At 47.9% G+C, this 57500-nt stretch overlaps 3 protein-coding genes across 7 annotated transcripts in view; 1 reads left to right on the top strand and 2 right to left on the bottom strand.

Annotated features, from left to right (window-relative positions):
- The first annotated feature begins 2490 nt into the window (after nucleotides 1–2490).
- Nucleotides 2491–5812, top strand: LOC135818530 (uncharacterized). Its single transcript, XM_065331924.1, has 2 exons — nucleotides 2491–2935; nucleotides 3993–5812. Exons 1-2 carry the CDS (start codon nucleotides 2921–2923, stop codon nucleotides 5088–5090), a joined length of 1113 nt encoding a protein of 370 aa, XP_065187996.1. The 5' UTR covers nucleotides 2491–2920; the 3' UTR covers nucleotides 5091–5812.
- Nucleotides 5813–6274: 462 nt separating this feature from the next.
- LOC135818529 (uncharacterized) lies at nucleotides 6275–43884 on the bottom strand. The gene is made up of 31 exons (XM_065331923.1): nucleotides 43707–43884; nucleotides 40563–40671; nucleotides 37095–37817; nucleotides 33429–33517; nucleotides 32749–32860; nucleotides 32153–32245; nucleotides 29877–29950; nucleotides 29342–29401; nucleotides 28705–28764; nucleotides 28282–28431; nucleotides 27890–27951; nucleotides 27633–27762; nucleotides 26279–26355; nucleotides 25572–25685; nucleotides 24656–24704; nucleotides 24114–24227; nucleotides 23297–23443; nucleotides 21531–22076; nucleotides 20911–20985; nucleotides 19951–20066; nucleotides 19356–19466; nucleotides 17157–17216; nucleotides 16090–16336; nucleotides 15519–15581; nucleotides 14529–14627; nucleotides 13987–14101; nucleotides 13251–13342; nucleotides 11929–11993; nucleotides 9183–9298; nucleotides 7890–7977; nucleotides 6275–7184 (listed from the first exon to the last, which is right to left on the bottom strand). Exons 1-31 carry the CDS (start codon nucleotides 43731–43733, stop codon nucleotides 7148–7150), a joined length of 4020 nt encoding a protein of 1339 aa, XP_065187995.1. The 5' UTR covers nucleotides 43734–43884; the 3' UTR covers nucleotides 6275–7147.
- Nucleotides 43885–56459: 12575 nt separating this feature from the next.
- LOC135818527 (uncharacterized) overlaps nucleotides 56460–57500 on the bottom strand; it is an 84541-nt gene continuing 83500 nt past the window's right edge. For all 5 annotated transcript variants that reach the window (XM_065331921.1, XM_065331917.1, XM_065331918.1 and 2 more), the window contains one exon: nucleotides 56460–57500. This exon is cut by the window's right edge and continues 224 nt beyond it. The gene's annotated coding sequence lies outside the window, so the exon portion shown is untranslated.

Below are 57500 nucleotides of genomic sequence, written 5' to 3'. Positions count from 1 at the left end.
GGAGCACGTGACCGCTTGTTCAACCATGTTCGATTGGGAATAAAGGAGGAACGCTGCATCGCAGCCTTTTCGGACCAAAACCAGTCGACTCAGCGTCCAAAAGACTACAACATATGGGCCAATCGCGGTCATCCGTGCTTTTATAAGAACGAAATGGCGCTTTTAGTGACATTTTGCATACAAATCCCCATCTAGTAGGGCGCAGTCACCCAGTTTCGGTGGAAGTGCGCGAGTTCGATTGGGATTCAAGTAGGAAGGGAGCGTCGCAGCTTCCTCGGACCAAGACCATTCGACTCAGCACCCAGAAGACTACAACTGGTGAAAATTTGATTTTAGGGTATACTTCCCCTTTAAAAGATCGACAGTATCATGACTGGTATTGTACTGTATCGTGAAAGGGGATGATTGTCAAGAAGTATACTAACCCTTCTTGAAGTAGACTTTCTCTGCCCCCCCCCCCCCCCCCCATCTCTCTCTCTCTCTCTCTCTCTCTCTCTCTCTCTCTCTCTCTCCCGGGCGCGGTAAGGTCACACAGGCGTTCAATGATCTCACGAGTCACGTCCACTAACTCCGTATCAACATGTCTACTGTACATGATTAGCTTGTTGGCTCCACACGGCACACGGCCACACGGCACACGGCACACGGCCACACGGCCGGATCCTTCTCGTTGTTGTGCTGTTTCATTGGCCAGTTACGTATATAGGGCTTGAAAGTGCTACGTCACTCCATAGCAATGGCATAGCAACAATTTGAAAAATTCGAAAACTGGATCCACCTGGATCCAGTTTTTGTATGGATCCAAGCACATTTCAAGCGGTCTCACTCACAGCAAGGTGATGTTGCCAGTGAAACTGACTGATTTGGCTAGTGGGGGCGGGGTGACAACTGGTGGCGAAGTAAAAGTTGCACCTGCATACGACATGAGTGGGTTGCTATGCACCCACATACTGAGGCAATAGCAAAGTCACACCTTAGTGGATCCAAAATAGAAATCTGATGTCAATTTACTACTCCCAGGCCGTTTTTGACGTCATCACTTTCAAGCCCTAACTGGTATTTTGTTCTTACTGCACTTGGACATTCATAACGTACCTTAGAAGTCTTCTTACTCTCTCCACCTTTCCGTGACGAAGAGGCGGAGTTTTGGCTACAAAAAAAAAGAAGAAGAAAAAGGTTCGCTCCCGAATGCGTTCGGTGTTCCTTCTAGAGGCCCATACGCGATATTATTGATTAAACCTTCCTAATCTGGTTGTGTCCCTCAACACGATTGAATAGCCGGCGACAATGCAGATGTCCGCCCTTTGCTCCAAACTTTAACTCCCATTGATAACGGTCACTGTCCCTAGTCAAACTGTCAGCATGCAATATCATGCATACTGACTGATCGACTCATTCTCAGGGGTAAACTGTTGTCGTGATGGTCCAGCATGACTGAAAAGTGAAAACTCTATAATAAAATGATTAAAAAAATCATGCTGAGCACTCCTGGTAAAAGCTTTGTTCGGCTCTACACGGACACAAAGATCACATGTCCAATGGATGCAGCGCGCGACAGGCATCATGCAGTGCCTGCCCAGCACTGCGCCAGACCATATCCCGGAAATCAGGGGGCATGCCGGTAGTCGCGGTAGACTACTCGCACGGTCTGTGAGACGTAGGGAGAGCCTGAACAAGCAGTGCTGCAGACAATAATTATGTCCAGGACCAGAAACACGGCGTCAGCCACTAGCCGCACAACCACACGCCGAGTCGTCCACACGTCCATACATTGCGACTTGACGTGAGAACGGGCTTACTCACAAAGCCTTACTTGCACTTGACTTGGTACTTCACACTGTCGTGTCTCGTGGTCTTGTGTACTGTCACTTGTCGACTCGACTCCGACTCCGAGGCTGTCACTACTACCTTTGATGGTACCACAGGCATTTGGCACATACATGTATGTGTAGGTGCCTGTGGGCCCTGTACTCCCTCTCTTCTGCTGCAGCTTGCGGCCAGGAACATGGTGGTCATTTTCCACGGAGCATTGAAAAGTGATCGTAATGTTACTGGAAAAAGTTGTCCTGTTGTTGACGGATTCACTGTTCGAGCTACAGATCAGAGTGGAGAGTAGAGAGTAGTGAAGTGATGGTAAGGCCAAAACTGACTGGGTACGAGTCTGTCACAGTGTCAGCATGGTCAGTGTCACGATAAAGAGCGGTCAGTGACCATGGTGACTCGCAAAGGTGTGTGTGTGGCTGCTGCAGCAATCTCAGACTCAGAGTCAGACAGAGCTAGTACTGTAGAGGTCACCGAGCCTCATCTGTGTGTCGTTTTCCTACGAACTAGCCTAGCCGAAAACACTCATGCGGTAGTCATGTTGGCTGGCCTTTCTGACGAATCGTTACCGGATCGAGCACATCTATTGATCAAAGACAAAGGCGGAGCGAGGAGACATCAGGTGAGCGCGTCGAAACGGATTCAATGGGAAGATCCTTGTGCGGAACCGGAGATGGGAGCAAAACCTGTTGGACGCCATTGTCGCTTGCTTGTCAGCGGTTTGCTCCGGTTCTTGCACCGATTTCCTGGCTCTGTTCGTCCTCTTTACAAACTGAGCTGCCGTAAGGCTGGCAGACCCGGTACGGCCGTTGCGCCGGTCGAGTTGTTCAGTAGGTTGCCTAATCAATGATCATGCATGAGTTGAGAGGCGAGCTAGTCAGTGTGTCGTATAAAAGCTGTGTTGCATGCAGTGGAGAGCACCAGTCGCGAACTGTAGGTCATCCCTCCGGAGCTAGCTGGAAATCGGTGTGAGTTTTCGAGTGAAGATCGACTAGCACCAGCAGCAGCCATTGCTTCCAGTCTCCGCTGACGACCCGATCTTCGCTTAGAATCGCTCCAGGCAGAAGCTGTTGGACTGATCCAATCTGCACCACGCGTCATGCCACCAAATCAGGTACATTGCACATTATTGCTATCCTGTCCTGTGCTGTTGCATTGTCATTGCTTCCTGTAGTGTGTAGTGTGTTGTGCTGTGAGAATGTGAGACTGAGGCAGTTCACTGACTGTGTAGCTATTGTTGCTTTACTTGTACATCCGCCTCACCGTCCTTGTCCTTGTGAACGTTTCTACACACTCACGCACGCGCGTGCACCCCCCCCCCCCCCACACACACACATACACACTCAGACATGCCCATCGCTGAAGCGATGATAGCGAACAGCTATGTAGGGCCGCGGTCACACTAGAGTCCAGTCACTACTTGCCTCCATGCTCCCACCGCTTCAGGAGCTTCTGCATCTGCGCCTTGCTTCTTGAGGGTGGAGGCGTTCCATACGATCCCAGAAATCTCAGTCTGACAGGGTCTTGCGGAAACCATGAAAAATCCAGTCGCTTCATGAATGCGATCAACAGTACAAACCATGGAGTAGTGAAAAACCGGTATTTTACTACTTCCTGGTACAAACAGAGAAGCAAGAGTGTGCAACTCGATAATAGGGTATTCACACGACGTGAAAATGAACGAAAACACGTTTGTATAAAAGTGGACAAGCTGCCAATCGGATTCACACGGACAACAGACCCGTGCAAATCTCGCATGCGTCTGTGTACTCATGTACTTGAGTACCATACTCAAGTACGTTCGCTGTTTTTACACGCACGCAAAGCACAAACGTGGGCCAAGGACCCCCGATCAAGTTTATCAAGATTTTGCATGCGCTAGGGTCACACGAGTCAAAAGAGTACCACACACGTGAGTTTGCGCGTCGTGTGAATCCCCTATAACCATGATAACCCCTCAGCCCACGGCGGTGTGTTTTTAACACCATCTGACTTTCGCGACCATTTGCCTCACTGGTGCCATTGCATGCACGTTAAAAATAATGAATATTGTATTGTTAACAGCTGGGTGTGCGCGCTAATTTGTTGGGCGTTAACGAGCAATATGGTCCTCAATGCCATGCACTGACTAGTCACAAATTATCGTGCTGTTGTGTGTTTAATGACTGCAGGATAAGCAGCGGCATAACCAGCTTACCATGGACTCAGGCAAACACGGAGGAAGAGGTGCGGGTGGACGAAGCGGCGGTCGGCGTCTCCTGTTTTGCCTTCTCGTCATCTGGACCGTGTGCCACAGCGCAATGGTGACTGCTCAGACTACCAGCAAAGGCTCCAAAGGAGACAAGGGAGATTGCATGTACGCACTACTCAAGCAAGCGGGAGTGCGCTCGGCGTATCTCGACAAGTACGTGGCGGCGTTCCGGAAAAACGGCATCAAGGGCAGTGCTCTGTTCGGACTGAACTTCCTGGACCTGGTCAAGCTGCTCCAGGGCAAGTCGTTCGGTATCACGCACGCCGGCGACATCTTCAGCATTCACTCGTGTGTGAGCGGCCTTGGTAAGTGCGTGGTCAAGCCCTTCTGCCAGAACTCCGGCACCTGCGTCTACAGTGACATCAAGCGCATGCACGTGTGCAAGTGCACCACCGACTATCAGGGAAGCACGTGCGGAACACGGGTGCTGGACCGCGTCACCAAGATCGAGCGCACTCTGCTGAAGCTGAGCCACGTGGTGTCGCGAGTTTCCGTCACCTACACGCGCTGGGGCAAGAACAAGTGTGATAGGAGCACCGGGGCCGAGCTACTCTACAACGGCGCAATGGCTGGGTCTTACCACTCGCACAATGGCGGAGGTGCCAATCACTTGTGCATGCCATACGATCCCGCACAGGTGGACTCCAACGCGCCCCGTACGTACGGCAACAGCCCCATATATGGCATTGAGATCGATGATTCATGGCAGAACAATCAAAACCCAACGTGCTCCGTTTGTCACGTGAAGGGCCGATCCTCTCAGGTGATGATGCCTGCGCGTACCTCGTGCCCATCTGCCTGGACACTTGAGTACTCTGGGTATGTGATGTCCTCGCACTACAGCCACAGAAAGACAGATTTCGTTTGCATGGACAAACAACTGGACGGCGTGCGAGGTGCATCCGGCAACAAGCCAGAAGGAGTTCTGTACTTGGCGTCCATAACGTGTGGAACAAGCATGGACTGTCCACCGTACAGCACCACCAAGGCAGTGCCCTGTGTTGTGTGTACTCGCTAACCGCCCAGCTCACCGCCATACTGTGGACATGATGCCACTGAAAGGTGTGTGCGTGCGCGCGCGTGCGTGTGTATACATGTATGTGCGCACATTGTGTGCATGCGATGTGTGCATGCGATGTGTGTGTGTGTGTGTGTGTGTGTGTGTGTGTGTGTGTGTGTGTGTGTGTGTACATGTATGTTGACACATTGCACACATTGCATGCATGCGATGTGTGCATGGCTACTCTGATTGCCATGTCCAAAGTAAGCTGCTACCATCACGTCTTCTCCATGCCAGCTGATTGATAACCATACACATCATTTTCTTGTTGTTGTTGTTGTTTTCACCTCTCTTTGTGATCACCTTTCCCTTTACTCTTGTTGTGCAACCTGTAAACATTATAATTATACCAAGTCCATTGCAAGTCCATTGCTAAATTTCCTTCATTTAGTGGACGATATTCCTGGTTTTCATCAAGTTAGGCTATCTTTCCAGGTGGTGATATAATATTATGTCTTCTCAGCTCTGATTTTATGGACATGTACCACTGAGAGAGTCAGAGTGGTATTACTGATAATGACTTGTGCATTTTCTCCTCTACAAGCAGGAAGAATGTGTGCTAGAAAATTGTAGAAATTCTGATATTCTATTCTCCATTCTATTTTTCATTAGTTCATCTCATAGTCATGCAGAAATATGTGGCCACTCCACGCTATTTTGAGGCCGAATTGAACAACTAACGATGTATGTGTGTGTGTGCGTGTGTGTATGTGTGTGCGCGCGTGTGTGTGCATGTGTGTGTGTGTGTGTGTGAGTGCAGTGCGTACTATAGTGTTGGTGGCCAAAGGCCTCTCAGCCTCGGATACATTGTCATTGATACCAGAGTCAAGTGTAGTGTTACGTCATCATGCCAGCCCCCCCCCCCCCCCCTCTTCCAGTCAAGTCATTCAATGTTTTATGACTTTATACAGGGCAGAAATACGACAGTCTAATAGTTAGTGAATACTGAATATGGTGAAAAATGATCAAGCTATGTTTTTTTTCAGACGCACACGCTTTAGTGTATCAGGGCCCCCGATTTGGCGAATGGACTGTAGTTCAATCTCCCTCCAATCTACACATTACTAGCACTACAGTAGTCTACACTAGCTGGAGATATGACATGCACGTAACTAGTTACACACACACGCGCACAGTTACACTTTTCGTGCAGGATACGATCAACAATCCCTCTTTTCACTGAAGTACAGTCAAATTATTTAAAAAAATTAAAATCATGAGTAAATTTACACCAGACTTTCCGGCCAAGCAGCACCATAGAGAAGAGACAATGCTTCAGCGTTTCAAGTTCAAAATTGCGTTATCAGACAGAGAAAGGAGGTGGGTTTGATGGCTTACGTGACAATGTATGATTGTTACTGATTGCGTGAAAAAAAAAGATTGGAGTAATAACCAACCCAACAAGACAATACCTGGACACAGCAGGGCAGATGATAATGATGATGGTGATGATGATGTAATTCTTCAGATATTGAAAACAGCAGTTGGATGGGAATGTGTGTGACTTGAGTGCTGCTGGATTGAAGTGGTGCTCTTTGATGGAAAGCGACAGAGAGAGAGAGAGAGAGAGAGAGAGAGAGAGAGAGAGAGAGAGAGAGAGAGAGAAAGAGCAACGTGCGTGCTTAGCTGCACCCACTCACAACAGGCCAATGCGAATCGTAAAGAATAGAACAGAGTAGAAAGAATCGATAGCCCACACTGCCCAAACATCAGTCATGATAACGTCAAAAATAAACAGCCAGCTGAATGGAAGCAGCTGATAAGGAAACTCAACACATACTTTATAGAAGAGGTGGTGGTGGTGGTTTTGGTGAGTGGTGGTGGTGGTTTTGGTGAGTTGTCGTGGACACATGTTGAGGTGTCGGTGTTTGTGTGTAGGCATGCATGCTGATATGCACATGTGTTGATATGTTTATAATTATGTTCTTTCTTGATGAGTGCAGTATGTAAGGCTGGCATCAAGGAGGGGGGGGCATGATCTGATGTGTTTTGTGATTGCCATGTGCAAGAGGTCTTCAAGAGAGCAGGTGTTGCATAAGCTGCTGTTCAAACCTGCAAAGGCAAAGAGAGAAAGAGAGCAAGCATACATCACACACATACGCACATACGCACACATGCAGACACACACACACACACACACACACACACACACACACACACACACACACACACACACACACACACACACACACACACACAAACACACACACAAACACGTACATAATATATAAACTGTGACGACACTAGGCGCCAGGTAGCAACTTTTCAATCACCGAGACACATGGTTTCGAATCCCAAGTGATGTCAGAATCAAAATACAATAACCTTCTAGGGTAAAGCCTGTCAGGGCTACCACTCGGATAAGGTGACCCACCTGTCCCTCAGACCTCAGACCTGCCCATCGCGGAAGCGATGATAGCGAACAGCTATGTTAGACATAGCAACTTGTACTTGGATTACACCATTCAACAGCTTGCAAGGCTGATGACTTGACCGCCACTAATTTTAGCCTGGTATCCACCACACAGCTGATTGAAGTGGCTTTTTCTGGCCAGTGAATCCCTATTTTTCATTTTTTCATTATATATTTTTATTTACACCTGTCCCGCAAGACACACACACACACCTGTCCCGGAGGACACACACACACACCTGTCCCGGAGGATACACACACACACCTGTCCCGGAGGACACACACACCTGTCCCGGAGGACACACACACACACCCACAGCCATGCACATGTCGCGAAGACTTACAGTGCAGCTCCCACGGCCTCGGCGTGTAGTTTTCTCCGTAATAACTGCGCGTCGTGCGCGGCAGTCGCTGCAACCGGGTGACGTACACCTACACGCATAGGCATATGCACACACACGCACACACACCATGCACACACACACACGTGCGCGCGCACCGGCAATAGATAGACACAAACACAAGGTTTAGTATTTAGGCCACATCCAATCAGTCTGCATTCGTCATCAACTATCCGCATTGAACCCCCCCCCCCCCCCCCCTAGTTCAAAAATACTTCAAAATATAAGTTATATAACTACTAGAAATAGTACTGTTTGGCGGGGTTTGCAGCTCTTTATAAAAATGCTTTGCTTCACGGAAACGTATTTCATTGCGAAGAGCTGCGCTTCGGTCCTCTGAGCTGTGCCAAGGAGCTCTAACAGAGCGAAACAGTTGCTGTCCACAGATTTGAGTAACTAGTAGAAATGCGTACAAGTGCAGCAGCAGCAGCAGAGTTACACAGACTCCACACGGACACACTAGTAAGCTCCTGTGTTTGCAAATCATGTGACTTTGAGAGCCATGGTCGTGCCTATGCAATGTATAGTACAGCCAGTGCGCTGAGAGAGAGAGAGCATGGAGCCCAAGAGCATGGAGCCTGGAATATTAAGAGAGGTTCCGTGCTACGGAAAGTTGAGCAACTTAAACTTCACGAGTTTGCACTCCACTTACGGAAAGTTGTCTACTTAGAGAGCGTAAGTGGGGCTCTACTTGCGGAGGTGTTCCGTAAGTGGATTGGGGCAGAAATTTATGACTCTCTCTCTCTCTCTCTCTCTCTCTCTCTCTCTCTCTCTCTCTCTCTCTCTCTCTCTCTCTCTCTCTCTCTCTCTCTCTCGGTCGTACACTGTCGTGTTCAGAGTTACCAAGGGCAATTACGTGATTTGAAAACGGCGTGTGGCGGAACACAGATCAGCATGTAGTGTAGAGTTTATCCACCCGTCCATTCATCCATGCAAGTATACTGTAGGTACATAGTAGGCAACTTCCACTGCTCAAACAGTGCTCAAACAGTGCTCAATACCCGTGGGAGGTACATAGTAGGCAACTTCCACTGCTCAAACACTGCTCAATACCTGTGGGGGTTGTAGAGCTCTCTAATAGCTCTCTCATGTTGCTTGATGGTTTCTCAGCATGAAATCCAGAGTTGCAACAAACCAGCCTGACTTCTGTGCTACACACACATACACGCACGTACACACACACACAGACACACGCACGCATGCACACACACACACAGAACGCCAGAGCGGACTAACGTTTGGGCGATGGACACGGCGTTGTATGCGGGTGCTTTCGTTGCCGCTGGCGACGGCCTGGAGTGGTTGTAGCTCCTACTCCTGTTGCTGCTGCTGCCGGAGACAGACCCATAGGACTACAAGAAAAGGAAACACAAACACACAAACAGACACACAAACAATAGCTATGAAAGGTATGAACACCACAGACATCACAGACACCACAGACATCACCATACAACATGACAATATGTTGGAGGCTTGAAAACGGGTGCTTCCAAAATCGATTTTTTAAAAATCCCCACAAAGATGGAGCAATCCCACCTCCACCAAACGCGCTCTCTGGCCGACCTCACAAACCAGCAACATCGACTCAAGTTGCAGGTACTGACAAATAATGTTTTCCTCCACACAGCGCTGTTTCGACCACTAAAGGTCTCCTTTGAGAACGAGCATCACCACGTAAATTATTTGATTAAACACACAAGCAAGTTACTATAGTCGTGGCAAGTGAAATCCGACACTTGCCATAGGGGATGGCACCCCATTTCAATGCTGGTGATGTAAGATGTATAATATCATTGTACGGCAAAGGCGTACACGTTCTCCTGAAAAGTCCGAAAGGCCTTGCTACGCACAACACACATGCTTGCTAAGTGGGAACACACTCCTCAGCCTTAGCTGCTCCCCAACTGTTGCGCTTTCGCAGGGCCTGGGCTTGGGATTACAAATGTGTGACTGGAAATTGCCATCGCTGCAGCCCCGATGCTGCGTTTCTGCTGTTGCAAGGCCACGCACGCGGTGGGAATCAACAAGCCACAGTCCGGTCAACCCGCAGGTATCACACTCTGCTTTGCAGGCATACACAGCACACTATCTAGAGTAAAAGATGGATAAAATTTTCGTACTCGTCCACGTATATATCGTTGTTTATTGCTAGATTTCAGTATTGAGACGTATTTTCCCTGATGAATGTCTCTAGAGAACTATCCAGAGTGTGAGAGCACAGGTATCACACTCTGCCTTGCGGGTATACACAGTAGAGGGGACGGTTTCAAACAGGACACAGGTTGCAAACCGGAACGGACTCAATATTCACTTTCTCTCTTGGTATTTTGATTAGAAAACATATGTCACAGTCAGGCTACGATGTGTTATACTCCGAGTCAAAATTTCATGGCTCTGCGATGACCAGAAGCGCCATATCAAGCACGTGAGTTTTTGACGTGTTGCTTCGCACTGTGACTTGAGTTTTACGACTTTCGAAAAATCAACTTCTTGTCGCAGGTAAACAGCGGCTCGCCTCTCGCCAATAAAGCACCGCATACCGATCAAAACTAATGGAAGCACACACAAGGCTTATTGTTACTCTGTACTGGCCGTCGTGGAGCGATAGCAATTACCTAATTTCAGGCCCAGAGTGAATTTGACGTGCACTCTAAAACGTGTCCGGTTTGGAGCCACCTCTGATTTGAACTTTTTTGAAGCGAAAAATTGGGCAACTTGGAGGCAATGGGTCAACACAAAGGAGTGGCTCAGTTCGATTGACTCTGGCCCCAGAGCAAACTTCAACATGCCAGTTTCCTTCCACAAACATATTTCGAGTGAAAAATCAACGCTGATGATCGGTTTGGGTCTATACAAATTTGGCTGTCAAAGCGTCCCGGTATCGAGCCGTCCCCTCTACACTATGTAGAGTGTGAGAGCACAGGTATCACACTCTGCTTTGCGGGAATACACAGTACACTATGTAGAGTGTGAGAGCTGAGAGCACACAACATGGTAAGAACACGCACAGTGAAACCTGTCCAAGGCGACCGCTCAAAGGACCGTCAACATGTGGTCTCTGTGCACAGGTGGTGTCCTTGTCCAGGGTCATTGGACCGGAAATTACATCCCTTGGTTCTAGTTGTAGTGGTCCTCTAGGACAGGTGGTCGCCTTTTCAGAGTGGTCCCCATGACAGGTGGTCGCCTTTTCAGAGTGGTCCCCATGACAGGTGGTCGCCTTGTCAGAGTGGTCCCCATGACAGGTGGTCGCCTTTTCAGAGTGGCCCCCATGACAGGTGGTCGCCTTATCATAGTGGTCGCCTTGATAGGCTTATAGTGTATATGGTATGCAGGGTCAGCTCGTCATGCACCAAGCGGAGCAGTACTTGAAACACGATGTGTACGTCTTAGCAGAGAACATGCAGTCGCAAGGGATTTGTACTGCTAATACGGAGGGAAATGGCGCCTCGAAAAATGTCCGCATTGACACGAATGTCTTGTCCTGGCATACAGTACAGTACGGCTCAATGAAATCCGATCAAGCGGGTGAATGCCACGCCGGGTGCTGTACAGCACTAGACCTGTGAACACTGAGATGATGAACCGGTGCAGGGGGCGCAAACTTGATTTCACGCGATTGGATTTCATTATTGTTATTATTATTTGAAACTCGGGTATTGAGCCAATAATAAAGTAGAAAGGAAAAGGACATATGGAAACGTTACAGTGGTGGAGAGATACTCTTAACTCGTTTCCATATGTCCTTTTCCTTTCTACTATGTTATTATTATTATTATTATTATTATCTTTATTTGAGGGATGAGCCAGAGGCAAGTAGCCTATCAAGGGGTTCTCCACTTGTGCGATATTGAATATATTGAACATTGAGCAGTGCTGTACTTGGAGAGTTCTACTTTTTCACATTCAAAACCTATGACCTATGCTAGCAGTTTGTTGCTCAGTACAGAAACCAGTAGTTGCGTATCTTCTGTTCACTTACCTGAGCAAGTTAGCCGGTCTACATTCACCTTGTTGTTTGTGTAACCAAAGCAAGTTCTTCATAAGCTGCACCACAAATACAAGGCAGAGAGGAGCGAAGAAAATGAAATTTCTAACACTGTGAACCCAAACTAAGTAGGGCATTCAGAGTGTGTGTGTGTGTGTGCGTGTGTGTGTGTGCGTGTGTGTGTGTGCGTGTATGTGTGTGCATGTGTGTGTGTGTGTGTGTGTGTGTATGTGTGTGTATATGTGTGTGTGTGCGTATGCATGTGTGTGTGTGTATATGTGTGTGTGTATGTATGTATGTATGTATGTATGTGTGTGTGTATGTGTGCGGGTGCATATGTGTGTGTGTGTGTGTGTGTGTGTGTGTGTGTGTGTGTGTGTGTGTGTGTGTGTGTGTATGTGTGTGTGTGTGTGTGTGTCCCATATGGTGCAGTGGTATGTGCAGCGATTTCCAATCGATAGGTTGCGGGTTCGATTCCCGACGATTATGGTCACACACGTCTTTCTTCTCTTTCTCAGACTCTTCCTGACTTTTCTTTCATTCTCCTGGGTGGTTACCAACAGCCAGTGCATGCCAGAGTATGTGGTGTGATGTGTGTGGGAAAAAAAGAAAAAAAAAGAAAAAAGAAAAAGACCAAAAATAGGGATTCACTGGCCAGAAAAAGTCACTTCAAATAGCTGTATGGTGTAGACCAGGCTGAATAGTGACGGTCAATTCTTCAGCCTTGCAAGCTGTTGAATGGTGCAATCCCAGCACAAGTTGCTATGGCTTCTGCCGTAGCATTGCTATCATCGCCTCCGGCGATGGGCGTCAAAGGTCAAAGGTGTGTGTGTGTGTGTGTGTGTGTGTGTGTGTGTGTGTGTGTGAGTGTGAATGTGTGCATATGTGTGTATGTGTGTGTGGGCGTGCAGGTTCGCTTGGAGTTTGAGTCCTACTTTAAGTCGTGCACCACCCCTTGAGAACTAATGTTTGACCCAGCTAGTGAAAGTGACTGGTAAGTAAGCCAGTGTGTTAGTGATGCACACTAAACAAATACAACACGTTGGCATTATTTTCATTTCGGCACGTTTCCATACGCATGACGCCCCAAAAGCCGGCAACACTTCGCACAAACATGTGGCTTCACGTGCCGGTTGTGAACACATCTTGCCTACAGGTAATACTGGTCTACCAAAGCCAGTGGGAGTATTTCCTGTGAATGGACAGTACGCAGCATCATGTGTACACGCAGCAAGGACAAGGCACAGTGGTGTACATAGCAGAGCTGTACTCAACTGTGAGCACTGTCACGACTACACGTATGTCCAGGACCTTACCTGCATATGATGTGGCAGAGGGTGGAAGGTGACAGACTGGCGACAAAACGAGCTGATTCTCCCACTGCGCTTCAAGCCTGCCAAGTCTAAGCCTAGAAAGAGAGAGAAGACCAGGAGCGAGAGAGAGAGAGAGAGAGAGAGAAGAGAGAGACAGAGAGAGGGGGGCGGGGAGGACGAGGGGAGAGAGAGAGAGAGAGAGAGAGAGAGAGAGAGAGAGAGAGAGAGAGAGAGAGAGAGAGAGAGAGAGAGAGAAGGAGAGAGAGAGAGGGAGAGAGAGATAGTGAGGAGATGGAGAAAAGGCAATGGCATACAAACACGAGCATGAACATACAAACCATTGCTGGGCATTGGCATTTAGCACATATCTTTGATGATGATCTATCAGGTGCCTGGAACACAACAAGCACACGACGGCTTTGTCATCTCACCACTTAGGTGCAGATACACGTAAGCAGGGTCAAATACAACTGAATATACGAGCTTGTATGCAGTGCATATAGCCTGGCATGCATGTGTCATGTGTACACAGGTGTGTGTGTGTGTGTGTGTGTGTGTGTGTGTGTGTGTGTGTGTGTGTGTGTGTGTGTGTGTGTGTGCGTGTGCGTGCGCACGCGCGTGAGAAAGAGTGTGAGTGAGTGTGTTCATGCGTGCAGTAACTTTCTGTAAATGCATGCAGGTGTGTAAAGTAAGTCTTAAGTTGCTGATGACAAGCAGTGCGTCTCCACTCTCCCCTAACCTTGACACATGGAGTGTTGTATACCGGAGCATGCGCATAACATAAGAAGAGCAGGTGCAGCTGCACTGACTGGACACGTCGCCAAGATGGAGTGTAAGCGACCGGCATCATACATCTGCAACCAACACACGTGCAGCACCATACGCGATACACCACGATCTCATCCCTGCTGCTAAACTCAATCTGCTCATGCACGAGCCGCGCTAGTTTGCCCACTGCTAAACATGAACTGTCTTTTATCAAGCATTCCAAACCCTCCATGTGATGAAAATCTCACTACCAGAATAAAATCTCTTATTGGCCACAGGTCATCGTGAGAATACAGACTGGAAACATGGCGGAGAGTACAACAAAAGAGGTTTTAAAAGCAATGAACTAGTTCCACCTCCACATCGATGAACAGGCAGAAACCTGCTGCTTATCCCCATATTACTGAGGATAAACAGCACCAACAAGTAAGTTAGTTACAGCAGGAGTCCTAGCGTAGCGCTGGACCCAATGAATGCTAAAAAAACATGACAGCTGGCTTTACGTGTACGTACATCTTCCACATGGTCGTGATCCGCTGACTGCACGAAGATGATAGCATTGGACGAGCACACGTAGGAGTAGTGCTCTGCCAAGACGGGACCAGTTATCGCCTGAGCGCACAACAAGCAAACACCGGACAACGACAACAACTTCAGGAGAAATTCACCCGAGTCGTAAACATGCATAGCTAGTTATGCTCGGTGAAATCCGACCCAAACTGTTTATTTAGCGCCCTCAACTGTTACTTGCACGGCCCTTGATGCCCTGGAAGTGGTACGAACGCTGCCGGACGTACACATGTACAATGCACTCTAAGTTGGATTTCAGTGCGTTCAACTGTTCAGGCAAGCAGGAAAGGGGCTTCTTCTCTCCCTCACCACAAGCTGTATAGTATAGTCTCTACAACACAAACGCTGCACAGCGACTAAAAAAAGCCACACTGCATGGTAAGGGATGAACCGTCAAAATGGCACACTACACATCTGTGTTCACCAGAAAAAAACTGGTAAATCCAAGCAGTGGCCTCAAAGAAGGAACAAAGGAGAGCGGTGGTTCAGTGTAACAGTGGTCGTCTGTCCATGTGCTAGTGCAATGATGTGCATGTCTGCTTCTCCTGGCCAGGAAACTGGAAACTAATGGTTAGACACAACAACACCCCCCCCCCCCACACACACACACACATCACCCCTCATCCCTCTCATGGACAGTAAAAGAAATAGGACAATATTACCCAGATGTTCGTTAGTTGAGGGAATGGAAAAGGGAAAAATTGTGAAGAAAAAACTTGGCCGCCATCAGTCTCACTACCAGGACTCGAACCAGGGACCTTTGCTTGAAGCCAGCCATGCTCTAACCACTGGGCTATGGTGTAGCTGTCATCCCAGCAGAGACCGTTCAACATTTTCTTCAGACTTCGAAACTCACGCTACCTGTGACACTACACAGGCAGGTGGGACGCGGCCCTCAGAAAACACAGAGTTGATAATACTTTAATAGCTCACCTCACACGTAAATGAATGACGCTGAGAACCACTCTGAGTCTTCGATACTTGCCATCTGTCCATCTGAAAATGGACACGACAATGAGAGAATGAGCGGAGAGAGAGAGAGATCAAGATACATGGTCAGAAGGGAGAGAGAGAGGGAGGGAGAGAGAGAGAGAGAGAGAGAGAGAGAGAGAGAGAGAGAGAGAGACAGAGGTAGAGAGAGAGAAAGAGAGAGAGACAGAGAGAGACAGAGAGAGACAGAGACAGAAAGACACAGAGAGAGGTGAGCGCAAGAGGTAGATGAAGAGCTTGCTGAAGAGCACTCCACTCAAAGTAGCCTGAAGCTAAACACAATGCTCGTGTTGACAATTACCTGTTACAGACAAGTATCAGGGATCCGTGCTGCGTGAAGAAAATTACGGTGTGCAGATCAACTGCTAGTCATTTCTTCAATTCAACCTCACATTCAATTTTCTTTATACAAAATAACAATCAAGAGAAGCACAAATATGTACCTCTCTTCCCTTGCAATTTACAATTGCCTCAACCAAAAACGCTCATGTTTGTCCCACAGACGGCTACTCACGTTTGTCACTAGGTTGCGATACGATTCCTGACAGGAGAGCTTTTCATGCAGCCAGCTGGACACGGGCACGTCTCTCCACATCACAATGCTCTGGAAGGGCAGGGCGACGGTGAGTTTCCAGTCGACAAGCGACGCTGCAGCCGGTGTCACTTGCTGCTGCGGGTGGCTACGCACAACGGCTGCGTAACTAAGAGTGGCAGACGGTGTCAGAGTCGAGGACAGGTCTATTGGTGACCAGAACTGTTGACTGAAAAGGCAGAGAAGGCAGGGAGCACAAGTGTAGCGGTCAAAACATAGAAAGGGGTACTATTAGGCAAGCAAATACTAAAAAAAGTAAAAATGAAAATATTCTAAAGGCAGACACTCAGGGAAGTGAACTACCAGAAAAGCGAAAAGAAAAAAAGTCAACCCCAACCAGGTCTCAAATCCGGGACCTTGCTTGTCATCAGCAATGCTCTAACCATCTGAGCTATGGGACCAGGCCGAACCTAGAAGGCGCTGAAAAGTTTGGCACTCCAAAGGCAGCTCACAACAAGTGCCACACTGGCAGTTCACTTCCCCTGATTGTTTACCTTGACATTTTTAAATTTATCCCATTCCTATTTCCATATTTTAGAGGCCCCCTTGATGCACAAAACACCTGCGGGTGTGCATGGAAGTACGGTGATCACAAGAGAGTTGTATCCAAAACAGACTTGTGTACAACCCTGTATGCATTATGTACTGGGTGGAGGCAGTATGCACGGCTCCTGTCACGTCACGTGATGTGAAGGTCTGCCGTCGCAGACCCTGTACACCGGGGTTGCACACTCTTGGGGGTTATGACATCTTGATAGTACGTGTACAGTCAGACCTCGCTTAACCGCACACACCCGTTTTCAACAAAATATCCGGATAGGCGAGGGAACCGAATAATCGAACACACATACTGCATATATGCATGACATTAGCTGTAAACCGGTGACCAACGATTTTCTTCCGGATGGCGAGGGATCGGATAAAAGAGGTCTGACTGTACAAGTTTTCTCTACCCACCTGGATGACAGCAACCTGTTACCATAGCTTACCTGCGCTCCATGGCCAGACGACATCTGTGTGCCTCCAAGGCCGCGAACGATTCAGGCGATCTGCAGTGAACAGCAAGCCACCGCACATGTAGCAAACAAGACAAGCCATTATGCTATCATGTTCAAACACTGTGTAAAGTGGATATGAAGAGACCTGCACAGTGTCTGCTCTAGGATTTCAAACCAACCGGGTACATGTGTACCTGGCACAACTCTTCCAACCAGGTCAAAGGCAGGTCCGTTCAAGTACGGCTACTGCATGTACATGTACATCAGAGAGCTGTACATAATAGTACTCCCTGCTGTACATAATAGTACTCCCTGCTGTACATAATAGTACTCCCTGCTGTACATAATAGTACTCCCTGCTGTACATAATAGTACTCCCTGCTGTACATAATAGTACTCCCTGCTGTACATAATAGTACTCCCTGCTGTACATAATAGTACTCCCTGCTGTACATAATAGGACTCCCTGGTGGGTATTTTTCTTTTTTTTTTACTGAATACCACAGAACCATCAGATGCTGCACAGCGGGGGCGGTGGCATATTGGATGGAAGTGGGGGCGGGGCAAAAGTAACTCCTCCGACCAAAGGTTTCGGAATCATCGTTACTCCTGTGCGCCGATACATAGGAGAAAAGAAACAAGTGCATCCAAGAGGGAAGCACCGGATTTGCAAACGATAATGGGGAGAATTTGAGATTGAGATAGGACAAAACAATAGTAAAAGCAGTGCACCGGGTGTGCACACCTCTGCGAGAAGGGGAAGACTGCAGAAGGGTAGGTGGGAGCTGATTCCACGTTGCGATGAGGGAGTGGGGAAATGAGCGGAGCGTGTTGTTTCGTGACTGAGGAGGAAGGATACTGGTGAGTTGTGATGGATGTGCTGCAGATCTGGTTGTCTCACGAGTAGACGTGCGGCATTGCGGTGCGGCTGCTGATGGTGGCAGAATGGCTTTCACCATTTCCGGACCCTCCACAAAGTGCAGCTTGTACAGAAAGCAGAGCCCTGCTACGGTACGGCGAATGTCGAGGCTCGGGAGGTATGATCCATCTCCAATTATGTGCAGGGCACGGCGCTGGATGGCAGTGAGGCAGGCCAAGGTGGTGGGGGCTGCGCTTATCCACACCAGCATGCCATGCTCTAACACAGGGCGGACAAAGCCACGGTACACGATTGCCCGGTGCTTTGGGTCTAGCACAGCCGATGCCTTACGGAGGAAGCCGAGCCGCTGGGCTCCGCGTACTGCAAGCTGTCGGATATGGCTGCGGAATGCCAGCTGCCTGTCGAAGGTGACGCCAAGAAGCTTGAGCTCCTCTACTTCTGGCACGACTGCTCCTTGGAAGCGTATTGTGTTCGGGGGGGTTGGCGAGCGGTGGTGGCTGATGGTCAATGCCTGCGACTTTGTGGGCTCGAACTTGATCCTCCACCTGCTTCCCCATGCTGCCAGTGAGTCTACTGCCTGCTGAAGGATTGCAGTCTCTTCTGGCAGTCTGAGTCGGGTGGTGATGCACTTGTAGAGAGTTGTGTCGTCGGCGTATACAGCCAGCTTCGCCCCATCAGGCAGGTGGTCTTCTGCGTCGTTGACGTACAGAAGGAAGAGGGTGGGGCCGAGGATGCTGCCTTGCGGCACACCAGATTGGATTCGGTGGGTCGGTGAAGACTGGCCGCCTATGACGACATAGATGTGGCGGTCTGTCAGGTAACTCCGGAGCCAGGCAAGGAGGGGGCCACTTATGCCGCACCGCTCAGCCTTGTGGAGGACGCCGTTGTGCGAGACCTTGTCGAAGGCCCCGGCAATATCTACTGCGAGGACCCTGACGAGGCCTCCAGGACCCTGACGAGGCCTCCAGGACCCTGACGAGGCCTCCAAATCCCAACACGGTCACAGATGACCCGGTGTTCTTTTTCCAAACGGGTCCAAGTACCCTCCAACCGGGTCGCTGACCCGGCTCTGGAGCAGACACTGCTGCAGAACATGTACACCTATCATTCATGATTGCTGCCTGCTGGCAATGGCATGCTCTACATACTCTTACATACTGTAATCTAGTAATGGAGAAAGAGATCCCGCGCACACCCCCCCCCCCCCCCCCCCCGCACACACACACACACACGCACACACACACGCACACACACACGCACACACACACACCGGTGGAACATCAAGGTCGGGAGAAAGAACAACGACTTACTCAAGCACGGCATGGCTGACAGCATGGCTGCAGCGGGCCACAGCCTCTGCGACGATTACCTCCATTATCTCCTCAACACAGCGCTCTTGTTGACGTTGCAGTGCCAATTGCCTGGAGACATCCACACGGCAAAAGAGAGATGAAAGGAGACAGTTTAGTTAAATGCATGTAAAATACAAGGCGGGGGCAGATCCATAGATCACTACAGGGTTCCAGTTTAGCCCAAACTGAATAGCTAATACAATCATGTACATGCACATGCATAAGGTTTCCAGAAGTACATTCGCAAAATTTAGGGAGTTCCAGCTTTCGGAAGTTTGCCTTGTGTCAGGCCACCACCATGCCTGGTATACCAAGGTGGCATGGTGGCAGATGCAGCGCCTAGCGGTGAGGGTGAGGAGGTAAGTCTCACAAACCTTGTTAGCTGCATCCATGTTAGTTACCCTCACTCCAAAGTCTGGACTGAAAATATGCAAATAGTGCCAAACACCCCCCCCCCCCCCCCCACACACACACATGCGCGCGCACGCGGACACACACATACACACACACACACACACACACACTCACACACACAGAAACAAACGCACAGTACCTTTCTCTCTCAGCCTCGGCCAGACACTCAGCAATGGTCTCGGATAATAGTTGTGTTACAGATCGTTCCAATACATCCTGCGTGAGTTGGCGGGATCTCTGCTCACAGAGTACGGCCTAACACACGTGTACACAGCGTAGAAAAACGAACAAAATACGCACGTCAGGAAAATATTGGCTATCGTATTTCTTAGGACAGTACAATAGCCATGCATCGAGAAGCTGTCCACGCCAGTCACCAGTGTACCGTATTTCTTTGGCGCAATTAGCACCATCATCAAACCTGTCCGCGTTTCATCACCATTTCACTGCCAATATGCTGTATAAATTGACATTGATGTGCTGCGTCACATCATCACCATGTACTGATTTGAGAAGTAATGGTACGAAAGGCCTCATCAGTTTCACAACTGGCTTTGTCTCTTCGTGTGCTAATACAGTATTTTCCCGAATATAAGCCGCACACCTTTTTACAATAAGCTTCAAGGGCAAAGAAGGGAATGCGACTTACAATCGAGTGTGATGTCCAACTCATGCAAATACTTCAGGTCTATGGAAACAATAATACTGCTCCAACCCGAAAATGGGGATGAGACTTGTAACTGAGTGTGACTTATAACCGGGGATGTACGGTGCACTGATTTGGGATGTTACCAAACTCAGCCCGTTCGTCTTTCACGATTAACAAGAACACAGTAAATACACAAATCGTTTAGCCGCGATTCTAGCTAAGCAGCTTCAACATGAATGGCAGATATTCGCCGATGCTTGGAGAAGGGCACAAACGGACAGCGGACATAGGGAAGAAAGAAACTACCTCAGGCCAAGAATGGCACAGTCTAACATCACGTAGATCATAGTATTCACCAGGCGCTAGCACACACACACACACACACACACACACACACACACACACACACACACACACACACACACACGGGCTAACTTGGGATTGCCCTACCTGCTGCATGACTTCCTTGGCCAACGTCTTTACTTGTGAAGACACTGCGTCGGATAGCAGCTTGTCAGCTGCAGACTGTGCAAGCACACAATGCCAAATAGACACGCACACACACACAAACACACACACACACACACATCAGCAGAGACACAGAGAGATGGAGACACAGACAGACACAGAGAGATGGAGACACACACAGACAGAAGCACTAAAAAAAGGCACCGGTATTGCAACAGCCTGACAGGAGTACTTGTAGAAATCCATGTCCCATATTCAGTCCAAGCGACAGCTAAGCTTAGCAGCACATACAAGCCGTACAATCAGATCCCAACATGAACACAGTGCTATTGCTCAATGGCATCTGATCATGCCGGTCAAGTCTGCACCCTGAACCACCCGATGCACAGCCCAGTATTCGCAGGTCTAGGACTGCACAGCGCCTGGTGCGGGCTTGACTCATGCGGTCGGATTGCATTGAAAAGCATCGTGGAAGCGCAACAGCACTGTCGGTGCACTGGCACCTGCCACCCTAGTCAGCACATCGCTACAATAAAAAGTGACACGTGTTGCAAGATGCAGAAGCCAGGTGATACAATCAACACAAGTGACGTCTTCCTTACGTTCGCAACAGCATTGAGGGCATCCTGCTTTTGTCTCGCCAGACGTTGTTCTTCGGCAACACGCCTCCGCTGCTCCTCTTCTTGTTTCCGCCTCTGCTCTTCTAGCTGCTGACGCCGGATGCGTTCCTCTTCTTCTTGTTTCTTCTTCCTCTGCTGTTCTTCTTGACGTCTCTGTTGCTCCAGTAGTTGCTGTGCACGCTCTTGTTCTTGCCGCTGCTGGTCTTCACGCCGTCGCCTATCTTCTTCATGGATGCGTTTCTGCTTCTCCTCCTCAAGCACCCGAAGCCGTTCCAACATGCGCCGTTTCTCCTCCTGCTGCTGCTGCTGCCTCAAGAACAGTTTCTCGTCCTGTTCGGCGGTGGCGCTGCTGTTGGTGACAGAGGCTGTGCTCTGTTGCTGGACAGGGTTGGATGTTGATTCGGTTTGCTGCACTGTGGCTGGGCGTGACTGCGACGCTGCGGCCTCCAGTCTCCGCCGTCCGTCCGCTGAAAACGAGTCCATGGGATGATGATCTGGCCGTGCCGGTATCGCTCTGCCGTGTACCACCTACATGCATGATGCACAGCAAGAACACACGGCAAGGACACACGGCGAGGACACATGGCGAGGACACACAGCAAGGACACACGGCAAAGAAAAAACAGCACGGACACACAGCAAGGACACACGCCAAAGACACACGGCAAGGACACACGGCAAGGACACACGGCAAGGACACACGGCAAGGACACACGGCAAGGACACACGGCAAGGACACACGGCAAGGACACAGGGCAAGGACACAGGGCAAGGACACAGGGCAAGGACACACAGCAAGGACACATAGCAAGGATGCACAGCAAGGACACAAGAAGGACACACAGCAAGGACACACAGGAAAGATGCACAGCAAGGACACACGGCAAGGACACACAGAGAATGATAATCTGGCAAGAAAAGATGGCTTGGAGTTCCGTAGTCCCGGGGACCCTGGGGACCACAGAAAGCTGCAGCACCACTATGGACACACACACACATACAGACTTCTATTGGTGCAACATACACACGGCGAGCTGCAACGCGGAGAAATCAATCTGTGGACCATTGATACACGGCAAAGCCATTGATACACAGCAAAGCCATCGATACACAGCAAAGCCATCGATACACGGCAAAGCCATTGATACACGGCAAAACCGGTTGCTCCTACGTGGAGCTCATGCCAGTCCGCAACACCCAACCTGGCACTTTGCAGTGCAGTTTGAACAGCAGGGAATAATATAATCTGTCATGGTACACATTACGCCATTGCGCAATGGGCTAATGCACACTATGCTAGTGGGTGATTGTACGACGGTAGCAACCCTGGTTTTCACAGCATGTGTGTCCAGCTGGTTGAGCTGATAGTGCATGCAGTAAAGCAGTTCACCACGAGTACATGAAAGCCAGCGTGAGTAGCTTCCGACTTTTTCTGCATGGGTGTCTGTCGTGGCGAGATCCCTGCATTACATCATAGTTGGTGCTGATCTGAGGCAGGAAGTGGCGTAGTGCGTACAACTGAGCTGCAGTTTTGCAGAAAAAAAGATCTGCTTGAATCCTGCTTGTTCGCACCACATCCCTGAAATGATGTAATCCCAGGATGTCGCCGTGACGGCAAAATTCTCACTATCAACAGCGAGCACGATCACACGGTTAGAAGCAAAAAGTAGACTATCACACTGCAGTGTGCACAGTCAGCTACAGAGAAGACAGCCAGTGAGCAGCGCATTGCAGTGCATGGCGATTACCTCTCCAATGCTACCAATCCGCTTGGAACTGATCATGAGACAGCAAACAGGAACCGCTCGCTCCTCGGGCTGTCGATACTGCTTCTTGTTGAGCAGGACGCGGTCCTCGGTGGTTCTAAAGCCGTGTAGCTCACAGCATGTGGCAGCCTGCAAGTAAGTGGGTGAAGCAGGTGAGAGAGAGAGAGAGAGAGAGAGAGAGAGAGAGAGAGAGAGAGAGAGAGAGAGAGAGAGAGAGAGAGAGAGAGAGAGAGAGGGGGGGAGAGAGACGAGAGAGAGCGACGAGAGAGAGAGAGGGGGGGAGAGAGAGAGAGAGAGAGAGAGAGAGAGAGAGGGGGGGAGAGAGACGAGAGAGAGAGAGAGAGACGAGAGAGAAGGAGGGAGAGAGAGAGAGAGAGAGAGAGAGAGAGAGAGGGGGGGGGGGGGGAGAGAGAGAGAGAGAGAGAGAGAGACTCAGACGACTGAAGGGTACAGTATTTGAGGTTGGTGAACCAGTTGTGACGAGGGCAACCACATGGTCGAGATCGACAGACCATTCAAATAGAATACAGATTGAGCAAAACATCCAGCCAGAGCAGTTTCTAATGTGGTGAGTCATCCCTGACCGATAGCTTGACTTGAACTAATTACTTATAAGTTGAAGAAAGTGACTGTGAAAGAGTGCAAGGTTGTAATGCGTCTGTGCAGCCTATACATACCTCCTGCTATCACCATACTTGTACAACTTCAGTAAAGCATGTTCTGTTGAGAAAATGCTCCAAGGCCGGATGCAAAACCTGTGTTATGCAGTGACCTCTTGCAGTCGAGCAAAGAAACTCACCTGAGCGGGTGACTCAAAGCAGAGAAGGCGCTGCAAATCCGCCAGAGGCATGTTGATGCCCATGGCGGAGGATGAATAGACCTTTGCCATGCAGCGTAGGGCTGAGCTACGCACCTGCATGTGAAGAAGAAAGAAAGAAAGAAAGAAAGAGAAAGAGAGAGAGAGAGTGAGAGAGAGAGAGAGAGAGACACACACACACACACACACACACAAATTTACAGTAAAGCAGTGTTGGACAAAACATTAGAGGCATACTTCAGCAGCAGTCAAGCCAGTAGGATTTGACAAAAAAACTATGTATGTGTACATTAACAAATTTGCCAGGAAGTCCACGATAAAATGTGCTGATTGTGGACGGTGCCATCATCCAACTGCACTCAGCACATGTGGACGGGGCCATCAGCCAACTGTACTCAGCACATGTGGACAGTGCCATCAGCCAACTGCACTCAGGACATGTGGACAGTGCCATCAGCCAACTGCACTCGGCACATGGCCAAGACACGGGCGGAGTGATTCGAGATCATTATGGTCCGGCTTACCATCGGGAAGTAGCGGTGTAATAGAGACACATTCAACAAGGTCGTGGATCTAAACACAAGCAAGGCAGAGGGCACACGGGATGAAAGTTGAACACCAATCACTAACCTGAACGTATAAGGGAAAGAATATTAAAGAGGGGACTACTATAAATGAGAGATTCGATGTTGGCCCAAAACTAAAGGAGACTGGATTCAATCAGCCTACATTCCCAAAGCTACTTCTACTGTCAAGTTTGCGCGTTCCCATCGAGCTTGTGTGTGCATGTACGCCAACACAGCGAGTGCGTATGGGGTCCATGCGTGGCCTAGGGTACCGCATGGCACAAGAGTAGCATGGACCTTACATCAGGACTACCAGATTCTCCAGAGTACATGTATTAGCCACACTTTCAATACCAGTAATTGAGCCGAAAAAAGAGAGGGTGCGGCTTACATTCCGATGATCAAACTAACGGTGATAAACAGGGTAGATGTGTGTATTTCGTGGCAAAAATCTGGTGTGGCTTATACTCCAGTGCAGCTTGAACTCTGGATAATACGGTACCGGTGCGTGCACTACTGTACAGGCAGAATATTTCGTCGGTCAATCATTTCGTCCAAATCGAAAGAAAGGGAGTTCGTTCGGTTGTAAATTTCGTCCATGGATCATACGAGTGTATTGAAAAGATGGACAAATCGACATTCGTCCGGCATTTAATTTAGTCCAAATGCTCCCTGGACGAAAAAGACGAAATTAAATTCCAGACGAATATTTCTGCTTATACAGTACCTGAATGAGAATATCGAGGGGACCAAGGGGCACAGAGCTCTCCACAGCACCAGCACACGGTGACCGGACGTAACCATCCGCACACGCACACAGCAGAACGGCCGAATAACAAGCCCTCACAGCAACAACAACAGCACACTAGCCTACCTGGCCAGACGGAAGAATCGCACGTAGTTGTTGTCGTTTACGGCGTTGAACATGTCAACGGCAAACTGTACATCGGACGAGTCTCGGATGTGGCGCGGGAATCGCAGCACTTGCCTGAATGAAGCCGCAACACAACGCAAAAACAAGGGGAGAAGAAAAAAAGAGTACACTCATATCCGGACCCTGAACTTACGGGCACTTGTAGGTCCACCGGGCAATCTTTGGGCGAGTTTCAGTGGAAATATTACTACTCCTTTGTCACTCTTTGTGGAAATAGTGACGTCATATGCCATATCTATGGCAGTTCCCCATCAAAATGTATGGGATTCGGAGCTACGGACATTTCAAAGTTGCGGACAGTGCCCGGTCCCAGACCTCCCGGATAAACGAGGTATGACAGTACATTTATTTATTAATTTCACCTTCCCGTGGCCAGGGAATATAGGGCAATATGGAGGGAGGGGAGGGGGGGGGGGGGGGGATAGCCAGCCATGGCAACACATGGCTTAGTACCGGGTCTAGTACACACAACGCATGGCTAATAACACGTAGAGAAAGCATTCTAAGACCGATGGTGTGCACATGATCAGGTAGGACTTACACACTGGCAACACTTGCACGTCAAACTGTACGCACAGAAAAGCACACACAACCACAACTACATGTAGTGTACACCGCAGCAAAAGAGTGACACAACGCTGGCTTACCGAAGAACATCGCCATCTGTCAGTCCAAGTAAGATGTCGTAGGCCATGAATTCTGCTTCATTGGGACAATGGATGTTCTGTCAGGGTGGGTGAGTGAGTGAGTGAGTGAGTGAGTGAGAGAGAGAGAGAGAGAGAGAGAGAGAGAGAGAGAGAGAGAGAGAGAGAGAGAGAGAGAGAGAGAGAGAGAGAGAAATCAGAGGGTGAGCAAGAACAAGATAATTGCAAACGATAAATTACATCAGGCCTGCACAATGCATACACTTCAGGTTTCTAGCCAACGGAGGGCACAACACCGTCCTGCTACTCTGGAGGCACACAAGCATGATGCACTCAGTCATGTGTTCTGATGTCCACATCACATCACCAGGGTGTTGTCACGGATACAGCCCGTCACCAGGGTGCTGTCACGGATACAGCCCGTCACCAGGGTGTTGTCATGGATAGAGCCCGTCACCAGGGTGCTGTCACTAGGGATATCAGCGAACGCACTGCGCAGCCCATCTGCGCAGGTTAGCCTGGCCCATCTACGCGCGGCCGACAAGAAAACTCATGAACACTTTCATTTTTTTGCAAAATAAATCGTGTGAAGAAGATGCACGGAATGGCTGAAAACTAGGCTGAGGAATAGTAGCATCCAGAGACTCTCAAACAAATTCATGGTCCATCGCTTCTGACAATGGCAGGGAAGACATCAGGGAGCTGATTGCAGCAACTCTCTACCAAGCGCGATGCTGGTTACTCACAAGGGCAGGGCGCTTCCATCGCGCAAGAAATGGCCGCGAGCGAGAAATGCAAGTCCGATTTTGGAACGATCCAACCAGGAAAATCTCTTGAAATTCGGCCTGAACACCTCTCATACTGGTGTTTCACGATGTGCAAACTTTCAGAGAAATCGACCGGGGAGAACGTGGTGAGTACGTGGGTCCTTCGTCTCGCGTATGATTTGAATGGTCGCGGGGACAGAAGAACAGTAATTTTACGACTCCCAGCGGTGCAAACAGACCGCGGCCATGTTTTCTCTGTCGGCCGCGATCATGTTCAAAAAATCGATGACGCAATGCATGCGCAGAGACCTGCGCAGTGCGTTCGCTGACATCCCTACTGTCACGGATACAGCCCGTCACCAGGGTGTTGTCACGGATAGAGCCCGTCACCAGGGTGCTATCACGGACATAGCCCGTCACCAGAGTGTTGTCACGGATACAGCCCGTCACTCCTCAGATTTTTCTAGCTAGAACCCTGCACTTTCACAAACACGCATGCACGCACACACACACACGCACACACATGCACACACACACACACACACACACACACACGAGATACAGAGTGCGGGGACGACCAGACAACATACCTTTTCACGCAGGTCATCGTACATGTGCTTCAAGGTCTGGATACACTTGGATAGGTTCTCGTTGTTGATCTTGGGATCAAATGCCATCATATCTTCCTCACAGAGGTGGTGAGAACAGAATACGTGAAATCTAAACAGAACAAGACCATGAGACCGTCAATGAAAAACCCTACACACGGCATCCTCAAGGCCCGTCGCGAAACTTCGTTCCAATTTTCGTTTTGCAGAACCTCTCTAATACAGGAGTGGGTACTGACCTGGCGCATTGCTCAACGAGGTCGACGGCTTCCAGCGAGACAAGGTGTTGAACAGTAATGTCCTGGAGGATGCAACACACAAGATGGGTGACAGGCAGGACAGGCGGACATAAACACAAGCACGTGGCAGGCGGACATAAACACAAGGACGTGGTAGGCGTACAGTCGAGATGGGATGCCAGCCAACAAGTCAACTCGCCAATGGACGGCCGTCATAACTGGTTCTCATGAGAACGGCATGAACTACGAAACCACTCCAATTAATGAATTATACTGGAGTGGATGAGGTCCAGCTGCTTTACAGTGTAGCAGGGAGCCGGTGTACTTCACGTCTGTTACACTCAATCAACCGGAGAAAGCCTGCTCTCTCAAGAGTGCGGCGGCGTGCTTACCTTTCTGATAGCACGTGTCCTGTTCCAGATATAGTCATACCACTCTGCCCAGGCCTGGTCGGTGCCGGTGTCCATCACTTCTCGGCACAGGTACTGCATGGTCATCTGCAGCACTGCACTCGGGCGTACTTCGTGCGGCAGAGGCTCGTCCTAAACGCGCACAGACACACACGGATGGGCACGCAATCACCACTGTTCGTCAATGTACATGTATGCGTTGGGGTTGCACATATCGAAGTGATCACCCAGCGCCAGCCACAAGAACATGCACAGCACCAGCAACACCACACGTACGTCGCCGTGACGGGATACCGACATGACCACTGGTGCCCAATGTTGTCGCACACCCTAGTCCCCGGTCTTATGTCAACGTCTACGGCGACAAGCAGAGAGCTGGCAAAACGTGAGACGTGGCAAACTCACCTTGTCGGCTGACGAGCGGCTGTACTCGTTGACACATTTCCTATGATCCACGTCACCGCTCTGCACACGTATGCATATGCACAAATGCATACACACGCATGCACATGTATACATACACAAGTACGCATACACACGTATACATACACACACATACACACACACACACACACACATACACATGCATACATACACACACATACACACACACACACACACATACACATGCATACATACACACACATACACATGCATACATATACACACATACACAGACATACATACACACACACACATACACATGCATACATACACACACACAGACATGCATACACACGTATACATACACACATACACACACACACATACACACACATACATACACATGCACACACACACACACACACACACACACACACACACACACACACATACACAAAGCCTAAGTTTGCCCCACAAATAGCAAGAACACTTCCAAACAAATTATACCTATTGAACAAGCCCGGCAGTAAGGATACGACGGCCTCTTCCATATTTTCTTGTAACAAACAGGTCCAAGGCAACTGCAAAGAGAAATTCCACCCTCGGTAAGTCATTCAGAGAATGTCCGAACAGATTGTCTGCCGAATCTTGCACGTACCGACTTATCGGCCATTTCAAAGAAGCTCAGAAGGCGCTGGTATTGACGTCGATAGCGCTCCTGAGCAAAGAAAACAGACACAAAAAAAGGAAGAGAAATGAAAGCAACACAGAGAAGAAAGGAAGGCTACAGACAAACAAACAGGTGTGAACACACTCCTACACGCGCACGTGAACATGCACATAAATGCACCCACACCTACACGTAACCGTGTGCGAAGCCAACAAAGCCACACACACACACGCACACACACAAACCCCGGTACAGTACCAGGGGATAGTGTAGCAACTAAACAAGAGAGAGATTAGTGCCAGTTCTCAGAAGAGCTTATCACAACCACAGAGAGAAAACACAAATGTGTTCTATGCCCTGCGGTGTCTCATCCAAGCCACCTTCCCTCTCATCCTTCACACGTGACATAATGTCACAGAAAAATTAATATTTTTCAAGACAAGTTAGCCAAGGATGAGAGAGAGAGAGAGAGAACAGTGAGAGAGAGAAGAAAACTTAGCACCATAAGTCATCACTCCCTTGCCTTTTCTGGACACATATCCGGACAGGTGCCAACCAACGCTGACGCTGTGGCTAGATCAGACTGTTTTGTCATACCTACAATACAAGAATACACCATGTACACACACACACACACACACACACACAAACACACACACAAACACACAAACACACAGAGACACACACACACACACACACAAACACACAGAGACACACACACACACACACAGACACACACACACACAGACACACACACACACAAACACACACACACACACACACACACACGACCACACGCAAAGCTTGGTAACGCAGAAGGGGCAGCGGCGTAACTTGTCACAATAATTCTCAATTCCCAAAAAGGAATCATGTTTCAGGGTACACAGTCATGTTCCACTACAGGCAATCCACTAACTAAGTGAACCACCAACACTCCCGTCAACTCTCTCATCTATGTACTGCATTCGGAAAAGGAAAAATCAACCAATACCGGGGTATATTGACACCGGTCCAGGATCAGGATTGATGGGAAACAGTGGCATGAAGCTAGTAGACCCAGGTGCTCGAAGTCCGTACACTTTTACAGTGTGTGTTTGCCGAGCTGAAACTCACACTAGCAATGATCACTTGCCAGAATCCTGCTCGTGGATGGAAGGTATCTTGTCCAAGTTTGTTCTGAGGCCAGGCTCGATTGAACCAGGCCATCTTTCAATCCGATCTGTTTCTCTGGAGTTCGCTGATTTTTCATATCAAATTTTTGTGTCGCAGAGGGTACTCTAAGTCCGTACCAAGAGTACATAACCCCCCAGAGTGTGCAACTCCCACATACCCTGCTGTCCCGACAGAATTTCAAGTTGACGTCATTATTTATGACGCAATGCTCCTTGCACCAGTGATTTACAACATGTGTACGGGTGTCAACGCATCACACGTTTTTCTTTCCAATAATTTGTACAGGATCGATCGGCTTCGGTCAACCACAGGTTCCGGATTCGTCTGATAATCCGTGTACAGTGCGCATTGCATCATCAAAATGACGTCAACTTGAAATTCTGTCGGGACAGCACCCATAGTGGAGTTGCACACTCTGGGGGGTTATGTACTCTTGGTCCGTACTGATCAGAGGTGACTCGAAATACACACATATTTCTGCTAATTGCTAACTTGCAATCCCTCGGTTACGACGAAAGCACCGAAGGGATATGTTTGGCATGTGCCTCCACCAGTATTTCTTGCAAAAGCGTAGTTTGTTGCCGAAATGCAAGCTGTTTTTAGTGGGGTCAGAGAAGAAGCAGCTGCGCTGTGAAAACCGCGGGAAAACAGTGGTGGAGATGCCAGGAGTGTCAACCTTTCTGCAAGGATTGGTGGTTCTCTGTAAATTCTTCTCCTCTGGCCATTGTCAGCTCTAAGCTGGCTCTTGATGATTGAGTGAAGGTCTGTTTGACGCTGTGTCCGTTCGAAATCGGTCTTGGCAAAGTTGATTTTTGCATGAAATGTAACCCAATTTGTATTTCGTAAGGACACTCGAAAACCCAGTCGCGTGGTATGGGGCTTCTGCTTATCGTAGATCCCTGAAAATTGCTACGCGAGGAGAACATACCACACTGTCCCCTCCATAAAATATTTGAGTCGAATACAATAACAAAACATGAAATTATGGGCGTACGAACTTAGGATACCATGTACGGACTTCGAGCACCTGGGTCTACAGTACATACATGCAAAAGCTACATCAGGTGTGTGTGTGTGGGGGGGGGGGGGGGGGGGGGAGGACTTCCGGCGGGGAGGGCAATGCATGTACACTGTTGCACTAAGATAACCATGTAGTGTACTAGTAGATGATTTGCAGCTTATTGCCGCCGGCTGTGCTGACACGGGCAGAGGCGTGATCGTTCGCCTTTGCATGCCGGTAGGCATTCTTATTAGGTAACGATTTCTTTTGAAGCTTTAGCGTTCAATTTTATATTTTCAAATGAGTGTTCTATTTATTCCGAAATTGGGTTTTCTTTTTGCTTTGACTCTTACTTCATGGTGTTGTGAATAAAACCGTTCTCAAGTAGATGATACGGTGAGATAGAAGTGTGTGAAGTAAATGTGCTCACAAACACACAGAGGCAACTGGCATTTAGCTGCCGTTAAACAGCCAAGCTGCTCATTATGTGGAGGGGAACAAAGGGGTAGCATCACGGCTTCGCGGCGCGCACACACACACACACACACACACACACACACACACACACACACACACATGCACACAGTGTCTACTTCAAACCAGGTTAGCAAAAGGCTGGAACTGACCTTGCCGCATCTGTTTGTCCCGTTCGTCAAGTGCTTTGAAGCGATCCTCCGCAGAGTCGGTGTTGACCTGGCGCGGTAAAGGGATATCGGGTACTGCACATGCACATACACACACACACACACGCACACACGCGCACACACACACACACACACACACACACACATGTGCAAACAAACAAACACACACATACACACACAATGCATACCATGCCAATATGCCAGTCAAACTCGCATCATAAACACCAGAGTTTTCATAACCAAACCACGGCAGAGTGAGCCCAAGCTTTGCACAGCACACCACAGATCAATGATAATAGCACGCATGCATACACTCGTCCTCCTATGTTGTGTTGAATTTCAGTAAACCAATGAGAGTGACGTATGACATGTGCACAAACCTCCTAGAATCACGTTACGAGAGCCATATGCGAGCTGTACATTTTTACATGTATTATTATACAAACTGTGTATAAGCAGTAGTCTGAGTCAGCAGTAGTTCAAACCCATGCATAGGCACCGAGGCTGAAGGGATAGAGGACAGGCAACAAAGCTTTCTCCCTCTCCCTCTCTCTCATGTTACTCATGCAACCGCTTACATGGGTAGGCTCGGAGAGGCGCACGGGCAACGCTGTGAACTGGACTAGGAGCAAAGGTGGGAAAGGCCGGAGTGACCATGCTCTGCGATGCCGGCTGTCTCAACACGGGACGCTGTACCCAATACACAAACAACAGAAACAAACAAACTATGTACCGATTAGTGTGTTCGAGGTAAGCCCTCATCCAAAAAGTGAAATATTGTCGTGTACCGTACATACCAAACACGTCACCAGAAAGTAAACCGATGGCTGTGTAGACGTGAAACTCGGGAGTTGAAATGACCCGGCTTACCAGATTCAACAGGGCCATCCAATGGGCTTACGTGTGGGCATGGAAGTATATGCCAATCGACAGACACACCGGTACGTCAACAAAACACAGCAAGTACTGCTGGTACAGCTGCACATTTAGCTTACAGAGAAGGGAAATGAACTGTGTAGAGGGGGGGGGGGGGGGGGGGGTGTGTATGCTTGTGGGTTTGCAAACCGGCGACTAGTTGTGTATGCTCTTTACCTACGCCTACGTGTGAGCATGGGCTTGTATGCGGGGAGGATTTCGAGGGATTCTACTGAAGAGACAGACAGACAGACAGACAGACAGACAGACAGACAAACAGGCAGATAGATACAGAAACAGACAGATAGGAAGGCACAGACACACACCGCACGTCTTCACTCACTTCTGCCCCTAATCGCGGTTGTGCGGTAGTAGAAGAGGGCTGGGCGAAAGCCTGCCGGCCGGACTGCCCAAACGGCATGCCGCTGCTGCCTGATAAGTCACACGAACAAAGGACACACATACATACATACACACATACACGCACACCCCCACACACACGCACACCCCCCCCCCCCCCCCCCCACACACACACACACAAGCACAACCACCCACACACACACAGACAGAAAAAGTGCATCAAGAAACCTGGCGTCCAGGTCCAGCAGTCAACGCAGCACACATGCTGTTGTTCCAAGGACATGCGGAGAGAGCAACCCTTCACCAGTGGAAACACACAAGTACCAGTTACACGGCAGTACAGGTTACAGCCCTCCCCCCCGGCCACATCCTCTATTCTACAACATAAACATAGATGATACATGCAGTTTTCTGCAGCACAAATCCCGACTTAGCACCTGCTCTTCTGCATACAACACATGTATTTCATTTTCTTTGCAAGCTCTGGCCAAGGTGATCATAGTGGCCAGGAAATCATATACATGCAATGGCTCGATGAAGCCTACAGCACAGACACCAAGTCAAGAATTGTCAAAGTTCACGTACAGTGACCTCTTCACCTCAAAAGAAAGACTGCAGTTGAGCGAGTGCCACCGTCAAACCAGTGACACGGTGGTTCACTAGCAAAGCACAGCGTCTGTTCCATGTACCCGTAATGGCGCGTAGTAAACAACCGGACGTATTCCTGTAGAAGTCAATGTCAGAGCTAGGCTTCTATTCACATCAGGCTTGTATTCAAACCAGGTATTGTATAGCATGTCAACGCTAAAACCCAGCCACATGTGCCGACAGTGCAATTTGAAAATCAGTTCTACTAAAGTACTAATATAATTATGTAAGGAGAAAATTGGAGGCGTATCCAATTTCGAAAGAAAAGGTGTCAGCACCGACGCAATCTACACAGTCAAGTAAGCCAATTTAGTAACCGAACGTTTTCGTTCCCTTCTCATCATGGGTAAATACAGGGAATAATGGAAAAATGTCAAATACCGCAACTTATAGAGCCACAGCAATAGCATATATCGAGAACCTCACGCTATACGTGTGGAAAAAACGAGAGAGCTTGGAAGCTCGGGGCCCTACACTATGCTTTTTTTGCCTAGCTCATGCATGTTGTTAGAACTGATGGACATGTTTTTCCATTGATTGGCTACATCATTGTATTGCAAAAACGTTCCAATCAGTTTCTGCTTTCAATATGAGCACAACGAACTGATCGGCTACATCATTGTATTGCAAAAAGTTTCCATCTGTTCGATTAACATGCATGATGAGCTAGGCAAAAAAGCATAGCATAGGGCCCTGAGCGAAAGAAATAAACGTTCTCTTTGCATTCGAGGGTAATACGACACCGTCTACCACCTTGATGATCTGGGCAAAAAAAGCAGAGGGATGTTATAAATTTTTCATTTCTCCTATTTTTTCAAGACATAACCTGGGATTCGAACTCGCACTATCGCCCTGCATGCATTCCCCCGATACACTTAGCATACATACTCATTCTTCCAAGTTGCTTAACGTAATGATCTTGCATTTGAAAGCCCTACTGTACAAGCAGAAATATTCGTCTGGAATTTAATTTCGTCTTTTTCGTCCAAAGATCTTTTGGACTAAATTAAATGCCTGACGAATATTGATTTGAAACTCGGATGTTGAGCCATAAATACATGTAGAAAGGAAAAGGACATAAGGATACGAGTTAAGAGTAACTCTTGCCTTCCCCTCTTTGGTCTTTCCATAACCTTGAACCTTCCAAGTTGGAAGGCTGTCGGTTAGCGCTACGAAGATGTGTTGAAGCTAGGTGTCAGGACGTCGAATGTCTCCGTACTCTTGTCAGTTGTGTGCCTAGTTATTGCACTTTCTGACTATATATAGTATCCAGTTACAGTGATGGAGAGTTACTCTTAACTCGTATCCTTATGTCCTTTTCCTTTCTACGAATATTGATTTGTTCAGCTGTTCAATACACTCTTATGATCCATGGATGAAATTTACAACCGGACGAACTCCCATTCTTTAGAGTTGGACGAAATTATTGACCGACGAAATGTTCTGCTTATACAGTATTTGAATATTGTGGCCAGCTGTCTTTGATGGTACGGTACGGGACAGGTACGGGATAGCGCCAGACATGCCGACGACACAAACACGGAATTAAAGCTGTGTGGACCCTGGCTAGCGCCAGGCGTTACTGAAGTAACGTATTTTGCATAGCTACGGGAATAAAATTCAGCTTAGGCCATGGTAAAAATTATCTTTGATTCTCAAGTACGCGCGCACCGATTTTTGGCGACGCACCGACGATTTTTTTATTTCTATGCATGCATATGCGCGCATTGGCCGGCCGGCCATGCATGATGTACAAATACGGCTGCACTGTACAGTCCTGGCGTGCTGTGTACTAGTACGCACTGCACTGTTTGTATACAGATACATATACATGGCAGTGCTAGTGAGACTCGACGTGTGCATGCAGTGCAGCACTAAGCGTGTGCATGCAGTGCAAGTGAATCAGGGAGTAGTAAAATACCGGTATTTTTCTACTTCCTGGCCTGAATATAATTATGAACATGTGACCATTATGGCCTATCTTTGGGAATAAAAAAATTGTGGGAAATAAAAAATAAAAATCGCTCGCTCGCACCGATTTTCACAGGCTCATGACCTGAGAATCGACTTTGTTTTTTTACCATGGCCTTAACAGGTCAAAAACAGGGTTCAAAACATAATGAAAACATCAATGAGAAGAAGATTTCCTGACACTTTGGTGGAAGGGACGAGTCAGGACCTGCAGCATCGGAAGTGACGACAATGTGACTGCCCAGTGGAAAGGACGGGTCAAGAGCTGCGAAATTGGAGGTGACGAAACAGACGCGGCATTCCAACAATCAGCAATCGGCTATCAAGAGTCATCTGTCGGCTAGTGATAGTTGTCGTGAGTTGTACAGAGAGGATGTTTTCTCAGTTTTGGCCCGTGGCAGATCTGTATTACATTTGTCTGTTTCGGAAGCATTATACTGTCGTGGACATGGAAATCCGGTTGCACGTCTAGCGGCCCCAGGGCACTGGGAATGCAGCCGTATAGCACGTATCGCTGCTGCTGCTGGTCGCATCGGTTCAACATGATTGTGCACTGCATGCAACGACTTACGTTCTGTAGGCGTTGAGGGCGCCGGCCCCGGTGAATCGACTGGATTTCCATGTCCGCGACAGTATATTCGCAAGTTGTCCCCTGAACTATACGTTCAGAAGGAAAATGTTTTGTCACTTCAGTTGTTTGGCGCTAATCCTCGTGAAAGTGTCAGGAATGCTTCTTCTCATTGATGTTTTCAATATGTTTTAGTCATTTCTTCACCTTCACACTGTTTTCGACCTGTTAAGCTGAATTTTATTTTTTCCACACGTATAGCGTGAGGTTCTCGATCGATGCTTTTGCTGTAGCTCTAAAGTTGCTGTATTTGACATTTTTCCACTATTCCCTGTATTTACCCATGATGAGGAGGGAACGAAAACGTTCGGTTACTAAATTGGCTTACTTGACTGTGTAGATTGCGTGGTCAGTGCTGACATTAGTATATGTGACAGGCTTTAATACAAGACACTACCGTACCTGCTGAAGTGGGTAAAAGCGAATCTCCTGCAACCACCTTGCTCCATTGTCGCCTAGTCTGCTGCGGCGCCGGCTCGTCTGACACTGGCTGCGATGGCTGGTGGAGCGTGGCTGCTCGCTGGAATGGGTTTGCAGCGCGCGCCGCTACTCGAACTCGCCGTCCAGCTGGCACCTTTGTGCTAGCTTGCCTAGTTGTGTCTGCGTCCGCTGATGTTGACGGTGCGCCCAGTGCCTGCTGGCCGGTGCGTTGAAACGGGTTGCTGGCCATGCTACTTCTATCAGAGTTGAGAGCGAAGGGATTGGACAGCACGGCGCTTGCTGAGTGTTGCGGTGCCTGTGCTTCTTGCGATGGTTGCTGTAGTTGCCATGGTTGCTGCGATTGCTGTGGCTGCTGTGATTGCTGTGGCTGGTGTGGTTGTTGTTGCTGTTGTCGTGGTGGTTGTTGTTGTTGTTGTCGTGGTTGTTGTCGTGGTTGTTGTTGTTGTCGTGGTTGTTGCTGTTGCTGTGGTTGTTGTTGCTGTTGCTGTGGTTGTTGTTGCTGTTGCTGTGGTTGGTGCTGTTGTCGTGGTTGCTGCTGTTGCTGTGGTTGTTGCTGCTGTTGTCGCTGCTGTTGCTGCTCCTGCTGTCCAGCAGATGCCTGCTGTTGAAACGGATTGCGTGCAACAACTTGGGCAAAGGTACTACTTGGCGCTTCCGGACTATCCACGGACTTGGACGACACTTCTGAGGTAACACAAACACAACAGTCCGTGCCAGACAATATTCTGAGAATAGACAATTGGGCATAATGCTTTCCGAGGGAGCGTCTACCAATTGTGTATCAATATTACTATAGTCTGTTTCAAAAAGATTAGCAATCAGGTTTTGGTCTTAAAAAGTATGAAGATAAGGGAAAATTGGACAACGAAGTACATAAAAGGGCTGGTTAGGGCACGGCAAATTGTTCTGTGAAGGTTTCGGAACAATTGGACAAGCCATTAAGGAGTTAGAATTTCGGCCAGGTTTCCGGCCTTTTCCCATGGTTTGCAATTTGCCCTGGAAGCCAGTATCGATTTTTCTATCAAAACCCACGATTAATCTTTTCCTTTCTGGCCTTGTGGTTATGGATGCTGTCTGCTGAAGTAGTTGTGAGTTCAAACCCCAACCTATCTTCAACTCACACTTTTTTTCATTGTTTTTTGGTGATCAAGCGGACTTGTTGTTCACGATTGTTGTTGTTGGAGCTCCCGCTTCCTCCCGAACTGACTGACACTTGACTGGCTCACGCCATGTGAACACACCCACAACACTGAAACAGTGTGAGTGAATACGGAAGTCATTGCGCTGTAGCTACGTGTTGAATACACCGGCACATCGATCGATCGATTTCTTTTTGAGAATTATTTTAGTATTTCAAGATCGCCAATTGATTTGAATTTAGAAGTCAACGCCGTCTTCTATCAGCTTCCACAGGCGTCTGCTTTTCTCAAAATGTTGTCGAAGTCATACGGATAGCTTCGGCAAGTCATGGCCTTGGGAATGAGTCTGTGTCGATGTCGTTTTCGTCACATGGTGAGAGTAAATTGCATCGCAGCTCAAAGAAACTATTTGGTCACAAAACATATTCGAACCCATGCCGCTCGTCAGCCTTGGCATTTACTACACTTTCGACATGTCCTCTCTGACTCTCTGACTCTCTCTCTCTCTCTCTCTCTCTCTCTCTCTCTCTCTCTCTCTCTCTCTCTCTCTCTCTCTCTCTCTCTCTCTCTCTCTCTCTCTCTCTCTCTTCTTCTCTTCTTCTTCCCCCCCCCATCTCCCGATAATTATTAGCCCCCGTTTTCTTTCGACGCGTTTGCTGTGCAGTGAAGCCGAGACCCTAGGTCGGTGGAGCACATCAGACCCCGTCACCACGTCCACGATTCATGCCTGCGATGCTGCACCGCTGCTTTGCATGTCATGATTGGAAGCTGTGGCCTTAGTAAAAAAAAAAAAAAAAAAAAAAAAACTCCATAATCGATACGAGGAAGAACTCGTTTGTTGTGAACCAGACGTAAACGTACACGACTGTACCGACATCGACCTGAGTGAGTTGTCATTTTTCATGCTTTCGCGTGGAATATTTCTTCGAGTTCACAGTGAGTTTTTCCAGGCAGCGCTCGAGCGCTCATACGGTAAGACGGCAAACTCCCCGGGCGATCACCAGGATTGTTAATCTTTTTGAAACTGACTGTAGAACATTAAATTTTGAGCTTAGAGGATACAGATGGGCTATTTCACTAGCTGAAGCACCGGTTATTTTTTAAAATTGGTTGGGCACTGGGGCGCAAGGTGTAAATAACAAATACTATAAAACCTGTAATTTTCGGTGTGACTTTAATTTCGGTACAGAAACCAGACACCTAAATTTAAGCTACACCTAAAAGGCACTAGAGTATGCACTGTATGTGAAGGGAATGCTGGTCACCTAATTCTACATTACACCTGACACCTGGCAGGTCCCCAGCACCGAAATTTTAATGCACCTAAACTTACATGTTTTACACAGTATGCACATTCTGTGATTTTCTGAGAATCACATAATGAGCACCACATCATTGGCGCATGCAGATCAAATTGTTTCGCCTCCTCTCTGACTCTTTCCCTTGCATTGTCACCTGGCACAAATATCAAATTCGTCGAATGAAATGAAGTACAGCAAAACCTGTCAAGGCCACCACTCGGATAAGGCGACCACCTGTCCTGGAAGACCACTGAAGCCAGGACCAAGGGATGCTATTTCCAGTCAAATGACCCTGGATAAGGAGACCACATGGTGACAGAGACCACGTTTTTAAGGTCCCTTGAGTGGTCGTCTTAGACAGGTTGCACTGTACTGTAAAAGCAGAAAATTCCGGTGGTGTAATTTTCTCGGTATCCTCCAAAATCGGCGGCTCGGTGGAGGGGAATTTTCGGTTTTCCAGGTACTAGCACCGAAGTTTTCGGTAGGGTTTTATTCTAGGTAAAAATTGTCGGTGCCGAAGTTACCGAAAATAAAACACCACCAAAAATGTCTGCGTCAAAACACAACCAGTGCATAGCTTGTCCAACATGTGTACAGTGCAGTGCTGCTTGGCGATATCCGACTGTACGGGTCAATGTCATACCGGCCATGCAACAAGCAGTCCAGTGCAGTGCAAGGTTCTATGCAGCCACAGGCATGCGCATGCTGAACTGTGCACTGGTGCAGTGCAGTGCAGGGTGCCACAGGCATGCCAATGCTGAACTGTGCGTTGATGCAGTGCAGGCCGCTAGCGTATCCATGAGAGCAGATTTCATTGAGCAGCCTTGTACAAGACTGGCCTAAGTCTTCCAACAATCTTGAAACGCACATACAGGTCAGAGTTAGCCTGCCTGCACCCCCCCCCCCCCCCCCCCCACACACACACACACAGAGTGCAACATAGCACGACGATCGTCTCCAACATAAGCAGCAGCAACAATGCAACTAACCGGACGTAGTATCAGCAGTAGCAGACTTCTTCAAACGATTAGCAGCGAGGTGCTTGTAGCGGCCGGTGATACTGCGGGGCAGGGCGCCCGACCGCGGCGCTGAAGCACGCTGAAAATAGAAAAAAAGGGTGGCCGGCACACACACATACGGAAATGAAACGTGTAACTCGTCCTGATGGGACACAGGCCTGCCGCTAGTCCTAGTCATGACATGCCAAAGAAAAGAAAAGAATAATTTCATAGTTCACGTGAGACACGGCTACATTCCATTCGTAAAAAAGATGAGCGCTGGCTCTGGCGAGCTCCCGTATTTGGCGATTTTTCGTGGTTTTATCGTACACAGTGCAGTGCCGCGAAATTCGAGGTTATAAAAGGGTCCGAAAAAGGTACCACAGCTGGGGTTCGAACCGGAGGATGCAGTGATGCAAGTGGTGTGAAACGGATTGGATTTTGGTAGCCTTTCCCAATTCAGCGCTTACAAGACAAAACCTGGCCGAAATCCTATCCTTGATATGGTTTGCTTTTTGGAGAAATGGACTTCAGTAACATAATTAGAAGATTAACTGGTTTGAGGGAAAGAGACAAACGGGAAAAGTCTGAAGAAAAAATTGACTGCCACCACCAGGACTCGAACCAGGGACCCTCGCTTGTAGCCAGCGATGCTCTAACCACTGAGCTATGGTGTAGTTGTCATCCCAGCAGAGGCCGTTCAACATTTTCCTCAGACTTCGAAACTCACACTAATTAGATAATTAGAAGAGCATTTCATGGGGGATTGCAGAAAAAAATTGTGAAAAAACTCAAAATTTGACCCATTTATGGCCAGCAAGCTAGGATATCATCTTTTTCTGAATGGACTGTAGAGCCCAGTTTTCCGCATCCGTAGGAACGCCACCAACCTCAAGGATCAAGCCTACATTGTGAGTCTAAACATTAGTAACAAGCCCAAAGCTGCGTTCGTAACTGGCGCATGCACACGGTACGTTTGCGGTTCACGAGTGCCCAAACGCGCGTTCAGACTTTCACAGAAATCTGCAGTTCGAGACGTATTTTGGGGCGTGTGACGCCTCAGCGTACTAATTTTTAGCCCCCCCCCCCCCCCCCCCAGGGCCCTACATTGTAGTCAAAGTGACTGGCATGTACGCCAATATGCGTTGTAATTTCCATGTCGGGGCGTTGCCATACACATAACGCCCAAAAACCAGCAAAATATGCACAAACGCGTGGTTTCAATCATACACACGCCAGTTGTGAACACAGCTTAATTCTGCCACGGAATAATAGAGGAACTGTGTGCACTGCTCCCTACACTTCATTACAGAGGTTCTGAAAAACGAATATTCGCACGAAGTTTCGCGACGGGCCCAAGTGCACGTACGTACGCAGTGAATCCATTGACCCGATCTAACGAAACTTCCCACGAAAGTTAACCCTTTAAGAGCCGCCCCATACTTGAATGCAAAACTTCAAAAGATCGTAACTCAGTCCAATCTCGCTCAAATCCAGTGATGGAAATATCCAGGGCGAAGAGAAAACTCTCACCTGTCGGGAGAAACAATCCGCGAAGCGCTGCGAGCAACGGTTCCTGAGATAAATCACTCGTAAGTTGAGCCGCGATCGCGGCAATTTCAAAAGCGCGCAGTGCGACTTTAGTATTGAGAATTTTGAGACTTTTCGTCACGCTGGTTTACTCGAATTTGCACGGGTTTCACTGTTGACATTGTCAAGAGTACACAGCGAAAAAATTGGAACTCCAGGATCGAGCAAAATGAAATATCTGGAGCGGGACGCACTGGACGCATTTGGGGCATTTTTCGTACCGTCGCTGCGATCTAGCGCTGGATAGACGGTGTGCTGGCGATCATGATCGACCTCATTCTCTTCCTCTCGCGGAGACCTTTCCAGGAAGCCCTAGATTGTGAGGATTGGGTGAGTAGAACTGAAGCTATGATCCAAGGAACCCAAAAAAATGCAGAATTTTGAAATTTTCCTGTGGCTCTTAAAGGGTTAACTTCGGGTTGCCTGCAAGTTTCGGGTCCAAAGTTGCGAAAGTTCGTGCGAAGTTTCTCACTTCATGACGTAGACCGAAAGTTTGTACGCATTTTCGTTTTGCAGAACCTCTCTATTTACCGTAAAGTACCGTTGATCCCCCCCCCCCCCCCCCCCACGCCATGTTGCTTCCCAGCTGGATTTTCGGCAGGGGGCGGGAATTAGATCAAGTGCAGTATGATGTACAACATGGAGGATCAGACTCGATGTGCTGGATTGTGCACATTTTCATCCTGGATTGGCACGTATTGTGTACAGCAGTGCAAGCGTCAGTTCAACATCGTATTTCGTTGTATACGCCGAAATCGCTTCACAGGTAGAAAATCGACAGGGGGCGGGAGTTAGAGAGGGGGCGGATCAATGGTACTTTACGGTACTACTGTAAAAGCCATTATTCTAACGAGGCGCATATATAACGATTTCCCCAAATTGACTGGTTTACGTGTACCAAAGGTAACGATTCTGTCTCATTCTCAACGCTCAATAGGACAGTATATGTATCGATTTCTGTTATAACGATTTCTATTTTAACGACAGATTGCTCCTCGTTAACTCGTTAGAGTTAGCACTTCGTATAATATATATATGGCTTTTACAGTATCGTGATGTCGCCAAGTTTTGCAAATGTTTTCACTGTGTTTGTCTTTTATGAATATAAATCATATTTTCATCCAGTTAATATTTTTCATTGCCAATTCATTGCACTAATACATGCACTACTGGCACGGTGATCAAGTGTTATTGACCTTCTGGTTTTGATATGATTGCACATATTTCCAAGTTCGTTGCCACGATACGCAACCACAATATCATAGCCAGTCGCCTTGCAATCCATACAGAATAATAATAATAATTATTATAAAAATTTAAAAATATAGATCGCTCACGCAGTTGTGTGTGGGTGCTTTGCTGTACCGGAGACAGTGATACGTTCCCTTCCCGAAGGAAAGCACCAACCATGCAATAATGATGATTCTCAGGCGGATTGAAAGTGTGCAGAGTACTAGTACAAGACTAGTAGTACTAAACAGCTCTACAACGAAGCCAAAATTAATGTTCAAACACTAAATCTATCAAGAAGAAAAAAGCACTTACGCGAGTTTTTCCAACTCGTTCAGCCATTTCGAGGACTAGACGATAGCACAACTAAGTGCCGGGATAGGACAGACTTAGGGCATCGCGCCCGTTGAGAGATGACAAAGGAGACCAAACACAACACAACTACACACGGACTGTACAAGAAAGTTTGTGCCAAGCCCTGGCTGGCACTTCTCTTGCACTGGCCGCGGCCGGCCAGCTTCTTCATTTTCAAAACAACAAATTTTTTGAAGCTTTTCCGGAATTTCGCCGTTGTTGTTGTCATGACAACCGGAACTAGGCTGGATGCGAGGATATTATTAATTTTTTTACTTGTATTTTAAAAGTTGTAGTCGGCCATAGGCATAGGCATACGTATACCGGTACTTACAGTAAGCCATACAGTGTCAGTGGTCAATACTTTCTGACTATGAATAATGATGTCAATGTCATGATGTATGATTTATAATGACTGTTGTATTGCAGGCCCTCATAAGCACATTGTGATACCGGTACGGCATCATGGTATGTCATGTCTGAGCTCTGACAGCTTATTTCACTCAGTCTCTTCGCATCCGATGGCAAGGATGGGGCCCCGTGATTACGATGACAACGTGAGTGAACCTGAGTAGTATATCCAGCAAGACCGTGAATTATTGTTATGATCTTATGATCTTGCACATGTCACATGACTTGAATGCAGTCTCCGTCTTGCATGGCTTACATGTACCGTGATGTACAGTGCTGGAAACTGAAATCCGACCCCCTGAGGTGGGTTCACATTCTAGCGGTCTCGGTTTCGTAGTTTTACCATCCCGTGTTGGGTCTTTGCGATGTGAGCGCACCGCTCAGGAGTCAGATTTCAGTTGCTAGCACTGTATGTTCACAATACATGTAATAATAAAAGTCAATAGTTATCAGGTGCAAAAATGTCTGTGACTGGATAGCGACTAACTGAGTGGAATTAATATTTTGCGGCAGTGACGAAACCCGCGGCAGTGCGTCGCGGACTCAGAAATAATATTGATGGCCAGCGGCTTTCAAAGAATGACTCAGGGTATCATGCGGCCCTCATCATTCAAGGGCTGAGAATCGGTACCGTCGAATACAACGATCCTTCCTTGCATTGCGACGTTGGAAGGAATCTGCATGAACTTCGTCATTTCTGCATTTTAAAAGCCGACACCAAAACAATTTTCTTGCAAGTACAAGTACAACAAAGCACCAAGTGCAATGCTGCATTTTTGCAGAGAATTAATATTTTCCTTCTACAATGCAGTTGTAGAAGGATGGGAGTCTGCTTTCACAGTCACGAAACTGAGCGCACATGCCGTATCGAGGTAAAACGACAGCCCGGACAAAACATCGGCTAAGGCTTTGGTGCACGTAGAGGGGAACGACTACAACACATGTACACCAGTATCATCTTCCAAGCAACTGACTTCATTTTACAACGTCTACACTGGTGTGTGATAGGCAAAAGCCCTTGGCGGATAAAGAAGAAACATTGGCAGAACTGATTTGCTACCGTTTTTCTGGTAGGTATGTTTCATGTATGTTTGGTACTGGTGGTTTGAGACAGGAAGAAGAATGCAAGGAAATGACTGCCATACGGTTTGTATGGTTCTCAGCAGCCAATTTCACTGCTTTTCTAGCAGAATCTGCCAATTTTTCGAACATTATTTATCCGCTAAGGGCTATCACTGTTAGCAAGAGTACATAACCAAGAGTGTGCAACTGCCTGCACAACCTCTATGCTGTGCTGCGACGGCAGAACTTCACATCACGTGACATGGTTCAAAAGGTTATGCTGGCAAACAGTGCAAAGTGACCACAAGAGAGTTGTACCCAAAGCTGGGCTGCGTACAACCCAGTATCTATCATGCACTAGAGTGCACGGGTTCATCACGTGATGTGAAGTTCTGCCGTCGCAGACCCCATAGCTGGAGTTGCACACTCTTGGGTTATGTACTCTTGCTGTTAGCAAGAGTCCATAACCCAAGAGTATGCAACTGTGATCTCTTTTCTATGGGCCAGATGCGCGGTGCGCTGCCTTCATTACATCATTCAGCTGCAGTCCGCGCACTGCGGAAAATCAAACACCGCACTTTCCCTCCAGTTTGAAATGAACTTTCGTACGGAACTGGAGTTCACGCGCCAGAATTCAGAGATTGTGTAGGTACTGGAACGAATAGAGCAAAAACGGATGGGCTCGTGCGAGAAATTGAGATTTGAATGCATGCTTTCAGAGCGTGATGAAGGCAAGTTACGTAATGAAGGCAGCGCGCCACGCATGCACCCATAATCACAGTTGCATACTCTTGGGTTATGGACTCTTGCTGTTAGGCAATGCTAGGATATAGTCGTATCATCATTTTGACCGAGTGCAAATCATGAACACCTTACACGTACATCGTCACAACAAGCCTGACTTGTCGAATATTGTGGTTTGTCATGAGTGACTTCACAGTACCAGGATCATCACTGGAAGAAGTTCGACAGTGTCGCCACCTGCTGAGACACACTGTTTAATTCACGTCTGGAAACACACACGTTTCTAGAGAAAACGACGGTGAAACTTCAAGCAAGTGCAAATCAAGCAAAGAAGCAAACCGAACTTCAACATCATACGGACAAGAATCACACTTGAATATTGTTTTTTGATCGAGCAGACCCCGATGGACTTCCCACTGGAATGTCACAAACACAACTTCTCACAAAATTTATCTGGGCTCCACGAACTGCCACAGGCAAAAAAGACAAAATTCTAAATTCTACCATCCCCTAGAATAAAGAGGGTCCGAACCGGGGTTTTCCCAACACGGTTCCAATGGTCACAAGACTGGGACTCTGCCAACCGGGTTATGGTTGTAGTCAGGAGATAGGCTGTGTTTACATGAGGCGTTTCAACCCGGGTTGGGTTCGACCCACACAAAATGAATGGCGCGTTTACATGACGCATTGCGCTTGACCCGGGTTGAAATTCGCCCCGGGTTGATTTCAACCCTTCCCTTGGAAATCAACCCGGGTCAAGAAAATCGTACAAACGTACTTCTGTGCGTATCTCGCGCCAGGTTTGAACAGCACTGCACATGCAAATTTCGCGCGAACGGATTCACGTGACCATACAGGACTCTAGAAGTGGATTTTTGGCGGCATATCAGTATTTGACCTGGGTCAACTGTCTTCATGTAAATGCTCACCTATTTTGCCTATCGTACAGACTTTCAACCCGGGCTGAACTCGACCCGGGTTGAAATTTCTCATGTAAACACAGCCTATGCGTCCTTGCCTTGCAACATGCTGTCGAAGTCGAAAACTCTATACAACTCGTGACTCGTACTCCGGCAGTAGAGGCTGTGAAGATTGGTGAAAAATCGTGTTTTTCACGGAGCCAAACGAACGCCTCCAGGAGTTTTTATGGAGCTCCCCGAAAATCTTGGGAAGCAAAACGAACGCTCCCCAGTGTCGCAGTTTCCTCATGCTTCCTCTCTGCCGGTAAGGGCTGGCTGTGTAAGTGCGGACAGTCACACACTGACAACGGTGTGACGCCATGACCAAACACATCGTCGTGGACTCAGAACAGGTCTACCCTCGTTAGTACGACATCGGTTACAAGACAAATCTCATTAGCCAGACAACATGGACAACGCCATCAAAAATCCCCTGCCGCGTGAAACGCGTACATTCAAGTCCGGATACTGTATAAGTACAACTTTTTGTTCACGAAATCTTTCGTTAGATCACTCCACCAGCAGGCTTGTTGTGTACTAAGTTTCATTTTGGTCGAGGTCTGCCACCCCGAACGTTCCGAAAAAAAAACGTTAGTTTGGTACAAACTTTAGTTATTTCGTGCCCCCTAACGAATAGAGCGAAAGTTAAATTAATTGCAAACGAAAATTTGTAGTTGTACAGTAGTAGATAATACTTGTACTGGTTATAAGACAAACACTTTGGAACCCCTGGGGGTTACCTACTAACGAGGGTAGACTCAGCACCAAACATGGTGTATGTTTTGGCCACGCCTAGTTGGTGTTCAAGAAAACAATAATATTATGCTCGATAGCTAAATGAATGGGGAGACAATAGTGCCCTGATCGCCCCCATATTAACAGAGAAATTCAAGGAAAATGCTCAGCGAAGTCTAGAACTGGCCTGCTGCGTTGGTACATGCTTGACTTTGATAATAACTTACTTCGAAGTAGATATTTCATTTATTAAAAAGAAAGAAAATATCCGGGAACGAGAATTCAAGGCTTCCTATCTCAATATTCATGTAGACATTCAATAAAACCAACGGAAGATTCAATAAAGGAATCCGATACAGTCGCCTATCATGCACATGCCTCAGTACAACTGACAATCCTGAGGCTGCACACCACCAGCAAAACACAGTTCAAGTCTCAAGGTGGAGCTCCATGAGAGAGCGGTACGCTTGGCCGTGGAAGCTACGGGCGGGCACATTGACGTAGGCATGTTCCCGTGCAGATCAGGTACCTGATGGGTTGCATGGCAGACTTGCTGCTGGAGACTAGACATTTGTCCGCATCATGGGCATCATTAGCACGAAATAATGCCCGTTGCCAAAGACTGGAGGCTGGAACCGTGGCTATAGATGATGTACGGGTACATACTTGGACAGTGTACTTCTAGCGCAAAAGTAGGGAGCTCTTTTTCAAGAAATACAGGCAAAGAATATTAAAGAGAAAGAGTGTGTGTGTGTGTGTGTGTGTGTGTGTGTGTGTGTGTGTGTGTGTGTGTGTGTGTGTGTGTGTGTGTGTGTGTGTGTGTGTGTGTGTGTGTGTATGTTCAAGAGGTGGCGGGGGTAAACTTAAAAGCAAGTCAGATACTACGTCACCAACACGCAAACAGCCATGCGCAAAGTCACAGCTAGGATTCCACCTGAGATCCTGATCCTCCCTGGTCGGCATTCTCACCATGGTTGCCACGGCATGATTTGTTGGGCAATCATCTGTCGGATACTAAGTCACTTAGTATACTTTTGCTGTGGTACAGAGCGGATTCATAAAGCGGAGGTCGGAACTGATCATAAGAACACGAATTCGAATGCAAGTGAACTCCGTCCATCTCCATGACGTCAGGCGACAGTAGCAGCTCAGAAATACCCGCATCCGTGACCTTGTTCTCATCAAGGCTCAGCAAGTTGAGCTTTCGGTTGGTTTTCTTCATCTTCACCAGCGCACTGACGGTTCTGTCACCGATGTCATTTCGCGCCATGTCTATCCAGGTTAGAGATAAATGGCCCGCCAAAGCCAGCAGGACAGCAGCGGCAATCTCATCGCACATGTCGGTGTTAGCCAAGGACACGAACAGCAGGTCTCGGCAGAGCGAGAGATGACGGAGTAGCAGCGTGTGCTCGCCGTGGCCAATACTCACGGCTTTGAACACCGGATTCCATTCCAGGATCAACGCCCGTATTGTTGAAGGTGGCGACGACAGTGCTTTCACTACAGCCGTGACTCCGGCAAGCTGTATCTTGTTTCGATTGAAGCGGATAGAGAGAAGAGATGCGTTGTCAACAAGGCCGGAAGAGGCCAGTCGTGTCGCTCCATCGTCGGAAATTTTACAACTGCTAAGATCAAGCATCTGCATCGTGCCATTTGCGCTGCCAAGGAAACGTCCGAGCAGCGGCATCATTGCATCCTGGACTCTCCGCTGTAGCTCTCCACCATGTTCGGCAATGATCTCTTCAACGGGGATGACCTGTGGGTGCTCTGAACAAGGTGTAAGACGGTGGCTCCCGATGCTGACTTCATCCGGACCGCAAAGGCCAGACTGCGCAACTATCTCTAAAAGATGCACGGTGATGGTGTTGAGGCTGAGCAGCAGTCTTAGGCTTGGTAGCTGCGGTGGCGTGGAGTGCTGAACCGAATGCCGGTAGCTGGATGGAGATGAGCCTTGCTCCATGTCACGACGGGAACAGAGCAACTCAACAATGCTGGGGGCCAGGTCGTCATTCAGCTCGTTGTCTTGAAAGTTGACCTGGTCTATGAAACGATGGTGTCCAAGTGCTTTCAGCAGATCAGCGGCATCAGCGTTTGAAAGTGCATTGCTGTGTAGCCATAGCGACGCGAGGCATGGCAGTTGCCTTACAAGCATTGCTAGGTCGTGTCCACATCCATGCTGCAGTGTGCAATGGCCGAGGGTGACGTCTGTCAAATGTTTACAGACGCTCAGTTCCTGGACAAACGATGTCAGACCACAGTTTCCAAGTTCAGACCCAGTGACAATCAGCTCTCCTAAACTGGGTATCTGTGCACAAGAGGCTATGGAATGTCCATCAGCTTGTGACAGGTTACTGCCAGTAAGGACAAGACGATGAAGTTGAGAATCCATGGCCGAAGACAGTGCGTGTGCCAGGGTTTTCAATGGGTCCCCACCAAGTGAGTTGCCGCCGACGTCGAGAGCAACACATCTGGCGACGATATCGGAGAGTACCTCCATCGCCTCATTGGAAAGATTACATCGAGCCATATTTAGTAAACGCGATCCAGACGAGTGCATCAGGACATTGCGCACAGCCATGATATCGACATAGTCGAGATGGATTCCCTCGATGTCAATGCCATCACTGCAGAGCATTCTGGCAGCTTTCTCGTAGTGATCAGCTATGCTGCGATGTGCATCCATTGGACCATTCCCTGTACCAAGAGCTTGCCAGCTTTCTAGAAGGCACCTCATCATGAACAAGGACATCTTCTTGGTTACTCGCCAGACGCCACTCACAGCCTCGGTCTTTGCTGTATCTCGGATGGCTTCTAACGCAGCACAGAGATGCTCGGGATGCAATGCGCCGAAGATGAACCGCCAGAAGATGTGCGTATTCTCATCTATGCCCACAGTCTGTGTGCATTCGGGGATCAAGTCTGCACAGGTGTCTGAGGTGACGACGGCTCTTGAAGCACACCATTCCTGAATGGTATAGTGTACCAGTGTGCTAACGTGTGATCTCCTGCCAGAAGGATGTCCGTCGTGACGCACAAACAGCCCAAGCTCCTGGCAAATTTCCAGGCGATAGTCGTCAGATGTGCGAGTGTGTGTGATCACGCCACGAAGCAGATCGTCCAGGCACAGTGAGTTAAGGTAGTGTACTGCAGTGACTATCTCCATAGTACTGCTCCCATCCCTCTCCGAGCTGCCTTCACTGACGAGCTCCTCAACATGCCGCTCAAGTCGGTGTTGAATTATCGTTGCCATGTCGACAGGTTCGCCGCATCGAAACTGACGAATGCCGTCAGCATAGCTCACGACATCGTGTGCAAGTCGGGCGTTGCGCAACTGAACACGTCGCCGCTTCTCAAATTTCGACACTGCCAAGCACAAGTACTGCTCGTAGAAAGTAGCGATACTGGATGGTAGACAGTCCTCTACGGAATACTGCTGGACAAGCAAAGTGCACAGGAGAGGAGTTCTGCGAACAGCTTCTTTTAGTAGGCGATTGGCCGGCTGCGACAACTCAGCCATACAGCATTGGCCGTCCGTTTCACCAAGATGCTGGCGGCAGAAGTCACCTAGCTGGCTCTCTGAGAAGCCTACCAATCGATAGTGCTGACTGAAGTGTTCCACCAGGGTGTGTGCCTCTGCGCAAGGTCGACTGGTTGCTACGACAACGGCGCCAAGGAGATGACTCCTGGAGGAAGTTCCATCGCTTTGCCGCTGTAGCAGAGCTGCAGCTGCTGACTCGACGCCAAGGCCTTGCGCACCTGCTTCATCGATACCATCCAAAATAACCAGCACCTCATCGGAGTGTCTTGAAAGGTATTGTAGAAGCTGGTGCTGCTCCTCAGTATTCACTCCCAAACCGTCGAGCCCTAGCAGGACACACCAGTCGGGAGATGTTACACGTTCTGTGTGTCGACATGCAATGTAAAAGACGTACTTCAGCTTGTTGAGTGGCGAGGACCGCTTGGCTGCATCGCTGACGTCGGCAATGATACGTTTGCATAGCGTCGTCTTGCCTTGTCCAGCGCTACCAATGAGCATGCAGCCAGATTCAAAATCCACACACTGACCATCAGAAGCAGCGGCAGCGGCGGTAGTATCTGCGCTGCGTTCCACTGCATTTCCAGAATGTGTCCGGTACGCTGCTGCACCACTTGCACCCATCAACAGTTGAGCTGCATTTTCCAGCATAAACACCTTTCCCGCTGCATCAGCTGCGCCTGCACCAGGAGCGTAACTGCTTCTACGATTCACACGTGAGCAAGGTTGCGAACTTGCATTATAACGCTGATGTGCTGCATGCAGTTTCTCTGTGCGGAATGCCTGTCGCATGGCATCTCTATGGCTCATTGCTTGAAGCGGCACGAAACATTTTCTGATGTCTTTAGTTAAACAGCCTAGACCGGAATGGTCTGTAGCCGTCTTGCATTGATGTCTACTGAGCACGTTCAGATGTTTCTGTAATCTTTCCACCAAGTCAGGCAGCTCTGAAGCTTCTGCTGCAACGCACTCTCCAGTCTGCTTGTCGCTCGTGACGCCATGTCGTCCGTGCTGTTCGGCCAGCTTTTTCCCCACCACATCTTCTACTATTTCTTCCACGGTCGATATAGATCTCACAAGGCGGGATGTTTTCTCGTCACCTGCTGATTTCGTCTTCTGGAACGTCTCCGCTTCGCATTCCAAAGCATTGGCCAAATCGCCCGCGGCAAAACGCTCTAAGCGCAAGACATTGCAGAAGCTGCTGAACACCGCATTCCCCGGCTCGTCCTTTCCAGTAATTACGAGCTGCTTGAGCAATTCTTCAACTTGCTCGCTGGAGATAAGTGCTCTGTTGGTCACTTTCTCGATTGCAACGCGACTGCACGGACCAGGGAATAGGTTCAAGCTGACTAGCTCATCCAGTACGTCAGCTATCACATCGCATAGCTGATCTTGCAATCGCTTGCTCAGCGCGTCCAGCGCCAACTTCTCGAACCAATGCATGGTTGCGGACGACACCAAAAATTATAAAAGACAATAATCATAATGACCATGCATGATGATGACAATGATTATGTACTGATGTAGTACTGTGTTCCGGCGGTCATGTCAGCCAGTGGCGGAATGGGTCCAGCATCAACAGCACTGTATAAACGCTCATCTGTTGGCTGAGAAGAGGGGTGAGCATTACTCTCGTGTTATGGCATGATTTTGTTCAAGTAGTACTAGTAGATGCAGGATTTCCTTCAGCCTTCTGAAATCCTGTATCATGTAATACATTTGTGTGCCTGTAACTAACTTTAGTCGATCTCCGATGATGTAATAAGGCAACACTGCCTGTTTGTTATTCGACGTTAAATAAACCAATCCAATTCGCGGTTGTAGGCGTTTAAATTTTGGTTTGAAATTTGCACCCTCCTGCGGAGCCCACGCTGCTTTGGCAGTGGCGGAGACTCGCTTCCCGACGTTACCGTCGGAGATCATCATGAACAATGGACTGACTAATTATTCACTTGTCCTGTCTTTCTAAATAACATGTTCTTGGTTAAAAAAAAAGTACTGTGCTGGCAACTGAAATCCGACCCCGGGCGGCGCGGCCAGGTCGGATTTCAGTTGCCAGCACTGTAATAGTACCAAGAGTACCTGGTACGGGGGGTTATGTACTCTTGATAGTACGTAGTAGTAGCCTAAAATTATTTACAAAGGCAGAAAAGAACAGAGACAAAACTTTAATAGGGCGCGTTCGAATTGTCACTCTTTGACTTTTCGAGGAGTTTCGTTTTTCTGAAGAGGTGGCCTTTATTGGCCTCTTCAGAAAAACGAAACTCCTCATCTAATGGGAGAGGTGGATTAGGGGGCGTTCGAATTGTCTTCATCAACTGTTCGAACAATTTTTTTTAAAGAGATTACCAGTAGATCTGTAGTACTAGTAGTAGTGGAAGTGTTGAAGTGTCCCATTAGAACGGTTTCTATCATTTTAGAGTTTTTCAGTGGAATTGTCATGGCGATGATGACGTCCGATCAGATCGACCATCTCCACGTACTACGTGACGTAGCTACTGTATTCCAAACTCTTCGGAACTAATCCACCTCTCCCATGGCCCATAGGATGAGGTTGTGGAGTTTCGAGGTGCTTCGTTTTTTAATTTCTGAAGAGGCCAATACAGTATGGCCACCTCTTCAGAAAAACCGGCGAAACTCCCGGTCGAAAAGGCAAAGACTCAAGAGTGACAATCCCGGCGAACCCGCCCTTGTTCCGAAGAGTTTGGAATACTAGTAGCTGTGTCATGTGTATACGTCGAGATTGTCGATGTCGATGCGATCGGACGACATTATATTATCTTACCGTTACGTTCTCCCGCTAAACAGAGCTTTCTATCGTCGAAAAAAACGATACCAAACCGACGGTATTTTGGGTGCTGGGTGCGAGTACCGTTGGATTTAGCGCGAACGGTAAAATGCTAATCATGTCTAATGCTAACCATGTCTAATTCGATAACCGCAATCAATAAGACAAGCTGAATCGACTCAGCTTGTCTTATTGATTGCGGTTATCGAATTATTGTCTCCTCGCCGCACGTCTAATTCCACTGAAAAACTCTAAAATGATAGAAACCATTTTACCGTATTTTCCGGAGTATAGTGCGCACTTTAGATGTGCTATTTTAGGCCCTAAATCGCAGGTGTGCACTATGCTCCGAATATGAAATGCATGTACTTCAATGAAGATTGAAGTGTGCACCCCCAATGAAGATTGGGGGTGCGCGTTATACAAAGGTGCGCACTATACTCCGAAAAATGCAGTAACTAATCTCTTAAAAAAAGTGTTCGAACAGTTGACGAACGCGCCCTTACAGACTGCATGCAGTAGTCAGCATGCTAGCAGTCAACTAAATACTTCGCTAATAACGACTGTACGTGCCAATCATGCAAACGTATGTTACCATGGTTACAAGAGGCAGACAGCTGTATACTGCGTACTGCCAACTGCCAACCAGTGTAGCCCGCTGAAGTGTAGTAGTAAACTTTACGACACTCGGTTGGGCATCAGAAAAGTGTTCTCATTCGCGAAGTGTCCTTATACCCGAAGTCCCATTTGAATGTATGTGAACCCATATTTTGTATAGTACGACATGCATATCAAAATGAAGCTCTTCAATTATTTTAATAAAGCAATAAATATAACTACATGTAGCTCTGCCGTCATCATTCGTACCATGTACCATGTACCATGCATCAACGAATCGATTTTCATGTCACTATCATCAGTGGAATATCGTGACTAAACTGTCTAAAGTGAAGGCTAGCCAAGCAAAAAAATTATTTAAATACTGGTATGATGCATTCCAAAATGTGATAAAACTGACAAGCAACTTACAGCAAGCAACAAAAATGTGCTCTGTAAGCAAAAGAAGCATGTTGTCGCGCTGAAATTATTTTGCCGTTTTAAAGTTCTTCCTTTTTGAAGTTTTTCTTTTTGAAGTTTTTCTTTTTGAAGTTTTTCCACAGTTTGTTTCTCTCACTTCACAGTTGTCACATTCTGGTTTTCTACTCGACACAACGTTTTTATTACAAACAGCAAAATATGAGAACAACAATGGAGAAAGAACTCAACGCCGCATTCAAATGACTTATTATGACTATGTACCAGTAATGGCAATCAGGCCAGGGCTTCCTGTTATGAGTCTGACTACATTACTGCCCAGGTCGTAAAATACGACACCTTCTTTTGTGCCACCTAACTACCATTTTTGTTGCTTGCCTGTAAGTGTTTTCACATTTTGGAATGCATATTGTGTGTGTTTTGTCCTCAAGTTTCCTTTCTTTTTGTTCTCCACATGTTTTCCAGTAGGGCTGTGTTGATAGTATAAAAAAGAGGGTTTCTTGTCTCCTTGCGCAAAATAATTGCCGCCTTTAAAACAAATGATTTTTAGCCAGAAATTGCACTCAAATTGTCATGGTCCGCAACACTGGGTACCGCACTCTGCGACTTGTTGAGTACGAGTACAATGTACCGGGAGTACCAGGGGTACTAAAAAAAAGAAGTTTTCCTACCCCTGGTGAGTAGTTTTCCTGCAGCTACAACAGTCAGGCTGTGTTTACATGAGGCGTTTCAACCCGGGTTGAGTTCGACCCGGGTCAGATTTCAACCCGCCATGTACACAAAAATGAATGGCTGTGTTTACATGAGAAATTTCAACCCGGGTCGAGTTCAGCCCGGGTTGAATGTCTGTACGATAGACAAAAGAGGTGAGCGTTTACATGAAGACAGTTGACCCAGGTCAAATACTGATATGCCGCCAAAAGTCCACTTCTACAATCTTGTATGGTCACGTGAATACTTTCGCTCGAAATTTGCATGTGCAGTGCTATTCAAACCTGGCGCGAGATACGCACAGAAGTACGTTAGTAGGATTTTCTCGACCGGGTTGATCTCAACCCTCCCCTTGGAGGAGGGGGGGGGGGGGGTTGAAATCAACCCGGGGCGAAATTTCAACCCGGGTCAAGCGCAATGCGTCATGTAAACGCGCCATTCATTTTGTGTACATAACGGGTTGAAATCTGACCCGGGTCGAACTCAACCCAGGTTGAAACGCCTCATGTTAACACAGCCTTACTTAAACTATACTGGTCTTCAGTTGCATTACTACAATGTAGTGCATCACTCCAGGGAATCAACCGCCTGTATTCGCCTGTATTCAGAAGAATTTGTAAAGCACTTCCGTATCTGTGGTAACCAGTGTGAAAACAGTAGACTAGTGCTACATATACTAATAAACTTGAAAATACCGCCATTCCGGCAACAGGCTCTCAGCTACACCAAATAGATCATAGTAACTTTGCCAATATTTCGCCCATTGGGCACCATCAGAGCATTGAGGAAGGGGAGGCAAAAAAACCCGAAATATAAAGACGAATAATGCAGGCAGATGAATGTTCTAGAACTAACACATCGTGGTGACACAATAATGAATTGGCAAGGCCAGCAAACTAAACAATCACTTGTAAGGTGACCTAAACAGAACGAAAGAAGAGAAAACTCACACGTACACACAGACACAATTTGGCAAGAAGGCAAGAAAACACTAACACTGAAGAAACATATACTAATAAACATGATAAAATCATATCATTAAAATCTTTGGTTTGTGTCTTTCCCTCAAACCAGTTAGTAAAAATCATTAATCAATTCAAGTGTTTGGAGTCGCAGTGTTATGGGAACACTACGTCACTAGTTCATGCAACACTTTCTAGGAGTTCTAAAAGCAGGCCTATTTACATACAAAGTAAAAGCAGCTCACGAAAAAAGATCATGCAGAGAATCATGGATGGCCGCTGAAAGGCCAAGCAGGGAGTCAAGTTGGCAAGACGGTACAAATGCAGTTCAACAAAACAGCAAACCTACACAACCATCACCTCTAGCGTGCACTGCACACGCACGCCGTAATCTAAGCAGAAAATAACTGAATGGACGTCAGCACCAGCAGTTTGCATTGCGGATGCACGTGTATGTGCCGGGAACCCAGCAGTAGAAACTGACAATCAGTCAGTACACCAGCTTCTGGCAATAGTACTGCATGCTGCAGCTTGATGCGGGCACGCAAAACTGCTGCAAAAAAACAAGTTAAAAAAAAAGTCGGGGTCTATTCCTAGTTTCTACGTACTAGATGAATGTACTGCAGTGGGTGTGTATATGCTGTGTGATGGCTGACTGCTCACTGCCAGAACGCGGCTTGAAGCTGCCATCGCGGAAACTGAACCTCACATCACCTGTGTGTGTGTGTGTGTGTGTGTGTGTGTGTGTGTGTGTGTGTGTGTGTGTGTGTGTGTGCATGCATGCATATAATTTACATGTAACTGGCCACGTAT

This window comes from Sycon ciliatum, chromosome 5 (assembly GCF_964019385.1).
Source record: "Sycon ciliatum chromosome 5, ocSycCili1.1, whole genome shotgun sequence".
Taxonomy (NCBI): domain Eukaryota; kingdom Metazoa; phylum Porifera; class Calcarea; order Leucosolenida; family Sycettidae; genus Sycon; species Sycon ciliatum.
This window is presented reverse-complemented; position numbering and strand designations above follow the sequence as displayed.

Coding starts and splice junctions, on each gene's coding strand:
- LOC135818529 (XM_065331923.1), bottom strand. CDS start 43,733: ATGGCTGAACGAGTTGGAAAAACTCGC. Junction 37,818..40,562: donor TACTGCTGATACTACGTCCG/GTTAGTTGCATT, acceptor GTGTTACCTCAG/AAGTGTCGTCCAAGTCCGTG. Junction 28,765..29,341: donor TTGAAATGGCCGATAAGTCG/GTACGTGCAAGA, acceptor ATACGTGTGCAG/AGCGGTGACGTGGATCATAG.